Source organism: Heptranchias perlo, chromosome 3, assembly GCF_035084215.1.
Source record: "Heptranchias perlo isolate sHepPer1 chromosome 3, sHepPer1.hap1, whole genome shotgun sequence".
Taxonomy (NCBI): Eukaryota; Metazoa; Chordata; class Chondrichthyes; order Hexanchiformes; family Hexanchidae; genus Heptranchias; species Heptranchias perlo.
Genome location: NC_090327.1, coordinates 14,619,568 through 14,680,871, shown reverse-complemented (window position 1 = coordinate 14,680,871; position 61,304 = coordinate 14,619,568). Strand labels below are relative to the sequence as shown.

The window sequence follows — 61,304 nt, the reverse complement described above, 5'->3', positions numbered from 1 at the left end:
CTGAAAAGAAGGCGGAACGAGCTTCATCACAGCAGCTCCACACTCCGGCAGATTTCAACTAAATTTAAAGAAACTTTGCCAAATTGAAAAGAAAACAATCGATTTAGATCTCAAATCTCACAGACATAAAATAGGACATAGTCCTATAACTGTATAATAATTCTCCAAACTCTTCTTGTACATTTAACAGTGGTACTATGCTTAGAAAACACAACGGTTGAAATGCTTATATTAAACGACCGGGACTACAAAGGGTTAACGCTGATTCAGTTTTGTGATAAAAGAGGAAATGGAGTAAGCTACAGCCTGCATGTTGCAGAGTGCAACGCACTTAAAGAGACAGTCCACTAAAACTAAAGAAAAATCCAGTAGCTTGTAACAGTAGGAGAGACGGAATCTTCCCTCTTCACCTTTTCTCCTGTTTTAAATCATCTATCTCTGAACTCCATTTTCAATCTCCAGTGTTTCCTATTTAATTCAATTTTGTACCGATTTAAAATCTCAGGTGAGAAAGACAATTTATCAGGCTTGTATTGGCTCTCCTGTTTAAAAGTTTTCTCCTTTCCCTCCTTCACTCGGGTATAGAGAATGAAAGGGGGTACTGGGGGTCCAGCCAGGAGTTCCAGTCTCTTTCTCGGTTCACTTTCTCCCTTCTGGTCTTTTACTCTGTAACACGCTACTGGTTTGCTTTAATGATTCTTTGACTTCTGCGACTTCCATTTCACAGTCCTCATCTAAGCCATCACAATCTACTTTATTCTCATCGTCGGCTCCTTGTGTCATTGTGTTGTTTGGGGAGCGATAGTTCACAGCCTCCACTGCCAACCCTTCCCTGGCTACCATCACCATATGCTATCTCTCTTAACTCTCAACTGTTCTTGGAGCCATTGTATCTGTTCCTGTTGTTGGGTAGTCAGGAGGGTTATTCGTTTATCTAATTTTTGTTCCACCCCTCCCGGTTTTTGAAGAGTCATGGTCCGATTTCCCTCATTGCTTCTCTGCCAGGGGGCGCTACATTGCTCCTGCAGTCTAGGGCATAATTACCCATTCTTTAACATTGGAAACACCCGTCGTTACAAACGTCTGTTCCTCCCGTGACTCCTCGTGTTGCAGCAGCCACCACTGCCCCTTATCGGTCCAATTATCCCCATAACTCCTGAATCATTAACTTACACTGTGTGTGGTCTACCGAATTTATGGGTCGACTCATGGTCTCCCTTAAAGCCCCTCTACAGTCAGCAAGTTCCGACTCTGAAAGTCTATCTCTCTCTTGCAATATTTTCTGACTCTGCAGTCCCTGTGCTGTCGCAGTTTTAGCCACAAATTGTGAACTCTCCAGCATCGTCATGACATCAGTCAGACGTTCTTTCAACCTCTTGTTTTCATCTGACTGTCCCTTAATTTCCTTGTCCTTTTCATCTGACTGTTTCCGAGTTTCCTCTTTTAACTGTTTAATACGTTCCTCACTCTTAAGTGCACATAAATTGGTCGCCCATATAAGGGTCCTTTTGCCAACTCTCATCTTCGCAAGGTAAGGGCTCAGGGGGTTGGGAGTAACATATTAGCATGGATAGAGGATTGGTCAAAGGACAGAAAACAGAGAGTAGGGATAAACGGGTCATTCTCAGGATGGCAGGCTGTAACTAAAGGAGTGCTGCAAGGATCAGTGCTTGGGCCTCAGCTATTTACAATCTATATTAATTACTTAGATGAAGGGAACAAGTGTAATGTATCCAAATTTGTTGACCATACAAAGCTAGGTGGGAAAGTAAGCTGTGAGGAGGACACAAAGAGTCTGCAAAGGGATATAGACAGGGTAAGTGAGTGGGCAAGAAGGTGGCAGATGGAGTATAATGTGGGGAAATGTGAGGTTATTCACTTTGGTAGGAAGAATAGAAAAACAGAATATTTTTAAAATGTTGCTGTTTAGAGAGACTTGGGTGTCCTCGTACAAGAAACACAAAGTTAGTATGCAGGTACAGCAAGCAATTAGGAAGGCAAATGGCATGTTGCCTTTTATTGCAAGGGGGTGGAGTACAAGAGTAAGGAAGTCTTACTACAGTTCAACAGGGCTTTAGTGAGACCTTACCTTGAGTATTGTGTACAGTTTTGGTCTCCTTATCTAAGGAAGGATATACTTGCTTCGGAGGTGGTGCATCGAAGGTTCACTAGATTAATTCCTGGGATGAGAGGCGAAGTTGAGTAGAATGGGCCTACACTCTCTGAAGTTTAGAAGAATGAGAGGTGATCTAATTGAAACATATAAGATTATGAGGGGGTTTGACAGGGTAGATGCTGAGAGATTGTTTCCCCTAGCTAGAGAGTCTAGTACTAGGGAGCTTAGTCGCAGGATAAGGGGGCGGCCATTCAAGACTGCGATGAGGTGGAATTTCCTCACGCAGAGGGTTGTGAATCTTTGGAATTCTTTACCCCAGAGGGCTGTGGATGCTGAGTCATTGAATATATTCAAACATAGACACAATGAAACATAGAAAATAGGAGCAGGAGTAGGCCATTCAGCCCTTCGAGCCTGCTCCGACATTCAATATGATCATGGCTGATCTTATATCTCAATATCATATTCCCACTCTCTCCCCATACCCCTTTGATGCCTTTTGTGTCTAGAAATCTATCTAGCTCTTTCTTAAATATATTCAGTGACTTGGCCTCCACAGCCTTCTGTGGTAGAGAATTCCACAGGTTCACCACCCTCTGAGTGAAGAAATTTCTCATCTCAGTCCTAAATGTCCTACCCCGTATCCTGAGAATGTGACCCCTCGTTCTAGAACCCCCAGCCAGGGGAAACATCCTCCCTGCATCCAGTCTGTCTAGCCCTGTCAGAATTTTATATGTTTCAATGAGATCCCCTCTCATTCTTCTAAACTTGAGTGAATATAGGCCGAATTGACCGAATCTCTCCTCATACAACAGTCCTGGCATCCCAGGAATCAGTCTGGTAAACCTTCGTTGCACTCCCTCTATGGCAAGTATATCCTTTCTTAGGTAAAGAGACCAAAACTGCACACAATACTCCAGGTGTGGTCTCACCAAGGCCCTGTATAACTGCAGTAAGACATCCATGCTCCTGTACTCAAATCCTCTTGCAATGAAGGCCAACATACCATTTGCCTTCCTAACTGCTTGCTGCACCTGCATGTTTGCTTTCAGTGACTGGTGTACAAGGACACCCAGGTCCCTTTGTACATCAACATTTCCCAATCTATCACCATTTAAATAATACTCTGCCTTTCTGTTTTTCATTTTGAAGTGGATAACTTCACATTTATCCACATTATACTGCATCTGCCATATATTTGCCCAGTCACTCAACTTGTCTAAATCGCCTTGAAGCCTCTCTGCATCCTCCTCACAACTCACGATCCCACCTAGTTTTGTGTCATCAGCAAACTTGGAAATATTACATTTGTTTCCCTCGTCTAATATATATTGTGAATAGCTGGGGCCCAAGCACTGATCCCTGCGGCACTCCACTAGTCACTGCCTGCCACCCCGAAAAAGATCCATTTATTCCTACTCCCTGTTTCCTGTCTAATAACCAATTTTCAATCCATGCCAGTATATTTCCCCCAATCCCATGTACTTTAATTTTGCACACTAGCCTCTTATGTGGGACTTTATCAAAGACCTTCTGAAAATCCAAATAAACCACAACCACTCGTTCTCCCTTATCTATTCTACCAGTTACATCCTCAAAAAACCTCTAGGAGGTTTGCCAAACATGATTTCCCTTTCATAAATCCATGTTGACTTTGTCTAATCCCATTGATATTTTCTAAGTTATCACATCCTTTATAATAGACTCTAGCATTTTCCCTACGACAGATGTTAGGCTAACCGGTCTGTAGTTCCCTGCAGCCACTGTGCGCCGGTGGTGGAGGGAGTGAATGTTTAGGGTGGTGGGTGGGGTGCCAATCAAGCGGGCTGCTTTGTCCTGGATGATGTTGAGCTTCTTGAGTTTTGAAGGAGCTGCACTCATCCAGGCAAGTGGAGAGTATTCTATCACACTCCTGACTTGTGCCTTGTAGATGGTGGAAAGGCTTTGGGGGGTCAGGAGGTGAGTCACTCGCCACAGAATACCCAGCCTCTGACCTGCTCTTGTAGCCACAGTATTTATGTGGCTGGTCCAGTTAAGTTTCTGGTCAATGGTGACCCCCAGGATGTAGATGGTGGGTGATTTGGCAATGGTAATGCTGTCGAATGTCAAGGGGAGGTGGTTAGACTCTCTCTTGTTGGAGGTCATTGCCTGGCACTTGTCTGGTGCGAATGTTACTTGCCACTTATGAGCCCAAGCCTGGATGTTGTCCAGATCTTGCTGCAGGCGGGCATGGACTGCTTCATTATCTGAAGGGTTGCGAATGGAACTGAACACTGTACAATTTTCTGCGAACAACCCCATTTCTGACCTTATGATGGAGGGAAGGTCATTGATGAAGCAGCTGAAGGTGGTTGGGCCTAGGACACTGCCCTGAGGAACTCCTGCAGCAATGTCCTGGGGCTGAGATGATTGGCCTCCAACAACCACTACCATCTTCCTTTGTGCTAGGTATGACTCCAGCCACTGGAGAGTTTTCCTCCTGATTCCCATTGACTTCAATTTTACTAGGGCTCCTTGGTGCCACACTCGGTCAAATGCTGCCTTGATGTCAAGGGCAGTCACTCTCACCTCACCTCTGGAATTCAGCTCTTTTGTCCACGTTTGGACCAAAGCTGTAATGAAGTCTGGAGCCGAGTGGTCCTGGCGGAACCCAAACTGAGCATCGGTGAGCAGGTTATTGGTGAGTAAGTGCCGCTTGATAGCACTGTCGACAACACCTTCCATCACTTTGCTGATGAAGGAGAGGAGACCGATGGGCCGGATTGGATTTGTCCTGCTTTTTGTGGACAGGACATACCTGGCCAATTTTCCACATTGTTGGGTAGATGCCAGTGTTGTAGCTGTACTGGAACAGTTTGGCTAGAGGTGTGGCTAGTTCTGGAGCACAAGTCTTCAGCACTACAGCCGGGATGTTGTCGGGGCCCATAGCCTTTGTTGTATCCAGTGCACTCAGCCACGTCACCTCTGACTCAGCATAAGCTATGCTACGGAGATGTTAGTATATAATAAAAGTGGCACATCTGGTGCACGTTGTCCATCACACTTCGTGTCCATCACATTTTAGCCAAGAGAATGTCCATATTCAGATTTTAGTGTCACACTTTCATCTGATTGGCAGTAATTACATATTCAGAAATCAACAACAAATTTGAATTCAATGGGTTAGCAGCATTCTAATCAGAAAGGAGCAAGCAGGAATCAAACACTCAGTCATGAACTTCAAAGCACTATGAATAAGCAATGGGCAGTCAGCATCAGGCACCAATAAAAGAAAGAAGATGGCAAACCAATCAAATTATACAGAATTACATAGAATTTATAGCACTGAAACAGGCCATTCGGCCCAACTGGTCTATGCCGGTGTTTATGCTCCACACGAACTTCCTCCCGCCCTATTTCATCTAATCCTATCAACACATCCTGCTATTCCTTTTTTTAGAATCATAGAAAATAGGAGCAAGAGTAGGCCATTCAGCCCTTTGAGCCCGCTCCGCCATTCAAAATGATTATGGCTGATCGTCTAACTCAGTATCCTGTTCCCGCTTTTTCCCCATATCCCTTGATCCCTTTAGCATTAAGAAATATATCTATCTCCTTCTTGAATATATCTAATGACTTGGCCTCCACTGCCTTCTGTGGTAGAGAATTCCACAGGTTCACCACCCTCTGAGTGAAGAAATTTCTCCTCATCTCGGTTCTAAATGGCATACCCCGTATCCTGAGACTGTGACCCCTGGTTATGGATTCCCCATCCATCGGGAACATCCTCCCTGCATCTAGTCTGTCTAGTCCTGATAGAATTTTATATGTTTCGATGAGATCACCTCTCATTCTTCTAAACTCTAGTGAATATAGGCCTGGTCGACCCAATCTCTCCTCATACGTCAGTCCTGCCATCCCAGGAATCAGTCTGGTAAACCTTCGTTGCACTCCCTCCATGGCGAGGACATCCTTCCTCAGATAAGGAGACCAAAACTACACATAATTCTCCAGATGTGGTCTCCCAAGGCCCTGTACAACTGCAGTAAGACATCCCTGTTCCTGTACTCAAATCCTCTTGCAATGAAGGCCAACATACCATTCACCTTCCTAACTCTTGTTGCACCTGAATGCTCGCTTTCAGCGACTGGTGTACAAGGACACCCAGGTCTCGTTGCACCTCCCCTTTTCCCAATCTATCACCATTCAGATAATAATCTGTCTTTCTGTTTTTACAAACAAAGTGGATAACCTCACATTTATCCACATTATACTGCATCTGCCATGTTCTTGCCCACTCACCCAACTTGTCCAAATCACATTGCAGCCTCTTTGCATTTTCCTCACAGCTCTCATTCCACCCCAGCTTTGTGTCATCTGCAAACTTGGAAATGTTACATTCCGTTCCCTCATCCAAATCATTGATATATATTGTGAATAGCTGGAGCCCAAGCACTGATCCCTGCTGTACCCCACTAGTTGTTACCTGCTACCTGGAAAAAGACCCGTTTATTCCTACTCTCTGTTTCCTGTCTGTCAACCAATTCTCAATCCATGCCAGTATATTCCCCCCAATCCCATGTGCTTTAATTTTGCACACTAACCTCTTGTGTGGGACCTTATCAAAAGCCTTCTGAAAATCCAAGTACACCACATCCATTGGTTCTCCCCTATCTATTCTACTAGTTACCTCCTCAAAAAACTCCAGTAGATTTGTTAAGCATGATTTCCCTTTCATAAACCCAAGCTGACTTTGTCCAATCCCATTAATACCTTCCAAGTGTTCTGTTATCACATCCTTTATAATAGACTCTAGCATTTTCTCATGTACTTATCTAGCTTCCCCTTAAATGCATCTGTACTGTTCACCTCAACTACTCTATGTGGTAGCGAGTTGCACATTCTAACCATTCTCTGGGTAAATAAGTTTCTCCTGAATTCACTATTGGATTTATTAGTGATTATCTTATGTTTATGACCCAAATTGCGCCAAATATTTTTGTAAACTGTTTTTGGTCGGCAATCTTTTTTTTCTGCTTGATGACTAACAGTGGGTTCAACTTATAACACAAATATGTAAATAGACAAACAATTTGCATAACGTATTTCAATTTACCCATAAAATTTCCCCGTTACTGTTAGCAAGTATTAGGTTTTGGCCCCAAGACATAACCTCTGTCAATGGTCTGAATCATGTTTTTGACTCCAAGGCTGCCTTTTGTGGTTCTGGAGCAGTTACTTTTTGGTGCTGCTATCGGAGGTTCATCTTTTTATAAACAGACTGTCCTGTCCTAAGTCCAGCCTGCTACTGTCCAACTCTCCAACCACTCCCAGATCAGCCCTGCCCATCTTGAATTGCCCAACCTGTTCCTGGTCTACCCTCCAGCCTGTTCTTAGACGGCTTGACAGGGTAGATGCTGAGAGGCTGTTTCCCCTGACTGGAGAGTCTAGAACTAGGGGGCAAAGTCTCAGAATAAGGGGTCGGCCATTTAGAACTAAGATTAGGAGAAATTTTTTCACTTAGGGGGTGGTGAATCTTTGGAATTCTCTACCCCGGAGGGAATTCCATGCTCAGTCATTGAGTATGTTCGTGGCTGAGATCGATAGATTTTTGGACTCGAAGGGAATCAAGGCACATGGGGACCAGGCGGGAAAGTGGAGTTGAGGTTGAAGAGCAGCCATGATCTTGTTGAATGGTGAACTAGGCTCGAGGAGCTGTGTGGCCTATTCCTGCTCCTATTTCTTATGTTCTTGAACCAAATCCAATTATCTGTAACATATGTGCTTCATCCTGTATTAGCCAAATATCATATTACAGTTGGCAATTGCAGTATGAAATGCACATAGCTCTGAAAACTGCCTTCAGACCAGGAACGGACCAGGGATACGTCAGGTGTGCGCCAAACTGGCCAGGTGTGGTTGGGGATGGGACCATTGGGTGGGGTGGATTGGGACAGTCATTCTCAGCACTGCTCACCAGTCTCTGAACGCTTGTCATTCCTGAAGAGCCCAAGACCCCAAACCCCAATGCTGAGGCGCCTGGGACTCCTCGGTACTATCAGATCTCAGTTCCTCCTGACAGTGCTCTTAGACCTCAGTTCCTTAAGCACATGGTCAGATCTGCAGTTCCTTCCCCTCCTATGAGATACTGGGATGTTATTAATAGTATCATAGTATGGTACAGCACAGGAGGTCGTCATTCGGCCCATCGTGCCCGTGCCGGCTCTTTGAAAGAGCTAGCCAATTAGTCTCATTCCCCTGCTCTTTCCCCATAGCCCTGTAAATTTTTTCCCTTCAAGTATTTATCGAATTCCCTTTTGAAAGTTACTATTGAATCTGCTTCCACCAACCTTTCAAGCAGTGCATTCCAGTTCGTAACATCTCGCTGTGTAAAAGAAAATGTTTCCTCATGTTGCCTCTGACTCTTTTACTGAACATCTTAAATCTGTGTCCTCTGGTTACCGACCCTTCTACCACTGGAAACAGTTTCTCCTTATTTGCTCTGTCAAAACCGTTCATGATTTTGAAAACCTCTATCAAATCTCCCCTTAAACTTTCTCTGCTCTAAGGAGAACAACCCCAGCTTCTCCAGTCTCTCCACATAACTGACGACCCTCATCCCTGGCACCATTCTAGTAAATCTCTTCTGCACCCTCTCTAAGACCATGACATCCTTCCTAAAGTGTGGTGCCCAGAATTGAACACAATACACCAGTTGAGGCCTAACCAGTGTTTTATAAAGGTTTAGCATAACTTTCTTGCTTTTGTGCTTTATGCCTCTATTAATAAAGCCCAGGATCCCGTATGTTTTTTTTTAAAAAAACAGCCGTCTGAAATTGTCCTGCCACCTTCAAAGATTTGTACACATACAGGTCTCTGTTGCTGCATTCCCTTTAAAATAGTACCATTTAGTTTATAATGCCTCTCTTCATTCTTCCTATCAAAATGTATCACTTCACATTTTTCTGTGTTAAATTTCATCTGCAATGTGTCTGCCCATTTCACCAGTCTGTCTATATTATCCTGAATTCTGTTAGTATCTTCCATATTGTTTACTACATTTCTGAGTTTCGTGTCATCTGCAAACTTTGAAATTATACCCACTATACCCAAGTCCAGGACGTTAATATATATCAAAAAGAGCAGTGATCCTAATACTGACCCCTGGGGAACACCACTGTATACTTCCCTCTAGTCTGAAAAACAACCGTTCACCACTACTCTCTGCTTTCTGTCCCCTAGCCAATTTTGTATTCATGCTGCCACGGTCCCTTTAATTCCACGGGCTTGAATTTTGCTAACAAGCCTATTATGTGGTACTTTATCAAATGCCTTTTGAAAGATCCATATACACAATATCAACAGTACTACCTTCATCAACCCTCTCCGTTACTTCATCAAAGAACTAAATCAAGTTAGTCAAACACGATTTTCCTTTAACAAATGCGTGCTGACTTTCATTTATTAGCCCATACTTTTCCAAGTGCCAATTATTTTTGTCCCAGCTTATTGTCTCGAAAAGCTCCCCCGCCGCTGATGTTAGGCTGACTGGCCTGGAATTGTCGGGTTTATCCCTCTCCCCTCTTTTGAATAGGAGTGTAACATTTGCAATCCTCCAGTCCTCCGGCACCATCCCCATATCTAAGGAGGATTGGAAGATTGTAGCCAGAGCCTCCGCAATTTCCAACCTTACTTCCCACAGTAATCTAGGATGTATCCTATCTGGACTGGGTGAGTTTTTTTTTACTTTGAGTACTGCCAATCTTTTAAGCATCATTTTCAGTACTATTCCAGTACTACCAGACTCCAGGACCTCCTCCCAGAAGTCTCTACTCTCCACATCCAGCTGACAAAGTCTGGAACCCACATGGCGGACCTCCTGAAACAGTGGTGACAGACTCTAGGACATCCCTAGTGATGACCCCCTTTTCCCCAGGAGATCCCCCCACCACCCCAACCATTCTGTCCTAACCCAATGCTGCTGAATGCCATGTACCTTCCTCTAAAATGGCACATGTTGCTTAACATCTTGTTAGAAATCCAGGGCTTTAAAAAAGACGAGATAAAAATTAAACTCATAGGTAAAATAATATATAATAGAGGCCACTGATTTGCAGTTTTCACTGAAAAATGGACAGATGTGTGGTTCTGGAGAGGAAAAATTCCAGACAAGAATATTTATTACGGGTACCAGATGAATCCTTATCTCCTTCACCTCAACTCCTCACCAAGGAACTGTCTGGTGTTTACCACCCAGTCTGTACTTAAATTTGGCTCACCAAACTGTCTTACATCAATCAGTTGAGATTATATGAGCGGTTACACTACCAAACTCCCATCCGGATCCACACAAACTACTGAGTGTCTGAATTAACCTTTTTTGCAAATTATCAAAAAAAAAGTCAGACAGCAAAGTCATGAACGAACAATTGTGTATTAAACTTAGAATCATAGTTAAATATTGAGTGCCCAAATAATTAGTGGATAGGGTTAATTATTAAATAAATAAGAAGTTACAATGGCAGTTCAGTTACATCACAGTAATTCAGTATTAAGTGCTTGCTGGTTATAAATTTTAACAGTTGGGATTAGTGTCTGAGATTGATATAAATTGATGAGATTAATTTAATATGACGCCTTAGATTGTTGACAAATTAACAGCATTAGACAGCCAGTCTACTGAATAGATTAAAGGCTATGTGCTTTTAGTTAGCCATATTTTCAGAAATTATCTGACCTCGTCCTCATGAGGAAATAGGAGCAGGCCCAAAGGGCCGAACGGCCTACTCTTGCTCCTATTTTCTATGTTTCTATGAGCTAGCATGGATGAGCTGGTTACCCCGCCTTCCTCTGCATGGATGAGCTGGTTACCCCGCCTTCCTCTGCGTGGATGAGCTGGTTACCCCGCCTTCCTCTGCGTGGATGAGCTGGTTACCCCGCCTTCCTCTGCATGGATGAGCTGGTTACCCCGCCTTCCTCTGCGTGGATGAGCTGGTTACCCCGCCTTCCTCTGCATGGATGAGCTGGTTACCCCGCCTTCCTCTGCATGGATGAGCTGGTTACCCCGCCTTCCTCTGCATGGATGAGCTGGTTACCCCGCCTTCCTCTGCGTGGATGAGCTGGTTACCCCGCCTTCCTCTGCGTGGATGAGCTGGTTACCCCGCCTTCCTCTGCGTGGATGAGCTGGTTACCCTGCCTTCCTCTGCATGGATGAGCTGGTTACCCTGCCTTCCTCTGCATGGATGGTGTGTACCTTCTGAGATGTCAGTGTGATGAATTTCTGGATCCTCCATTCTTGGGTAAATTCACCTTCTGCACTGTTAGCTGTATCTGGACCAGCTGGCTTAAGCCTCACCTCCCTTGACCTCAGGGAAGCTTGTTCGTCTAAGTGACACACTTATATTGACTGGTATAGCTGTAAAATCTTAACTTCTGTAATCTTGCTCTCCGTCAGAGATGTATGTTCTGATTTTACAGAGATGCTTCTACATCTATTACAAAGACTACTAAAAGAACTAGAACTAAACTAAGAACTCAGAACTTTAGCCTCAAAACACCATCTTATATATTCTTAATTTCAAAAACCTCCTCAATACTATCGACCAATCTGAGTGACATGTTAGAAGACTTCAGCCCTTTTGGTGTCAATCACCTCACACAGCTATGTTGGTACCCTTGAGAACCTTCAAGTCAATGAAGCACTGACATCTCTACATGCCAGTTTGCACATTTAGCCTCCACTTTCTCCAGTCTTTGCTCACAAAGGTTCTCTTACAGGTCCAGATAAGGCAGGACATATTTATGTTCCCCTTAACAAGCCAACTCCAAGTCATTGGCCTTGATGGCTTGTCTTCTATCCCTGGTGTGGAATGTTTTATTTGTGTACGTCTTCATTGTTTAATTAACATTAGCCCTTTCCTTTTGCAGCATTCAGTCTGACTTCTGACTCCACTTTGAAGACAAGTTTATGGCAATTCTTAAGGCTATTCTTCTACAATAGCCATTCCGTTCTTGTTGCATCCCACTCAATCCTCTCTCAACTATGAGCTTCTCTCATGGTCAAGACACTCACCTTCTCTCTTGTATCTCTCCTCTATTCCCATCTCCCCCAATCATTGGCCATCTAACTATCACCATTCCTACATCAAAATCAGCTACCTTGGAGGTAATTTTAACCACCAAGAACGGATGGGTTGGGGGCGGGTGGGAGGTTAAGATAATAGCTTTTTGGAGCAGGACCGTATCCTGGCTCCAATGCGCCCACTTCCGAGTTTGATCCAGGTTGTTGTGTATGCGTACACACAACAGACGTCCGGAAGTCCCACCCACATTTAGAGCCGGTGGGCCAATACGTAAAGGGGCAATGTACCTCATTGAAATAGTTGATGTACTTAATATTTTGTGTATTACAAAAATAAAATGGATTTAACTGTACCTGTTTGGGTTTCCCATCGCTTCCAATTCACATCAGGTGCAAGCAGGCGGGAAGGGGAAAGCAGATGGGATCAAACTGGATAGCTCTTTCGGCTGGCACGGACATGATGGGCCGAATGGCGGTCTTCTGTGCCGTAACTTTCTATGATTCTATGAAGGGTTGGATCCTTGAGGTGAGTGCCTTTATTGCACTGTTTGTGGGCCCAGAGGAGCAGGAGTGCTTCGTTCAGGCCCTAAAAGCTCACGTGGCCGACAGGACCCCCGTGATCAGCCAACTCCCCCACCCCCGCACTCCAATGCCAATGCTGGCTAGACCCCTGATTTTGTCCACATTACTTTTCCATCCTAAATGTGCACATCACCTCCTTATCACATTGCAATCTCCAGCGCCTCACATAACAATCTCTTTATACAATACCATATCCTGACTTCCTATGAGCAATTCCACGGTACATCCACCAGTACTTCCTGTGATGTGAGCTTCACATTTTGTTGACAAGTTCAAAAGTAAAGCAGCAGGAAATAAGAACTGAGGACAGAGAACAGAGGCATCAAACGCAAGAAAACTATCAATGATACACTAAGGGTTTATGAAAACATTAACTTAGCACCCCCCCGCCAAACATATAAAGAACTTGCATTTATATAGCGCCTTTCGTGACATCCCAAATTGCTTTACAGCCAATTAAGTACTTTCTGAAGTGTTGTTACTAATGTGATGTAGGAAACATAGCAGCCAATTTGCACACAGCAGCCAATTTGCACACAGCAAGGTTCCACAGAAAACAATGAAATAAATAGCCAGATCATCTGGGTTTTTTTTTTAAAAAGGTGTTGTTGGGAGGGGGATAAATGCTGGCCAGAATACAAGGAGAACTCCCCTGCTCTTCTTCAAATAGTGCTATGGGATCTTTTACATCTACCTGGGCAGACAGGGCCTTGGTTTAATATCTCATCGGAAAGACAGCACCTCTGGCACTCCCTCACTGAACTGCCAGCCTAGATTCTGTGCTCAAGTCTCTGCCTTGGGGCTTGAACCTACGACCTTCTGCCGAGCCAAGGCTGACACATATCCACCCACTCATTTGCCTGGTCCCATCACAGTCATCTAATTTAGATAAATCAGCTTGCAACTTTATTCCCAGCCTTTGTACATGTTTTCATATTGTCTGCAATTTTAATAACTATTATTTATAACCTCCCCCAGATCATTGGTAAAAATATCAAACAATAAAGCAAGAAGCACAGAGCCCTAGAGAACTAAACTTATTACTAGGCCCCAATTTGAACCCTTACTGTTAATAACTACTTTCTATTTACACAATTGAAACCAATTCCCAATCCATTCCACTATTTTCTCAATAATACCAAGAGTCTCATAAATTAAGCTTAAATCAAATTCTGCATTGGAACACCTAAAGCACAACCACAAAGGTTGATGGCACTCACTCGGTTAAGATGCCAATCTCAACCACACTGTTGTGAGAAAGTGAAATGAAGGCCAGGTGCTTTCCCATAGGTGAGCTTGAAAATATTGCAATAGTAAGGCCTTGGCTCAGTGGAAGCATTCTTACCTCAGAGTCAGAAGGTTGTGGGTTTAAGCCCCACAATCTAGGATGATACTCCAGTGCAGTTCTGAGAGAGTGCTGCACTATTGGAGATGCTGTCTTTTGGATGACACGTTACACCAAAGCACCATCTGCCCTCTCAGGTGGACGCAAAACATCCCATGGCACTATTCATAGAATCATAGATTCGAAGAAGAGCAGGGGTGTCCTGGCCAACATTCATCTCTCAACTATTATCACTAAAACAGATCAAGTCAATTATCTTATTGCTGTTTGTGGGACCTTATTATGTGCAAATGGATTGCTGCATTTACCTACATTACAACAGTGACTACACTTCAAAGGTACTTCATTGGCCGTCCTGGGGTCGTGAAAGGTGCTATATAAATGCAAGTTCTGTCTCTTTCATAAAGAGGAGGGAAAAATTGCGAGAAGATGCCATCCCTGGGCCTAAGTTTGTTATCCTCTGGGTTTTTATACTGGGGACAAAGTTAAGAACATTGCAGTATGTGAAGAATACTGCAATAATGAACTTGACTACTATCAACTACTACTTACACAAAGATATTAAGTAACATGTTTATTTAAAATATATTCGATTGATGCTGTACAAATGCTGACTATTATTCAAAAATAAATCAAAAACATATAATTTGAAATAACTCAAATAATTACTTAAACATTTTATTAAGGAAAACACAAAATTCTCCCAACATTTGTTTTAGGCTGTCTATAGTGACACAAGACCCGGCCAGAATGGAGATGATTGGGTAATTCCCCCACCAATCACGCCTGGAAACCGTAATAGCGTAAGTGACTGGGATTGATTTTACGCACATAATTTGTATTATGTAACTATCCTTCACTCACTGCATTTTACTGGAGAAATAATCCTGCTTTTATCGGGAGACTCTGCTGTAGTTTTGGTCATGAGTTCTGTTTGATGTAGCTCATTTTTTAATCTGTTAAAATAAACTCTGTTTATTGTAAAATAGACTGTTTGCTGTAAATCCCACCCTGCCTCCAACTCATTGGCTGACACAGTGTTGTCAATACTCACTCCATTTGTTTAATTTTGTTCACGCATATATTTCTCTGCAAGAGGGTGGGAGAGTAATTAGCCACAGGCCAACCTTGCTAGGAGGTACCCAACCACAAGGTGGGCTGAATTGTCCATCCATGTTTCCTCCCTTCCAATGAGGAAAAAATCCAGTTTTTGCCTGATGGCTCTGCTTGACAGCCCAGCACAGAAAAGTAACTTTCCACTAGTATAAATTGCTTTACTGTCACCATAATAAATAGCATGTCCACAAGCCAACATGATGTGCTTCCTTAAATACTTTGATTTAAAAAAATAAAAATTCTAAAAATGACAATTTTTGAACGTAAAAACATTCACTATGAATTCAGGTTTTTCGATTTTGTGGCCACTAGATGTAATGGTTGCGGAAAAGGAAGTCCATATTTTTCACACATTTTTCGTAGACACTTTTCATATTCTTTATTCAATTTAGCAGATTCTTGCAGAGCATACTTTAAATCTTCAATTTCTTCAAAGAAGCCCTATAGTGCACATGTAAAACATACAATTAGTCTAAGAAATGTAATAATGTAATAATGTAATGAGGAAATCACATTCCAGTTGATTATAATGTATATCTTAACATTTATTGTACAAGTAACAAAAAATTCCCTCCCGGATTGAAATGCCAGCATAACAGAGTTTTGGATATTCACTAGAACTATATCCTGATACTCCACGATCCTTGTTCCAACACAAAGTTAAACATAAATTATATTCTATTGGGATCAATGTGGGTTGGAATCTGATCAGAAGTGGTTAATAGACAGGCAGCAAAGTATCGTGTTCTGCTAAATACCACCCCACTGAATGCAATGCAATCCAGGCAATTTATAGCCTGACAATGTTCACAGCAACCAAACTAAACTACAAGGTGACTCATTTTTGGATTAGACACCTTATTAAGTAGCCGCTCAACAGGTACTTATTTCATAATTTATACCTTCATAAAAGTAATTGTGCAAAAGTTGCTTTTAAAAGTTACATTTTTTTAAGTTGAGAAACTTAGGTCCAAGGTGAAGGAATACAGCAAAAGTGGAAGAAAAGATTAAGTGATGATTAGATGACACCAAGTTTGGGTTTTAAAAGCAAAAGATTGTAGGGGAAGGGAAGTAAAATGGCTACTTAAATAGATTGCAGGAGCGGTGGATCACTGAGCAGGAAGTATTATTAATTTCATGAGTGTAACCACGTGTATGGATTGGTACAATGCATTGTAGTCAAGTTACTTATGGAATATTTCAATATCTAACAGTGTGCTGCATCATATTCTCTATATCTACATTCCAAGATGTAAATCTACTCCAAACCACTATCAATAAAATGATGAGTTTCATTAGTTCTCAGCCACACTGCTGGATGGGATGTTCATTTTCAGGGTAAGGTGGCATACAATGTATTTCTTCACCGTGGTGTGCATCCCAGTGGAACTGATCACAGATTTCTCACTGATCTACCCGCTTTCTGGGTTGAAGGACTGCGGTGTCTGGGGATGACCCACTAAGAGAGGGTGTCACAGTAAAAGAAATCAACCGTTGTGGAAAACTGCTGAACTAAATAATGTCTACAGCAAATCATTTTGTGAACAACAGTACCTTGTCTAGTCCAGCCAGCTCGTTTTTCAGGCTTCTTTTCTCCTTTGTCAGTTTGTCCCTTTCCTTTTGCAGCCTTTCTATCTCGAACAACAGTTCTACAGAAAACCACAAATATTAAACATAAATTACATGATTGCAAATGTAGACGGTATTTGTACATTACAACAGTGTCTACACTTTACAACCAGTGAAGTGCTTTTGAAGTGTTTTGGGACGTCCTGTGATCATGAAAGGTGCTATATAAATGCACGTCTTTCTTTCTTCAACCTGTTAAAACAGTCTGAAATTTTCTTACATAGAACGCACAGCACAGAAACAGGCCATTCTGCCCAACTGGTCTATGCCAGTGTTTATGTTTCACACAAGCCTCCTCCCTCCCTACCTCATCTAACCCCATCAGCATATCCTTCTATTCCTTTCTCCCTCTTTTTTTTATTCGTTCATGGGATGTGGGCGTCGCTGGCGAGGCCGGCATTTATTGCCCATCCCTAATTGCCCTTGAGAAGCTGTTGGTGAGCCCCCTTCTTGAACTGCTGCAGTCCGTGTGGTGAAGACTCTCCCACAGTGCTGTTAGGAAGGGAGTTCCAGGATTTTGACCCAGCGACAATGAAGGAACGGCGATATATTTCCAAGTCGGGATGGCGTGTGACTTGGAGGGGAACGTGCAGGTGGTGGTGTTCCCATGTACCTGCTGCTCTTGTCCTTCCAGGTGGTAGAGGTCGCGGGTTTGGGAGGTGCTGTCGAAGAAGCCTTGGCGAGTTGCTGCAGTGCATCCTGTGGATGGTACACACTGCAGCCACAGTGCGCCGGTGGTGAAGGGAGTGAATGTTTAGGGTGGTGGATGGGGTGCCAATCAAGCGGGCTGCTTTGTCCTGGATGGTGTCGAGCTTCTTGAGTGTTGTTGGAGCTGCACTCATCCAGGCAAGTGGAGAGTATTCCATCACACTCCTGACTTGTGCCTTGTAGATGGTGGAAAGGCTTTGGGGAGTCAGGAGGTGAGTCACTCACCGCAGAATACCCAGCCTCTGACCTCCTCATGTGTTTATCTAGATTCCCCTTAAATGCATCTATGCAATTCGCCTTAACTACTCCTTGTGGTAGTGTGTTCCACATTCTTACCACACTCTGGGTAAAGAAGTTTCTCTAAATTCCCTATTGGATTTATTAGTGATGATCTTATATTGATGACCTATAGTTTCCACTTGCGGGGCAGACCAAAACATCTTCTCTACATCTACCCTTTCTTAATCTTAAAGACCTCTATCAGATTATCCCTCAGTCTTCTCTTTTCTAGAGAAAATGGCCCCAGTCTGCTCAATCTTTCCTGATAGGTATAACCTATAATATGGAGACCAGAATTGTTCACAGTACTCTAAGTGTGGTCTAACCAAGGTTCAATACAAGTTGAACATAACTTCTCTGCTTTTCAATTCTATCCCTCTAGAAATGAACCCCAGTGCTTGGTTTGCTTTTTTAATGACCTTATTAACCTACGTTGCTACTTTTAGTGATTTGTGTATCTGTACCCCCCAGATTTCTCTACCCCATTTAGACTGATTATCCAAGCACTATGTGCCCCCTTATTCTTCCTACCAAAATGTAATACCTCACATTATCCACATTGAAATTAATTTGCCAATTACACACCTGTTCTGCAACTTTATTAATGTCTTCCTGTATTTTGTCATAGTCCTCCTCGGTATTAACTATAACCCCGCAATTTGGTGTCATCCACAAATTTTGAAATTGTACTTCTGATTCTGAATCTAAATTGTTTATGTAAATTGTGAACAACAGTGGTCCCAGCAACGATCCTTATGGAACACCACTTCCCACCTTTTGCCAGTCTGAGTAACGACCTTTAACCCCTACTCTGTTTTGTAGCCAGCTTGCTATCCATTCTGCTACTTGTCCCCTGACTCCATATGCTCTGATCGTAATCATGAGTCTACTATGCAGAACCTTATCGAAGGCTTTTTGAAAATCCAAATATATTAACATCTACTGCATTACCATCATCCACCCTTTCTGTTACTTCTTTAAAAGAATTCAATAAGGTCGGTCAAGCATGACCTTCCCTTTTGAAATCTGTGCTGCCTACTCTATTATATTTTCGATTTCTAGATGTTTTTCTATTACATCTTTGAGTAAGGATTTCATTATCTTTCCTACCACTGACATTAAGCTAATTGGTCTATGGTTCCCTGGACTGGTTCTATCTCCCTTTTTAAATATAGGAATCACAATAGCTGTCCACTAGTCCTCTGGCACTATTCCCTTTTCTAATGAATTTTGATATAAATGTAATAGTGCTCTGCTATCTCTTCCCTTCCTTCTTTTAATATGTATGGCTGCAATCCATCTGGACCAGGGGTTTTATCCTCTCTAAGTTTGATTATCTCCCCCCTTTCCATCTTAGATGTTTTTATATCTTGTTTGATGTCTTCTTCTAATGTCATGCCCACCATGTTAGTCTCCCTGGTAAATAATGAGGCTAGGTAATTATTTAATATTTCTGCTATTTCACTATGAGTTTATCGTGTGCATCCCTTAGTGGCCCTATCCCTATCCTGATTTTTCTTTTGTTATTTATCTGTCTGTAGAATACTTTACTCTTTCTTTTTATATTCCTTGATAATTCAATTTCGTAGATTCTCTTTGCCTTCCTAATTGTTTTTTTTAAAAACTTCTTTCCTAATCTTTCGTATTCCCTTTTGTCATGCTCCCCTTTGTTGTCTATGTATTTGGTCTACAGTAGAAGGGGATAACTCCTCTGTTGGTGGTTGCAAGCATGCTGATTGTATTTTTTTGTGCGAAACCTTTTATCCTCATTTTCCTCAGCTTTTTCTTTGGTATCTACCAAACTACACACCATGTGAGGGCAAGTGGAAGATCTGCTCCCACTCTGATCTGATCCGATCCCAAGAAGAGCATCCTGGAAATGAGTCTCTCTCTGATCCCTTCTCTGAATAGAAGTGTCTGGCCACCTCTTGGAGTTTTGATACAACAAATTGGTTGAAATCAGGATCTCAATAAAATGGGGAAAATTAAATTTGTATCCCACTTTAGTTTTTAAACATTTTTTTTTAAAAAGGGTAAATTTTGTGCAAGGTGAAGGATATCAGAACTCGAAGATGGAACTCAATGTCAACATCAGATACTTACAAGTTAGTTGCAGAGGAAAGCTTCTCCAAATTTTCCCCAATAATGTGCCTTTAACCCCAACCTCAAAAAAGCAGCCCTTTTATGCAACTGTGCAACATTTCCACTTTCCACACCAGATATCCTTATGATCTGATTGAGTTGGAGTGGATATTAGAGCCCACGTATGGTCAGTTTTGTGTTCGGGATGCACGTCCATTAGGAACTGGTTTCAAAGTGCCTCAAAATTTTGTATCTTTCAGGAGCCTTACATCTGGCAGAGAATAGGGTCTTTCATCCCTGCATTGTGTGCTAGATTCATCCAGACCTACGAGATGAAGACAGTGTTCTAACCCAATGCATCATCCAAAGTTGAGAAATGAAGACAGACAAATGGATACATATGCTGGAATTTTGTTAAATTACCTTTGCTGATCAGGGAGAAATTATATAGAACTTTTCCTCAGCTTAAATAGTGGGGTGGATTAGGTACATGGTCTGTAGGAGTGGGCTTGATGGGCCAAACAACCTTATTTCATTCCACAGTTTCTTATGCTTTAAGGGAATGTAAATAAATCTGCAAGTTTGCATAAATTGTACAGTGTATCTTTATAAAGATTCAATTCAGCTGAATTTTCAGAAGTGGCTCAGTGGGTTAATGTGTTGCTAAGGCTATATAGATCAGAAAAGGTACAAGGCCAAGTCCATAGTCTGTGCTGAGTTAGCTGATCCCAGCCTGCGTGACAGAGGGATGCTACAAATGGCCCCGGTGCTCTAAGGCTCGAAAGAAAAAAAATTCTCAGCTAGCATTCCCATTCCTGATTAAATGACTCCTGTCAGAAGGCGTGGATATCATCAGGTGAGGTTAGGAGGAGGCCTTGCCTATGATACTACCTTCCCTCTCTCAGTTTAAAAGTTTGCCAACACTCTGTTCATACATGAAGAATGGCCACTTGAGCCAGTGCCTGTGGAACCACACCCCAATATGAGTTCACATCTGCAAGAGAGAAAACATTCAGTTGAAGCCTCACCAATGTGAATGCAGTCGGGTGAGCAACGTTTCCTGCCACTAGACCTGCGTTTGTGAGGTGCAGAGCCCTGGTCTGGTGTTGGAGTCCTTCGCCTTCTGCTAGTGGGAGTGCGTTCCAGCTGCTGATTTCTTTGCTTTGATGTCAAGAGCTGTAGTTCTAACTCATAAACTTTCACCTGGAAGATAGAAGAGTGAGGAACCAAAAAAAAAATCTTTAAATGTCCAAACTGCAGGTATAATTGAAATGAAAGAACTAGTAAGGTAATTGTGATAAGCTTTTTTGTCTATGGTGTGTTATTTTATGTTTCTTGGGTTGCAGTTCACTCTAGGTCCAAATCAAGTTTTACTTAAATGAAAATTAACCCAGGCTTTTTGATGCAAACCATTTCCAGAGTCAGATAATGTCTGATGCATCAGACATATAAGTAAAAGAAAAGGTGGGGGGCATAGGGATAAACCCTGAATTTACAGGCCAGTCAGCCTAACGTCAGTGGTGGGAAACTTTTAGACACAATAATCTGGGCCAAAACAAATTGGCACTTGGAAAAGCATGGACTAATAAATGAAAGTCAGCACGGATTTGTTAAAGGAAAATCATGTTTGACTAACTTGATTGAGTTCTTTGATGAAGTAACGGAGAGGGTTGAGGAGAGTAGTGCGGTTGATGTTGTCTAAATGGACTTTCAAAAGGCATTTGATAAAGTACCACATAATAAGCTTGTTAGCAAAATTGAAGCCCATGGGATTAAAGGGACAGTGGCAGTATGGATACAAAATTGGCTAGGGAACAGAAAGCAGAGAGTAGTGGTGAACGGTTTGCTTTTCCGACTGGAGGGAAGTATACAGTGGTGTTCCCTAGGGGTCAGTATTAGGATTACTGCTCTTTTTGATATATATTAATGACCTGGACTTGGGCATAGAGGGTATAATTTCAAAGTTTGCAGTTGACACGAAACTCGGAAATGTAGTAAACAATGTGAAGGATAGTAACAGACTACAGGAGGACACAGAACTGCTGAAATGGGCAGACAAATGGTAGATGAAATTTAACACAGAAGTATGAAATGATGCATTTGGTAGGAATGAGGAGAGTCAATATAAACTAAATTGTACAATTTTAAAGGGGGTGCAGGAACAGAGAGACCTGGGGGTACACATACACAAATCTTTGAAAGTGGCAGGACAAATTGAGAAGGATGTTAAAAAGGCATAGGGGACCCTTGGCTTTATTAATAGAGGCATAGAATAGAGGCAAGGAAGTTATGCTAAACTTTCATAAAACACTGGTTAGGCTTCAACTGGAGTATTGTGTTCAATTCTGGGCACCATACTTTAGGAAGGATGTGAAGGCCTTAGACAGGATGCAGAAGAGATTTACTAGAATGGTACCAGGGATGAGGGACTTCAGTTATGTGGAGAGACTGGAGAAGCTGGGGTTGTTCTCCTTAGAATAGAGAAGGTTAAGGGGAGATTTGATAGAGGTGTTCAAAATCATGAACGGTTTTGACAGAGTGAATAAGAAGAAACTGTTTCCAGTGGCAGAAGGGTCAGTAACCAGAGGACACAGATTTAAGGTGATCGGCAAAATTACCAGAGGAGACATGAGGAAACATTTTTTACGCAGCACGTTATAGTGATCTGGAATGCACTGCCTGAAAGGGTGAGGGAAGCAGATTCAATAATAACTTCCAAAAGGGAATTAGATAAATACTTGAAAGGGAAATATTTACAGGGCTATGTGGAAGGAGCAGGGGAATGGGACTAATTGGCTAGCTCTTTCGAAGACAAGATGGGCCAAATGGCCTCCTCCTGTGCTGTACCTACTATGATACTATGTAAATTGTAACTCACTATCTGTTTGCCTGGGCTACTGCTCTCATAATGCTTTGAATAAGACATGATGTGGCGATGCCGGTGATGGACTGGGGTTGACAAATGTAAACAATCTTACAACACCAGGTTATAGTCCAACAATTTTATTTGAAAATCACAAGTTTTCACCTGATGAAGGAGAAAGCCTCCGAAAGCTTGTGATTTTCAAATAAAATTGTTGGGCTATAACCTGGTGTTGTAAGATTGTTTACATTTGAATAAGACATTCAGATGACACAGGATAATTTGATCCCCGGGTAGAGGCCAAGTCATTCAATTTAAATATAAACATCTTTTGCATCTTTTAAGATGTATGTTTGATTGGCATCTCTGATTGAATTCAACAGATATAATTTTTAAAAATTTCCTTTATCCCAGTATATCTCCAAAGGAATTTTAATAGCCTATCTGAGGCTGACTTCCTCCTAAACAGCCGTTATTCTGAAAGCATTGTAAAGTAGGCCAGATATTCTGCGATTCAGTCCACTGTAAATTACCACATAAGTTTAGACAGAGATTGAGTTTGAATTTCTGGTACAATTTACTCTGAGGGTTAGTGCAGGAGAAAAGCCTTGTTTTCAATATTCCCTGCAGGAATTATACATTTTGTATTTACTATAAATCTACTGTTTATATTTGATACAGTTAATTTATCTGGTTAATGTTCAATAAACCTGTCTGATAGTTTATCTCCCAGGCCACGAACTGATGAGTGTTATTCTGCCTCCTTTCTGAAGAGGAAACCACGTGGTGGTCAAAATACAATGACAAGGGTCCTCTGTTTGACCCCTGGGCTCACTACATTTATCTAGATATAGGACAAATTAAAGCATACTCTGGGCTGAAGGGCTCGGAGATTTCCAATTCTGGCCTCTTGCGCATCCCCGATTTTAATCGCTCCGCCATTGGCGGCCGTGCCTTCAGCTGTCTAGGCCTTAGGCTCTGGAATTCCCTCCCTAAACCTCTCCGCCTCTCTCCTTCTTTAAGATGCCCTTTAAAACCTAGCTTTTGGTCACTTGTCCTAATATCTCGTTATGTGGCTCGGTGTCAAATTTTTTTGATAACGCTCCTGTGAAGCGTCTTGGGACGTTTTACAACGTTGAGTATATAAATACAAATTGTTGTTGTTCTTGTTGAGTGAGAGCTCACTTACAGGAGTGGTCTTTGAACCTGAACAAAGTGCTCAAACCTGAAAAGATAATAGTGGTGGCAGCAAAGGTTGGGTTACAATCCAAAGGTTATTCACACAGTCTCAATTTTAAGTAAAATGGATAGTAGTAAGCAGCAGTGCTCACAAATGTCTAAAAGGGCTCAGAAAAACTTAAAGCGAGCGACAATTAGCCCAGTTGGCAGCAGAGGAAAAAGACAATTTAGAAGTGCAGAAACTGAAGAAGTAGGAACACTGCAAAATTGAGGATGACGAGACGTAATTCCAGCCCAGATTTGAGGCTTAGGAATATTTTCACTAAATGCCGTCTGATAAAGAGGAATACATAGATAATTTCAAGAGAATTTGAATTATTAGCAAAGTACCATATGTGAACAAAAAAGTTTGAGCCAAAATACACTATCAACACTTAATGGAAAAGTGGTCACTGAAATTACAGTGGATCCAATGCAAAGTGCAGACTCTAAAATTGTTAAAAAGTGCTGCTTATGACATAATGCGAGAAGCGTACTGAGAAAAATTTAGGTTGGAGAGAACTCCGAATGGTACTCACAGAGAACTGGTCCCAGAGCTAGATCGGTAAATTGTGATTGGAGAGAGAGAATTAACAAATTTCAAAAAGAGATTAAGTCAATTGATGTTGAGGGATGGGTTTCTGAAAGCAGTTCTAGATAATCGGAGGATCTGGTTGTTGACCAAGAACGTAGGACCTGGTAGCTGTTGTGTGAATCAGCCAATCACAAAAAAGGGGTTGCACGACACAGTATTTTCTTACATTAATGCAATCGCATCTGGTGTGGAACAATCAGTACCTGGAGAGCAGAAATCCTCGAACTCGGGGTTTACAGGGGCCACAGATTTAAACTTAGCCAGGATGTGGCTGAAATAACCTAGCTGCGTAGACATGAAAGAAGTAAGGGTTTCAGCAACTGTGCCATTTGAGGAAATGATGCGAAGATGTATGGTCAAACAGCTCAGCAGAGGAGGCCAGTGCTGGGAAAGGGCGCATGGGCTTTATTAGCTTGGCAGAGACAGCTGAGGGGGGCGCAGATGGCATGGCACAGAATCACACACTTCACCCACCGAACAAGTCAGGGGCCCAGCGTGTAATCAGGTAGGGTGGGGGTGCTGGGGCGAGGGGCTGCTGTTTGAGCTCCAACTACATCAGAGGTGTATGGAGCAGCAGTAAGTTCCACATTAAATATCGTATTCCAGGGAAGCCCGAGAACTGCGAGCTAAACTCAACTTGAAGAGATTCAGCTAGCTGATCCCACAAGGGATTGGTGGTGGTGGTAAGGGAGAGTGGGGGGGGGGGGGGGGGGGGCGGGTGGGGGGGCGGGTGTTGGTGAAGGCAGACAGAGAGCTCAGAAGTTGCAGCACAGACCAGGTCTAAAGAGTTACATTTCCAGGGAACATGTTCGCAGCCACTGAGATGCCTGATGTCACATCTGAGATGCCTTGTACATGTTGAGGTAGCCTTATGTCCTTTGCCTACTTAAGGGAAGGATGCAAGGGACATTGCATCCACATCCTAGTTGGAGGAAAGAGAGAAAATTTGTTGCTGGGCCAACTGCTGCAGCTAGGCCGCAGACTATCGAGCAGGGGCAGCCTGTGACCAAGCTCGGTGCTCAATGTCCACCTGCTGCTGTGGGCAATGGACAAATGTGCAATATGATGCCAGCCAGGCAACACCCACAGGAAATGCTGCACAGTACACAAGACTATGGCAGAATAGGGGTGGTGAGGGTCCTGGAGATTGACAGTATTGCCACGGGACTGCTGGAGTTTAGCAGCATGGGGGTGGGGGGTCCTTTGATCTAGGTTGCACTGTGGAGGAAGAACCGCGGACGGTGGCGCAGCGGCTCACTAGAACCGCGGACGGTGGCGCAGCGGCTCACCAGAACCGTGGACGGTGGCGCAGCGGCTCACCAGAACCGTGGACGGTGGCGCAGCGGCTCACCAGAACCGCGGACGGTGAATGTGATCTTTACTAGTTTGTGTATTTCTGGTGTTTGTCAGCAGTGAGGGAGGGACAGGCGAAAGTACACAGTTCTGGCAAAAATATCAATTCCAAGCCTTGGCTTTTGGGAGAGGCTGAAGCCTTCAAGTAAAAATGTTAATGATGGCCATACAAGACACAAATGAAAATTCAATTAAATAAATGCAATAATGTTATTGTGAAATATGTCATTGTTTATTTTTTTCTTAAATTCTTATTTTCGACATTAGAAATTTCAGTTACTGAGGAAAAGTAGCACGCGAAAAAATTTTCATAAAACATTTTGGCCAATTTGTGGGAAAGAGTAAGCAATCAGATTGACAAGCTTACTTACATAGGCAAAACCCATTAATAATTGTGAACAAAGGAATTTATAATGGGAAAACGTTGACAAAAAATGTGACAAAAACACGATAACAGGAAGTCAAGGTGTGCAGACAAAAAGTGCACGCAGACAGAAGATTTTTAAGATATATAGGCATATGTATGTTTTAAGTGTTGTAAATCATGGTAGCTGCCATTCCTTGCTTTAATTTCCATTCTATTGAGTCAACTGATTTTGATCATTGGATATGCATTCACATCCAGCCCAATCCTGTGCTAACTCAGCATCCATGTATGCTCTTTCCAGCAGGGGTCACTAGGTTGCAATCAGGAGCAGGAACTCTGGCTGATTGCTTCCACCGCCCCTCGCCCCTCGCCCCTCGCCCCCCCCCGCCCTCCCATGATCTAACTGAATGGTGGAACAGGCTCGAGGGACTGAATGGCCTACTCCTGTTCTTATGATTATGGGGCGAGTTCAGCAGTCGTAAAAACAGCTGACATTTCAGCCCCCGCATGAACAGAGGCTGGATTATGCCGACATCTGTAAAAAGCAAAAAAAACAACGTACGTTTATATAGCACCTTTAACATAGAAAAAACATCCCAAGATGTTTCACATAAGGAAAAAATGAAGGGTTGGAATCTATGATCTTATACACATTCTTTTTACATAACTCCCATTATCAGTACAAAAATTTCCATCTGTAAGTTCCAGTTAACAGCCATAATTTTCATGGAATAGACCAATTTTTTAATCCATAAGCAAAAAAAATGGCCATTATAAATAAGTTTGTTTTAGATCAAATTCAGTAGTGACTTTTAACCTGGGTTACTCTTGTAGGTCATGTGATTTTACACTCGTCCTAAGCCAACAATATTTCACGTAGATTCACTATATAAGGAACGAGTTGTGATTAAAAAAAAAATGCAGAACTTACAGTGAGTTTTGAGATGGTTTCGGTCTGCTCCTTGTTGGTTTTAATTTCTTTCTCGTAACGTTTCTGCAGAGCATTGTACATCTGTAGCAGCCGACTAGGAATACAAAGAGACTACATTTAGTTCCAAAACAGGATCACCATTTCTGAAATAATACACACTGGGTAGTGAACTAATTGCCCGATTTTTTGAATTCAATTCCACACCTGGACATAGTGGGAATTGAACTCATGACCTATGGGTTGCTAGTCCAGTACCATAACCACTAGGCTACCCACATGTTTGTTCCAGTAGTTTGGGTGTATCCTAAAAGGTCCCGTGGCACAATTCAAACAAGAGCAGATAATTCACTTGCTGCCCTGACCAACAGTTGTTGCTCAACCACCACCACCAAAAAACAGGTTATTGATCATTCATGTCATTGCTGTTTTTGAGATGTTGGTGGTGCGGAGTGGCTGTTGTATTTCCCGACACAAGTCAGTGCGCTTCAAAGTAATTAATTATGTCTCAAGCAGTTTCGACGCTTCGAGGCCACGTAACACAAATTCTTCCTTAGCATGCAAAAATGATTTTTAAAATTCTGAGAACAGCCGGGAAACAGTGCTGGATCAAGTTCTGGGGAATGAAGTGGGGCAGGTGGAGCATGTTTCAGTGGGGGAGCATTTGGAGAACAGTGGTCATAATATCATTAGGTTTAGAATTGTTATGGAAAAGGACAAGGGACATCAAATGTCAAAATACTAAACTGGAGGAGGGCAAATTTCAGCGAGTTGAAAAGGGATCTTGCCCAGGTAGATTGGAATCAAAAATTGGAAGGCAAAATAGTACATGAACAATGGGAGGCCTTCAAGGAGGAGTTGGTTCAGGTACAGAGTAGACACATCCCTATGAAGGAGAAAGGAAGGGCACCCAAAGCTAGAGCTCCCTGGGTGATATAGAGATTAAAATGAAACAGAAAAAGGAGGCTTACGACAAATGTAAGGTTCATTATACAGTAGAGAACCAGGCTGAATACAGAAAATATGGAGGAGATCTAAAAAAGAGAATTAGAGGGGCAAAGAGAGAGTATGAGAATAGATTAGCGGCTAACATAAAAGGGGACCCAAAAGTCTTTTATAAACATATAAATAGTAAAAGGATAGTCAAAGGAAGGGTGGGACCGATTAGGGACAAAGAATATCTTTTTGTGGAGGCAGAGGGCATGGCTGAGGCACTAAATGAATACTTCACATCCATCTTCACTAGAGAAGTGGATGCTGCCATTGTAGCAGTAAAGGAGGTAGTAGCAATAGTCGATAGGATAAAAATAGAGAAAGAGGAGGCACTTAAAAGATTGGCAGTACTCAAAGTAGAAAAGTCACCCGGTCCAGATGGGATGCATCCTAGGTTACTGAAGGAAATAAGGGTGGAAATTGCGGGGGCTCTGGCCATAATCTTCCGGTCTTCCTTAGATAAGTGGACGGTACCAGAGGACTGGAGGATTGCAAATGTTACACCCCTGTTCAAAAAAGGGGAGAGGGATAAACCCAGCAATTACAGGTCAGTCAGCCTAATGTCAGGGGTGGGAAAACTTTGAGAGACAATAATCCGGGACAAAATTAATTGGCACTTTGAAAAGTATGGGCTAATAAATGAAAGTCAGCACGGATTTATTAAAGGAAAATCGTGTTTGACTAACTTGACTGAGTTCGTTGATGAAGTAATGGAGAGGGGTGATGGGTAGTGCGGTTGATGTTGTGTATATGGACTTTCAAAAGGCATTTGATAAAAGTACCAAATAATAGACTTGTTAGCTAAATTAAAGCCCATGGGATTAAAGGGACAGTGGCAGCGTGAATACAAAATTGGCTAAGGAACAGAAAGAGAGTAGTGGTGAACAGTTGTTTTTCAGACTGGAAGGAAGTATACAGTGATGTTCCCCAGGGGTCGGTATTAGGCCCATTGCTCTTTTTGATATATATTAATGACCATATAGAAGGATATGCTGATAGGGTTAAACGAAGTAGGGAGGGAGGAGACACGTGTGGAGTATAAACACCGGCATGGACCTGTTGGGCCGAATGGCCTGTTTCTGTGCTGTACATTCGATGTAATCTATGACCTGGACTTGGGTATAGTGAGTATAATTTCAAAGTTTGTAGATGACACAAAACTCGGAAATGTAGTAAACAATATGGAAGATAGTTACAGACTTCAGGAGGACATAGACAGACTGGTGAAATGGGCAGACACATGGCAGATGAAATTTAGTGCAGTGAAGTGTGAAGTGATACATTTTGGTAGGAAGAATGAGGAGAGGCAATATAAACTAAATGGTACAATTTTAAAGGGGGTACAGGAACAGAGAGCCCTGGGGGTGGGCATACACAAATCTTTGAAGGTGGCAGGACAAGTTGAGAAGGCTGTTAAAAAGCATATGTGATCCTGGGCTTTATTAATAGAGGCTTTAAGTACAAAAGCAAGTAAGTTATGCTAGACCTTTATAAAACACTGGTTAGGCCTCAGCTAGATTACTGTGTTCAATTCTGGGTACCACACTTTAGGAAGGATGTCAAGGCCTTAGAGAGGGTGCAGAAGAGATTTACTAGAATGGTGCCAAGGATGAGGGACTTCAGTTATGTGGAGAGACTGGAGAAGCTGGGGTTCTTCTCCTTAGAACAGAGGGAGTTAAGGGGAGATTTGATAGAGGTGTTCAAAATCATGAATGGTTTTGACAGAGTAAATAAGGAGAAACTCTTTCCAGTGGCAGAAGGGTCGGTAACCAGAGGACACAAATTTATGGTGATCAGCAAAGGAGCCAGAGGCAACATGAGGAAACATTTGTTTTATGCAGCGAGTTGTAATGATATGGAATGCACTGCCTGAAAGTGTGGTGGAAACAACAACAACTTGCATTTATATAGTGCCTTTAACGTAGTAAATCGTCCCAAGACACTTCACAGCAGCGATTATCAAACAATATTTGACACCAAGCCACATAAGGAGATATTAGAACAGGTGACCAAAAGCTTGGTCAAAGAAGGAGGTTTTAAGGAGCATATTAAAGGAAGAGAGAGCGGTAAAGAGGTGGAGCAGTTTAGGGTGAGAATTCCTCAGCTTAGGGCCTAGGCAGCTGAAGGCACAGCCACCAATGGTGGAACGATTGAAATCAGGGATGCGCAAGAGGCAAGAATTGGAAGAGTGCAGAGATCTGAGGGTTGTCGGGCTGGAGGAGGTTACAGAGATAGGGAGATGCGAGGCCATGGAGGGATTTGAAAACAAGGATGAGAATTTTAAAATCGAGGCATTCCCAGACCAGGAGCCAATGTAGGTCAGCGAGCACAGAGGTGATGGGAGAACGGGATTTGGAGCGAGTTAGGATACGGGCAGCAGAGCTTTGGATGAGCTCAAGTTTATGACAGGTGGAAGATGGGAGGTCAGCCAGGAGAGCATTGGAATAATCCAGTCTAGAGTTAACAAAAGCATGGATGAGGGTTTCAGCAGCAGATGAGCTGAGGCAGGTGCGGAGACGGGCGATGTCACGGAGGTGGAAGTAGGCGGTCTTGGTGACGGAGCAGATATGTAGTCGGAAGCTCATCTCAGGGTCAAATAGGACACGAAGGTTGCGATCAGGCTGGTTCAGCCTCAGAAAGTGGCCAGGGAAATGGTGGCTAGGGAACGGAGTTTGCGGCGGGGACCAAAGACAGATTCAGTAGTAACTTTCAAAAGGGAATTGGATAAATACTTGAAGGGAAAAAATTTAAAGGACCATGGGGAAAGAGCAGGGGAATGGGTCTAATTGGATAGCTCTTACAAAGAGCTGGCACAGGCACGATGGGCCGAATGGCCTCCTCCTGTGCTGTACCTACTATGATGAAATGGGCAGACACACGGCAGACGAAATTTAATGTGGAGAAGTATGAAGTGGTGCATTTTGGAGGGAAGAATGAGGGGCAATATAAATTAAATGGTACTGGTTTAAAAGGGATACAGGAACAGAGAGACCTGGGGATTTGTGTACAGAAATCTTTGAAGGTGACAGGACAAGTTGATAATGCTGTTAAAAAAGTATACGTGATCCTTGGCTTTACGGAGACCTAGAATATAAAAGCTAGGAAGTTATGCTAAACCTTTATAAATCACTGGTTAGGCCTCAGCTGGAGTTTTCTGTTCAATTCTGGGCACCAGACTTTAGGAATCACGTCAAGGCCTTAGAGAGGGTGCGGAGGAGATTTACTAGAATTGTACCAGGGATGAGGGACTTCACTTACGTGGAGAGACTTGAGAAGCTGGGGTTGTTCTTTTTAGAGCAGTGAAGGTTAAGAGGAGATTCAATAGAGACGTTCAAAATCATGAAGGGTTTTGATAGTTTCTCCTTATTTACTCTGTTTCCACTGGCAGGAGGGTCAGTAACCAGAGGACACAGATTTAAGTTAATTGGCAAAAGAGCCAGAGGTGAAATGAGGAGAATTATTTTTCAGCAGCAAGTTATTATGATCTGGAATGCACTGCCTGAAAGGGTAATCCAAGCAGATTCAATTGTAACTTTCAAAAGGTAATTGGCTAAATACATGGAAGGGGAAAGAGCAGGGGAATGGGGCTAATTGGATAGCTCTTTCAAACAGCACAGGCACGATGGGCCGAATGGTGGTCTCCTGTGCTGTAAAATGCTATGATTCTATGACCTGTATCTCAATTCCATTACGCACCTCTGTTCCATATCCCTTGACACCCTCAACAAAAATCTCAGTCATCCTAGCATCCACAGCCTTTTGGAGGAGCGAGTTCTAGATTTCTACTACCCTTTGTGTGAAAAAGTGCTTCCTGATTTCACTCCTAACTGGTCTTGCTCTAATTGAAAGTGAGATTAACAGCAGTTATATCCACTGGATTACTAGTCAATTTACATTGTGGAAGAAATGTTTTCCAGCTGCATTTCATGATTTAATTTTGAGACCTAATCAATAGCCTCTTCAATTATCATTGCACGTTTATTTTACAATGCTTCACAAAGAAAGAAATAGAAAGTGCACTGACATACAACAATTACAAATTTTGTTGCACAACATTGCACAGAAGCATTTTTAAAAATGGCTTTAATTTTTTTTTTAAATGTTTATGTCTGACCCCCTATGTCCAAACAGGTCTTGAATGAAAAAGATGCTGTAGTGCACAACAGATAGACCAAAAATCAAAGACAGCTGAACACTGTGGCCATGGCACTTTGTCAGTATTGGCACACTTATGAACACCATGTTTTGTGATAAGGGGCTGCACCTGAAATTTTCACACATTCCTTCACTTTTCAGGTGCTGTGCATTTCAGGGTTTTCTCATCATCTCCAAGACGACATAAATGTTGTGTGTGGTTTTTAAACATCACCAACAGATGTGCAATTATACAGTGCCTCCAATGTAGAAAAGCATCTCAGGGTGCTTGTAAATAATAATACTTGGACATAATGCTGTGCTTTGTCCTTTCATGCCAGGGAAGAAATGGCCTCGGAAGCTCTAATATACATTGCTTCCTCCTCTGAAGAAATTCATCACAAAAGCTTGATGGAAACACGTTTAGTAGACTAATTAGTGATTGGTTAGTGCTTTCCATCTCTGATTAACAAAGGTAAAAGAATATCCTGAGGTATTTCAAGCCCCACTGTATCAACACTAGTACAATCCCCAAAACAGGCAGAAAAAAAATGTTATGGCAGTAATTATATGTTCCACAAAATTCAATGTAAATCTGATTTGTCATACAAGCCCGGGCTTGTAAGAGAAACCTTAGTGTGTCACTTTCCCACATTTATGTTCAAATTGCGTGGGCAAACTCCATGTGAACCAGCTGCAAAAATGGAAAACATTTCTTCCACAATGTAATGTACACATGCAAACTTACAGCGACAGTCTGACCAGCGAGCATTTGCAATGAATCAGCACTCACATCTATGTGCTGATGTCATGACATTATGTAATGACGTCGCTACAAGGATTGTGCTGCTCCTAGAACAATGCATTTACTGAACCCAGGAGAACTAGCAGCAGTTGTGTAGACCCGGTTAAAAAATGGGTCGTCTTGGCCACTAGTTTTGAAAATGTGCTGAGTTTAACTTGCGACGGCTGCTACCAACTCTGAGAGACCCACACAGTGGAAGCTGGCAGCACAAGAATATAAAGGCAGGTTATGATTGATGAGAAGGGGTATGATTATAGGTCTGGGTCCATTAGGAGTAGGCACTGGGTCACCTGATGGTTCAGCTGATTAAGGCAGTGAGAGGCTGAGCCACACAAACCAGGAAGGTCTTGGTTTGATCCCAGGTACTTGCTATGTTAATTGATCAAAGCAGGTTTGCTACAATTGGCCTCTGTACTGCTGGGTTAGGGAGGGAAGATTTCAACAAAAAGATTTAAAAGTAAAATAAGAAGTGCAAGCCTGCTGAAACGTTTATTTTAAACTTGCAAACTGACAGACAAGGTACTCACAGATAGTTTACATCCACATATTATGAGCATTTAGCATAGCAAGCCGATAAATCCCCAGGACCTGATAATCTGCATCCCAGAGTACTAAAAGAGGTAGCCATGGAAATAGTGGATGCATTCGTTGTCATCTTCCAAAATTCGATAGATTATGGAACAGTTCCTGCAGATTGGAGAGTGGCAAATGTAATCCCACTATTTAAAAAAGGATAAAGAGAGAAAACAGGGAACTACAGACCGGTTAGCCTAACATCAGTAGTAGGGAAAATGCTGGATTCAAATATAAAGGATGTGATAACAGAACACTTAGAAAATATCAACAGGATTAGACAAAGTCAACATGGATTTATGAAAGGGAAATTGTGTTTGACAAACCTACTGGAGTTTTTTGAGGATGTAACTGGTAGAATAGATAAGGGAGAACCAGTGGATGTGGTTTATTTGGATTTTCAGAAGGCCTTTGATAAAGTTCCACATAAGAGGTTAGTGTACAAAATTAAAGCACATGGGATTGGGGGTGATATACTGGCTTGGATTGAAAATTGGTTAACAGACAGGGAACAGAGAGTAGGAATAAATGAGTCTTTTTCAGAGTGGCAGGCAGTGACTAGTGGGGTACCACAGGGATCAGTGCTCGGGCCCCAGCTTGTCACAATATATATCAATGATTTGGATGAGGGAACCAAATGTAATATTTCCAAGTTTGCTGACGACACAAAACTAGGTGAGATAGTGAGTTGTGAGGAGAATGCAAAGAGGCTTCAAGGCGATTTAGACAAGTTGAGTGAGTGGGCAAATACATGCAGTATAATGTGGATAAATGTGAAGTTATCCATTTCGGAAGGAAAAACAGAAAGGCAGAGTATTATTTAAATAGTGATAGTTTGGGAAATGTTGATGTACAAAGGGACCTGGGTGTCCTTGTACACCAGTCACTGAAAACAAACATGCAGGTGCAGCAAGCATTTAGGAAGGCAAATGGTATGCTGGCCTTCATTGCAAGAGGATTCGAGTACAGGAGCAAGGATGTCTTACTGCAGTTATACAGGGCCTTGGTGAGACAACACCTGGAGTATTGTGTGCAATTTTGGTCTCTTTACCTAAGAAAGGATATACTTGCCATAGAGGGAATGCAGTGAAGGTTCACCAAACTGATTCTTGAGTTGGCAGGACTGTTTAAAAGAGGAGAGATTGGGTCGACTCAGCCTGTATTCACTCGAGTTTAGAAGAATGAGAGGGGATCTTATTGAAACATATAAAATTCTGATAGGGTTAGACAGTTTGGATGCAGGGAGGACGTTTCCCCTGGCTGGGGGGTCCAGAACGAGGGGTCACAGTCTCAGGATTACCGGGTAGGACATTTAGGACTGAGATGAGGAGAAATTTCTTCACTCAGAGGGTGGTGAACCTGTGGCATCCTCTACCACAGAAGGCTGTGGAGGCCAAGTCACTGAATATATTTAAGAGCTAGATAGATTTCTAGATACAAAAGGCATCAAGGGGTACAGGGAGAGAGCAGGAATATGGTATTGAGATAGAGGATCAGCCATGATCATACTGAATTGCGGAGCAGGCTCGAAGGGCCGAATGGCCTACTCCTGCTCATATTTTCTATGTTCAAACTGATTTTTGTTAAATGCATGGCTGCATGTACATAGATTCTGTAACAGTTATTTGATGAGATCCCGATCTTGAACTGGGCTGGGAGCTGATCCAGAATTGATACCCCTTTATAATGAACAGACCCACCCTAAATGCTGACAGCTTCTCCCTGTCAGTCATGTCACAGAGCGGTTATGCAGCAGAGATGGAAAGCAGCTGATCTCAAAGGCTAAATATATGAGAACATTGTGACAATGGTGCAATACATATCTATATTTTTATTGACGGAATATATTGAGGAAATACTGTGAATAAAAAATACTTGCCCCAAGTCTGTCTTTCTCCTTTAACATTTTCCATTCTGTTTTTTTGATGGGCTGGCAGATAACGACAGATAACACTATCCTGTGATTGAACTGTCATTTGATAAGCTGTACTGTACCATGTTATTCAATAGTCACAAAGATTTTATGAACCAGGGACCATCATAGATGATATGATTATAACCATTAAGATATATCTTATTGAACTTTACCTTCTGTCATAGTATACCATGCTCCAAGTCATAGTTTCTCTAGGTTACAGCACTGCATCAAAGCTCCCACTTCACTTGAATGAGGTTTTCACACAGTTTATACATATACAAAAAGTAAACACCACAACATTTTCCTCAATTACTACTTGTCTGAAACAAGTAATCATTCACATCTGACTTCAGATTCACTGATCCAGAAAAATTTACATTTAGTTTGTGACTATCTGCATTAATTACTTAAGGGTTTGAGCCTTTCTTTTAGAAGTTTCGTGCAACTTCAGAGACCAGAAAAAAAAATAATTGTCACTGTGTTCTACTCAGACAAGATCAGACATTTATTCCAGAGGTTACTGAGGGCGGGATGGTAAAAATAAATGCTGGGTTACAACTTGAAATTGGAGCGATTTTGCTCTAACTTTATGGTTAAAACCTTGCATCAATTCCAACTCCTTTAAAGAGAAAACCTTTCCTGGCCTCTTTAAGACCACTTTTATTTCATTCAGTTTGTATTCTATTTACTCTAACGCAAGACAAAGTTTTGTCACGCCTTCTTTGCGCTCAATACACTTTTTAAAAAAAATTAAATACTTACTTGCTCTTTTCATCTGCCTTTGAAGCATTGCCCTCTTTAAGACTTCCTCTGTGCCACGGATGAGGTTCTGTCTGCATTTGAGCACTTGATAAACATTTAAAATTGTGAAATTTAGTATTCATCTTTCTTCTACATCACCCCAATTATCCTCCAACAACTATTAGGACAAACAGGCAACCTGTACCCAGGCTTCTGCCATTAACATTTTGTAAACAGATGGTAACTAATGCACATGAACAGCCTGGGGTGCTACAACCTCTAATTTCCTCTTATAGGTGTAAACTCCCACTCTCCGTTTGGCATAGTAGAGGGCGGGGCTCAGTGTGTGAGTCTTCGAGGTACATAATTTCTCCCTCGTCACTCCAAGGCACTTAAATATTTGCAGCTAAACCAAAATTTTACAAAAAGATTAAAAGCAAATACAGTAACCTTATTAGTTCCAGGCACGAGAATTATTTAAACCTTCAGTTGAGGTTGAGCATGACGTCAACTAAAAGTCATTTAAACCAATCCAGAGTACGAAGGCGCTGGTTGAAATATGAAAGAACAAAAGGAAAACATACTTGTGAATCCAGCCAACATTAAAGTTAAGAATTTAGGGGGGGATAGAGGGTTTATAACAAGGCCCTCGTCTTATACAACAGTCACAGATCTTTCTCTTTTTCCTGGATGGAATTTTGGGGGAGCCATATTATATGAGAGTTGCCTTATACTCAGGTGTATATGGTAATGTAGCACCAACAATGTAACTATAATGCTTAAGAATTTCTACGGTGTGTTTACACAGGTACAGAAAAGGCAAGTTTTTTTGGGATGCCTTTAGGGCTCTTACTCTCTAGTGGTTACAAAGTCCCTCATCAGCTGTTGCAGTCGCAGTTTTTCCTGGATCTCTGACAGCTCACTCTCCAACAGCTCATTCTTCTGCCGTAGTTTCTTCAACTTCTTCTGCACATGCTCATTTTCGGCACAAAGCTACAGAAACACAGAGAAGTGGGGTTAGAGCCATTTGCACATTGAAAAGGTGCACACCCAAAACCTACTTCTATTGACACCGTTGTAACTTTCTCTCTTCCAGCAGGGAAAACAAAATCTGCAGTTTCTAACAATGTGTATGTAAATTTCTTGTATCGGTGGTACGAAGCCCTCTATTTTTCCTTCCCACTCCGCTGGTCTCCGTGAGCTACACAGTACCCATGACTGAGAAGGCAGGCAGCCTGCCTACTCATAGGCCTCCATCAATGACACCTTAAGCCAGTCTGTAGGAAATGTGTGGCAGTGACCCTGGGACGCCTCGCTCTCAACTTTCCCACCCTTCTGAGGTTGGCAATTCAGCATTATGGGACAACTGAATCTCTGTTTCGCCTTCCTCCACCACCATTACTTAAAGTTAATGCTCTAAAAGATTGCCACTGCAACGACCATTTTAGCCACAAATATGTACACAGGAACGGAACTACACAGCAGTCAAACACGTTGGGAAAATGTTCAGTAACTCAAATGGCTGAGATCTCAATTCCCAAATGAGAACGTCGCCAACTTAATCTCCACAGCTGGCAGTAGTCACTCATCTGAAAGAGTTTCATCTGATCTTGCCCTAGTTGCCATCCACCTCTGGGCCAAAGAGGGAGAGATGAACTCCTCATTGTTTCGGGGGTGGAGGAAAAAAAAAAAATCATACCTCACCTCTGCTTCTATACTTGGTGCAATAGATGGAACTCAGTAACGAGTGGTGAATTGTATCCACATATCCACTCTCAGTGCTAGAGCACTTTAAAACAAGATGTTACACTAACAGTCGCTCATATCAATCACAAAATAAACCCAATCGTGGTGCCCCAGAAAGCCTAGGGTTCGCAAATCATGGTCAGCTGACCCAAAGGTACCAGATGAGAGCAGAGAGATAGAAAAGAAAGAAAGAAGACAGAAAGAGAATAGAATCTGCAGACGCAGGTCTCGCAATAGACCGGTAGCAGTCCAGCGGTATCCAAACTTCTGGAGCAGTGGGCAGGATTACAGGGCACAACCATTGAGTGGGCCACTTATGGCCAGAAACCCATCCCCAAGCTAAAATCCAAGCCTCCCGCGCTAGAAATTCATGCCCACCATATAATAAAAATAAATCCTGCCGTACATTAAAAAAATCTACCCCCACCGGCCCTCCCCCTCTTCTCTCACACAAAGACTGAACCTCCCATCACTTCACTGTTCCTGAGCTGGTACACTACTTCCCCACATCCTCTTCCACTACCTAACCCAGTCCACTGTCTGCTCCCTCCTGCTCTTTCGCTCGTTAGCTCTGGTGCTTTATTCCTTCACTTTGTTCATGACGTGACCATCAGTGGGTCTCCCGCAGTTTCAGCCTGTTTAAACTTCTCGGGCCAAGAGGCTGCTACCCGTTTGGCCCCAATGATGAAGCAGTATTTTTAAACCAATCAGCAAGCACCCTTTTCTAATCCACGCCTGGGAAGTTTGAACAGCTCAGGCGAGTTGTCGGTGATAAAAGCTTCCAATGTAGAGCTTCCAATTAATCACACAAAGGGAACTAAGCAATTGTGGACAAGGTTAAAAGGTCTTGCGGACTGGATTTGGCCCATGGGCCAGGTCTTACACGTTATCGTACCAGTCAATCCTGTCTTTCCTTAGAAGGGACGGAATAATCTAATCTTTGGCACTTGCTTTGATAAAGCAAATCCATCCTCTACTTATTAAATCAGTGTTGTTACTAGTAGTTTGGTTAAGCATAGTTGATGAGTAAAATTTTCATACTATATCCATTTAAACTGACAAACATCTAGCAGTACAATTATAGATTTTGTCCTTCTAAACTTGGATTGTATCTGGGAGTACATTTGTGTCTCCCATGAAGTTGCTCAAGGTGATTCAGAGCACTGTATTCTCCCATGAAATGATATCCTCTATGGCTGTGACCATGGTACAATATCCCTCTTTGGGATAAGGCTTTGACGTGGTCGACTACACCATCTCTACCGTTGTCCAGCTCAGTGGGACTGCCCACACTTGGTTCCAATCTTACCTGTCCAGTTATAGCCAGACCATCTGCAGCAATGGCTTCTCGTCTCACCCCGCACCATTACCTCTGCAATCCCCCTAAGGCCGTTCCTCTTCCTCACCTACATGTTGCCCCTTAGCAACATCATCCACAGACATGGGATCAGCTTCCACAATCCCTTCACCACCTCTCCAACCTTTCCACTACCTCTGTGCCATCAGACTGCTTATCCAACATCCAGTCTTGGATGCACCTCAATTTCCTCTAGTTAAACATTGGAACTTTTTTTATTTATTCGTTCGTGGGATGTGGGCATCGCTGGCGAGGCCGGCATTTATTGCCCATCCCTAACTGCCCTTGAGAAGGTGGTGGTGAGCCGCCTTCTTGAACCGCTGCAGTCCGTGCGGTGTAGCCATCGTCTTTGCCCCTCGCCACAAAACTCTGAACCCTTCCCGCCGATCTCATCCTCCCAACCTCGACCACTGTCTCGGGCTAAACCAGACCGTTCACAAATCTCAGCCAGGTATTCGATCCCGAGCTGAGCTTCCGAACCTATATCCTCTCCCTGGTTGATAGCAGGGAAATGTCCAAGTGACACTGAGCCGAGTATAACTCTAGTCCAAGGCGACCGGTGCATTGACCGGTCTCAGGTACCGTGCCGCGCCCGAGGAGAGGCACCGCCGGTCAGCTGAAAGTTTACCAGAGGGGAGGGAAGGGGGAAGGGGGGAGGGAAGGGGGAAGGGGGGGGGAAGGAAGGGGGGGGGGGGAAGGAAGGGGGGGGGGGGGGGAGGGGGGGGGGGGAGGGGGGGGGAGGGGGGGGCCCCCCCCCGCGGCACCGACTTTACTCACTTGCAGGCACCTGTGTATAGGCGGAAAGTCCATAATAACCGGCATTTAAAAACACCACGGGAGTGAGATTAAACCGCAGGCAACGTTCAGAAAGGAGGGCGACTGAAGTAAAAAATGTCTCCGGGCCTCAGGCCGCGGAAGCCGCCCGGCTCCCGTTGTCAGTGACCCCAGCCTTGGACATCGGTCAACGGCTGCAACACCAGCGAGGATCGCGCCCCCTGTCGCCGGGAGGAACAAACTACGTGGCCGTCGGTGGGACAGTCAAACAGCGCTGGCGGGGGAGGGAGGCGGTTAGGCAGGTCAGCGCCATCTGCCGCTGGGAGGATCAAACTACAGCGGTAGATACATCCCCAACATTAGGGGGCGATTTTAACCTAACCCGCCCGTCCGGGAAATTGACGAGGTTGGAGGCAACGCTAGTTTTACACCCCACCCACAATGAAGAGCAATATTGGACGGGGTGTTAAACCGAAGATCCACCCGATCCCTTGCGTTTCCCGCCTGACGAGTTAGGTTAAAATTATGCACAGGAAACAGGCCATTCGGCCCCAACAGGTCTGTGCTGGTCGGGGTTGCCATCCCTCCAGGGTTGTCCCAAGAATTGAAGCTTAATCTCTTGGACACCGCAGCAAGCAACCCAGGAGAAAAAAATCAAAGAGATATTTTTTAAAAATGGAACTTTTTTTCATTTTCTTTGAACACTCTTGTTTATTAATTATAAAAATAATGGAGATGAGGGGGGGGGAGCAGTCAAGAATCATCTAATTGGGTAACAAAGAGATTGTTTCTTTTCCCATTGTTAAGGGAAGATGGTGCCCTAAGGATGGACGTGTTGGGTGACCATTAGTGGGAGTTTGGGGGGTAGGGCAGTTGGAGGCGGGAGGTCTTGTGATGAAACATCCTGGATTACGTCCAACCAGAGTTGGCCACCCTAATGCTAGTGAGCCTTCAGCCATTCTAATTTCCTCTCTGCTTAGTGTTAGATGTTGTAAGATGTCATCTATGTCACTCTGGTAATCTCTAGGGAAAGATTTTAAGCATTATAGTGCTAAAAATAAATGACCTACATAGAATCTACAGAACAGAAACAGGCCATTCAACCCAACACCGATGTCTATACTTCCCACCAATCTCCTCCCATTCTAATTACCTCTTTCCACCCTGCACCCATATCTCCCTATTTCCTTCTTCCTCATGTATGCATCAAACCTCCCCTTAAATGCATCAATGCTGTCTGCTTCAACCACTCCATGTGGCAGCACATTCACAGTAAAGGCCATCTTGGAGGACCTGTGACATAATGGCAGGGGTCATGGCAAGGCTCAATGCTATCTTCAGTATCAATATCCAAACATTCGACACAATGCAGAACTACCTAGAGTGGGTGGTGGCAACACAAACATCTGCATCCACCTCCCCTGGAAGAGCAGCCTCCAGACAAATCAGTGCATCCAAAGTAGATGTTTTGACCATTGCCCTTCAGACCTCAGGGGACTGTTTGGAGAGGATGGTGCAAACCGGCGTCCAAGAGCTTTGGGTCACCATCTCTGAGTCTGCAGGATCTAACTGATATCATCAGGTCTGTCCCTTCACTGACCTGTGTCCACTCAGCACAAACAAAGTCTACCTTCATGATACCATCATCACTCCTGATGACAGCTCATGTGACTTTTCCAGGCAGCCCCCACAGATGCTGTGCTCATTTTGGGAGCAGAACATTTTGATCCAGGATGTCACCTGTTGAAGAGGCCTCCTGGGACTCAGAAGCCCTGAGATGAGGGTAACCTCAGCCCCAAAAGGTTCATGATACCACAGCGTCGCCAATCACCACTGACATCCTTGGCCCTCAGCTAAGACCTTGGCGCAGGATAGGTTTAAGAACTGTAAACAATTTTACAACACCAAGTTATAGTCCAGCAATTTTATTTGAAATTCACAAGCTTTCGGAGGCTTCCTCCTTCCTCAGGTGAATGTTGTGGAAATGAAATCCTCGAACCTCTCGCATTTATAAATCACAGAACAATACCTGGTGATTACAGACATTCTTTCCAACTGCCCGTTGCCAAGGCAATCAGTGTGCAGACAGACAGGTGTTACCTACAAGGTCTCCGAATATACAAACCACCAAAAAAAAACACAGAGATAGAGGGGCAGAAACATGGAAAAGACAGCAAATGACCCGTTATATTAAAGACAGATAACATTTGTTCGCTGGTGGGGTAACGTGTAGCGTGACATGAACCCAAGATCGCGGTTGAGGCCGTCCTCATGGTTGCGGAACTTGGCTATCAATTTCTGCTCGACGATTTTGCGTTGTCGTGTGTCTCGAAGGCCGCCTTGGAGTACGCTTACCCGAAGGTCGGTGGCTGAATGTCCCTGACTGCTGAAGTGTTCCCCAACTGGGAGGGAACCCTCCTGTCTGGCGATTGTTGCACGGTGTCCGTTCATCCATTGTCGCAGCGTCTGCATGGTCTCGCCAATGTACCATGCTCTGGGGCAACCTTTCCTGCAACGTATGAGGTAGTCAACGTTGGCCGAGTCACAGGAGTATGAACCATGCACCTGGTGGGTGGTGTCCTCTCGTGTGATGGTGGTATCTGTGTCGATGATCTGGCATGATCTGGTTTGTATATTCGGAGACCTTGTAGGTAACACCTGTCTGTCTGCACACTGATTGCCTTGGCAACGGGCAGTTGGAAAGAATGTCTGTAATCACCAGGTATTGATCTGTGATTTATAAATGCGAGAGGTTCGAGGATTTCATTTCCACAGCATTCACCTGAGGAAGCCTCCGAAAGCTTGTGAATTTCAAATAAAATTGCTGGACTATAACTTGGTGTTGTAAAATTGTTTACAATTGTCAACCCCAGTCCATCACCGGCATCTCCACATCAGGTTTTAGAACAGCAGAGAGGCAACATGATCCCTCATGATCCTGTCAGATGAATAGATGTTCCAGTTTGGGGAGCAGGCACATCTTCTGCTTCAGCCTCTTCTGCCGGGAATTTAACGTACATTTTAGAACAGGTATAATTCCAGCATAACTGACTTACGCCAATTTTGCCTCCCTAAAAATTCTCTACATTTTGGGCCAAGTGTTTTCCTCATCCACTGCAGAGGGACAAAATAAACATGTAAACAAATCTCTATATGTGATATGGGGTTTCAGTTCTTTACTGTCTGTTTGGTGTGTGGCTTTTTGTAGCAAAAGCCAATCTATTACATATTAAATTCAGTAAGCGGGACACATACTTCATTCAAAATCATGATGGGTCTAGACAGAGTAGATAGAGAGAAACTGTTCCCATTGGCGGAAGGGTCAAGAACCAGAGGGGATAGATTTAAGGTGATTGGCAAAAGAACCAAAGGCGATACTAGGAAATGTTTTACTCAGCGAGTGGTTAGGATCTGGAATGCACTGCCCGACGGAGTGGTGGAGGCAGATTCAATCATGGCCTTCAAAAGGGAACTGGATAAGTACTTGAAACGAAAAAATGTGCAGGGCTACAGGGATGGGGGGGGCAGTGGGGCTAGCTGGATTGCTCTTGCATAGAGCTGGCATGGACTCGATGGGCCGAATGGCCTCCTTCCGTGCTATAACCTTCTATGATTCCATGAAAAGCTTTCATGTGAAGCTTGCTCCTGTGGGGAAGAAACGATGACACTGCCTGTAGTACCTGTTATGCCTGTAGTTGGCACTGTGATAGGAATTTTCCATGTTAAGGGTGTCACAGATTCACTCACACACAGTTGGTACTGTTTGTCCAGGTATATGGCCTACTTTTTCTCACAGTTTTTGTTTTAAAGTATTCATTAAACCATTTAAATGTTTTGTACCTTTCCTTCCATTTATATATTAAGATATATTAAATATAAATAATTAGAGAAATGGAGAAAATTAGCCTTGAGACCGCAACATAGTACCAAGTGCATTCGGAGTGTTTTTCTGAACAAATTAAGATTTATTGACCTGTAAGTAAGTCATTAAGTAAATAATTGGCTCTTCCTCTGTATGTCATGGGTCTACTTAGTTTTGCCTCCCCGTGCAATGTTATGGGAGATTGATGAGTAAGTTTACAAAACCTTAAATTTATCTCATCTCTTTGGGCATGGATGGAAAACTGGCGGCTGCATCATTCCTTCTTTACCTAATATTTCTGCAATTGTGTAGTTAAGCAGAAATAGGTGGTTTAACATTTTAATTTCCAAGTTGGTAATTGTTTATTTAAAAATCAGCCATGTAGCGTGGGACTGGAGTCTCATGTAGGCCAGAATGGATAGCTATGGCAGGTTCACCCCCTTGAAGGACATCAGTGAACCTGTTGTGTTTCTACGACAATCTAGGAGCTTTCAGAGGCTAGCCTACAGATTTATTCGTTTCAAAACTTGCCGTGGTGGGATTTGAACTCACGATCTCTGGTCTGTTAGTGCAGTACAACTAGGCTACTCACATAGGCACAAGACTCCTATGGAAGACATTGTCATAGACATTTCAAAAACAGAAAATATAGGTAAGTAAATTGTAAATTCTGTTGTGTTTCATGTCTTTATTATGTTACAAACCTTATTTAGTCCTAAACGCTCAACTTGCTGTGTGCAAACTGGCTGCCGCGTTTCCTACATTACAACAGCGACTACATTTCAAAAGCACTTCATTGGCTGTAAAGCGCTTTGGGACGTCCTGAGGTTGTGAAAGGCGCTATATAAATGCAAGTCTTTCTTTTTCTTTAGCTCCCATTTCTATTTTTTTTTATTGACAGCTTTTTCTCAGTGCTCATAGTTACAGAGTTGTGAATTGTTGCTGTTTTATGAAGACAACATTTATGCCAATTAGCTCCAATAAATTTGCATATAAGAACGTGTGACACCAAAGTAGGACACAGTAAGTGTAATGAAAATGTTTATTAGCAGTATGAGCAGAGTCCCACTGATGTTGCACATAGTGACTCAGAGGATGTGCTGATTTATAAGGACAATATTATACAATAGGCTGGATTTTGCTGTAAAAATAACGGTGAGGCAAACAGCGCTCACCGTTATTTATGCACAAATCCTACAGCAACTTCCGGCGACCGCACATGCGCAGTTAAACGTGTAAATCTGGACGTTGCTGTACCTGTTGTGTGCTTCCTCCATAATTCCTCCAGATTCCTGATTAACAAGGGAGTCAAAGGTTATAGTAGGTAGATGGGAAAGTAGGGTCGAGGTTACAATCAGATCAGCCATGATCTTATCAAATGGCAGAGCAGGCTCGAGTGGCCGAATGGCCTACTCCCGCTCTTAATTCGTATGCTCGTATGTTCGAATGTTTGTATAAGCTCCGCGAAAACAGCATCTTGCCAACTGGCTCCCCGTTCAACTGAATGGAACAGTATGAAGTTATAACAGAATGGCTGAGAATTTTCGGCTCCACTATCTCTATAAAACAGAAAAAGTTTTTGTGGAGATGATGTAACATCCAGTCTATAAGTTTCTCCCCAGTTTTTCAGTTTATATTTTGGCTTTTAAAAAACCTTTGTAAACCTCACAGTTGTGCTTTTTCTGTCTCTCCTTTACTCCTTAAGGTGTTGATTCACACACTGGTATGATACCTCAGTTGCTGGCAGTGCTCTGCTACCTCACTTTACTTGTGATCCCTGTGTAGTTAGTGTAATGTACTACTTGACATGGAGGATTGAACGACCGAGTTGGACACTGTACATACTCAATGTCCACAATGTTTGTTTTCAAGCAGGGACCATAGGAGAGTGATCAAGAGTGGGAATTCTCCCTAGCTTGGAGATGTTGTGGCCAATTATAATACAACTCTTACCCCTGCTGGGATCCATGGATTGCTAGTTTCCATGTATAGTACCATATTGGGCAGCGCATTCACACACTAAGGGACTGGAGGAGCTATATTTTAAAGGACATTGTGATTTATGCATCAGTATTTACAGTAACTGCTCTATCTTTAACAAATTGGTGTGAAAAGCAACCAAACTTTGTTAGGGTCAAAAATCAGCAGTCCCCTTTGAAATTGTATCATTTAGTTTATATTGCCTCTCCTGATTCTTCCTCCAGAAATACAGTACACTTCTCTGCATTAAATTTCATCTGTCATGTGACTGCCCATTTCATCAGTCTGTCTATGTCCTCCTGAAGTGGTTAGGATCTGGGTTGTGGTGGAGGCAGATTCAATCATGTCCTTCAAAAGAGAACTGGATAAGTATTTGAAAGGAAAAAATTTGCAGGGCTACAGGGAAAGGGCGGGGGAGTGGGACTAGCTGGATTGCTCTTGCATAGAGCCAGCACGGACTCGATGGGCCAAATGGCCTCCTTCCTTGCTGTAACCTTTCTATGATTCTATGATTCCTGCACGGATGTCGTAGATACAGACGAAACTCACCTCAAAAGGTTAGGGCTTGTCCATTCTGATGTAAATATTCTTTTAACAGCGTGGACTGCCAAACAACCTCTCTGGCACTGAAAATTAATTTTAACAAGTGTGGAGTCTCATTCTTTTATATTTTAATTGTTGTTGAACATTTTTTTAAAAAATGTAATAATTTTTTATTTTTTTACTTTTTCTGTCTCCTTTATCTCTGTCACTTAAGTCAATCTTGCTTACCCTCTCCTTAACCAATCTGATTGGTTAAAGGGATACACAGTTGCTGGCCCTATTCACACAGGTCCCAGATGCCCTGCAGAGGGCACCGCACTGAATGGCTCTCTAATTTACAGGAAATTGCCGTGCAAAAGCTCATAGAAAGTCTATGGGAAAGTGCAAGTCTAACGGATGGCGGGCACCATTCGTTTGCCACGCACAGCAAAATCCGGCCCATAAAATTCTTCTATGGTGTCTGTCCCTTTAAAGCTAAGATGTGTAATTGCCCTACCTTGGGAAGTCAATAATATGTTAATTACTCATACCAGATGCTTCTGTCAATTAGTCTTTTCTTAAGCACGATTTCCAAGGCCAATTCAAGGATAGAGACGTTCCAATTTCAGGGTCAGTAAGGTATTTTCTGTTTCTGGGGACGTTTCTCTGTATGTTGAAGTTGATTGGTTTTCTTTCTTTTTTAGTAATACATTTTTAAAATTGTGACACAAAATTTGCATATAGCGAAACATGACACCCAAGTGTGATGTCTGAAATGTGATGGACAAAATGTGCATCATATGCAGAGTTTTTGCATAACAAACACATGGATCGACATAAGAACATAAGAATTAGGAGCAGGAATAGGCCATACAGCCCCTCGAGCCTGCTCCGCCCTTCAATCAGATCATGGCTGATCTTCAACCTCAACTCTACCTTCCCACCTGATCCCCATATCCCTTGATTCCCCTAGAGTCCAAAAATCTATCTATTTCAGCCTTGAATATATTCAATGACTCAGCATCCACAGCCCTCTGGGATAGAGAATTCCAAAGATTCACAACCCTCTGCGTGAAGAAATTCCTCCTCATCTCAGTCTTGAGTGGCCAACCCCTTATTCTGCGATTATGCCCTCAGTTCTAGATTCTCTAGCCAGTGGAAACAATCTCTCAGCATCTACCCTGTCAAGCCCCCTCATAATCTTATATGTTTCATTGAGATCACCTCTCATTCTTGTAAACTCTAGAGAGTATAGGCCCATTCTACCCAACCTCTCTTCATAGGACAACCCTCTTATCCCAGGAATTAATCTAGTGAACCTTTGTTGCACCGCCTCCAAGGCAAGTATATCCTTCCTTAGATAAGGAGACCAAAATTGTACGCAGTACTCCAGGTGAGGTCTCACCAAAGCCCTGTACAACTGTAGTAAGACTTCCTTACTCTTGTACTCCAACCCCCTTGCAATAAAGGTCAACATGCCATTTGCTTTCCTAATTGCCTGCTGTACCTGCATACTAACTTTTTGTGTTTTGAGGACACCTAAGTCTCTCTCAACAGCAACATTTAATAGTTTCTCACCATTTAAAAAAATTCTGTTTTTCTATTCTTCCTACCATAGTGAATAACCTCACATTTCCCCACATTATACTCCATCTGCCACCTTCTTGCCCGCTCACTTAATCTGTCTAATTCCCTTTGCAGACTCTTTGTATCCTCCTCACAGCTTACTTTCCCACCTAGCTTTGTATCTCCAGTAAACCTGGATACATTACACTCAGTCCCTTCATCTAAGTCATTAATGTAGATTGTAAATAGCTGAGGCCCAAGCACCGATCCTTCCTGCACCCCACTAGTTACAGCCTGCCAACCTGAGAATGACCTGTTTATCCCTACTCTCTGTTTTCTGTCCTTTAACCAATCCTCTATCCATGCTAATATGTTACCCCCAACCCCATGAGCCCTTACCTTGTGTAACAACCTTTTATGTGGCACCTTATCGAATGGCTTTCGAAAAGGGATCACAGGATGTCCCGCGATTTTTAAGGACAGGAGTGTTATGCTTTGCAATGCATAATGTAATATTCTGCTACAGCAGAGCTTTATCCCTTTAAGGTCACAAAATCTTATTGTTGTTAGTATACAGGATTTCAGGCCGCTCAAACTTTAATTGTTGTTCAGTCAGGGAACTTTACAGATGGGAATGTATTTGTCAATTTCAGACTGCAGGTGAGCAGCACCCAGCACTTTTAAAGTTCATTTGTATTTCTAACAAAGTGTGACATCTGGGTGTAATGTCTGAGGCTGCTAGCACTATAACATTTAACATATTACTAGCAGATCTCTGCTTTATGGGGAATCAGAGGTTACGCTATTAAAAGGGACAGTACTGGAATGGGAAAGCGTAGAAGAGGTGCACATCTCTAGGGAAAGAACCTTTGATGACATCTGTACAGAACTAGTGAAGCATGAGATTTTCTTTGGTTTGGAACAGATAATCGTTTCCTTTATCCATTGCAGCTAGTTAAATAAAGAGCTAGCATGGTTGCTTAATTAAACCTTTCCGTAAGCGGATATTACACAGTGTGCTGAGAGTTCGGTACGTGTGGGAGTTGAAGGGTTAATCTCTTTAAATCTAGTGCATATTGCTTCAACTGTTTAAGGTCAATTTAAAAGTTTAAATTTCTAAGTTTCTGTCAGGCTTCAGCAGAGAGCTGCTGTAGCAAGTTAATTGGTTAGCTAGATTCAATTGGTCCCTGAAGGTGGGGCAGGCCTGACTCATCTGAGTCTCAACTGTAGAAATACAGGGGCCTGTCAGTGCGGACTGCACGGTGTGCGGATATTACACAGTGTGCTGAGAGTTCGGTACGTGTGGGAGTTGGGGGAAGTGGGGGAAGGAGGTGCTGCTTTGCCTTGCTTTTCCTGCAGAGCGGTAGTGGACCTGAGAGCGGTGAGCGGCAGGAGAGAGCGAGACCAGAGCGGGGATAAAAACAGCGCGGAGAGAGCGAGACCAGAGCTTACTCTGAGAGCGAGACTCTGAGACCAGCGGCAGTTCGGGGTGACGTCACCAGTCAGAAAGTGACGCGGCACAGGGGAGGCAGCTGATTGGTGAGTAGGTTCAGGTGAGTATTTCTACCATTTTACTGTAAGTAAAGTAATAAGAAAGGGAAGATCTGCAGGTTTTATAGCAGATAGTGTTTTTTTTAGTGAACCTAGGTCCCTAGTATAGTTAACATTTTCTAATTTCAACGTAATTTAAAAGGGGTAACTCAGCTAAGGCAAGTCATGGCAGCAGACCTCGCACCCGTGATATGCTCCTCCTGCAAGATGTGGGAAGTCATGGACACTACCAGTGTCCCTGCCGACCATGTGTGCGGGAAGTGTGTCCACCTGCAGCTACTGACCGATCGTATCTCGGGGCTGGAGCTGCGGGTGGACTCACTGTGGAGCATCCGCGATGCAGAGAAACTCGTGGATAGCACGTTTAGCGAGTTGGTCACACCGCAGGTAAAGGGTATACAGGCAGGAAGTGAATGGGTGACCACCAGGAAGAGTAAGAGATGCAGGCAGGTAGTGCAGGGGTCCCCTGTGTCCATCCCCCTCTCAAACAGATATGCCACTTTGGATGCTGTTGGGGGGGATGACTTATCAGGGGAAGGCAGCAGCAGCCAACTTCCTGGCACCACGGGTAGCTCTGCTGCACAGGCTGGGAGGAAAAAGAGTGGCAGAGCTATAGTGATAGGGGACTCAATTGTAAGGGGAATAGACAGGCGTTTCTGCGGCCGCAACCGAGACTCCAGGATGGTGTGTTGCCTCCCTGGTGCAAGGATCAAGGATGTCTCGGAGCGGCTACAGAACATTTTGGAGGGGGAGGGCGAACAGCCAGCTGTCGTGGTGCACATAGGCACCAACGATATAGGTAAAAAAGGGGATGAGGTCCTAAAAGCAGAATATAGGGAGTTAGGAGGTAAATTAAAAAATAGGACCTCAAAGGTAGTAATCTCAGGATTGCTGCCAGTGCCACGTGCTAGTCAGAGTAGAAATAGGAGGATATTTCAAATGAATACGTGGCTAGAGGAATGGTGCAAGGGGGAGGGATTCAAATTCCTGGGACACTGGAAACGGTTCTGGGGGAGGTGGGACCAGTACAAACCGGACGGTCTGCACCTGGGCAGGGCCGGGACCGCTGTCCTAGGAGGAGTGTTTGCTAGTGCTGTTGGGGAGGGTTTAAACTAAAGTGGCAGGGGGTTGGGAACCTGAGCAGGGAGAGAGAGGAAAGCGTAACAGGAAGGGACAGAAGGTATGGAGTAATAGGTAAAGTGTTAAAAAAGGAAAAAGCAGGAACTAAGCGTCACAAAACAGATTTGAAAGTTCTTTATCTGAATGCACGTAGCATTCGTAATAAAATGGACGAGTTAACGGCACAAATAACTACGTATGGGTATGATCTTGTGGCCATTACAGAAACATGGCTGCAGGGTGACAACGACTGGGAATTAAATATGCCAGGGTATTTAACAATCAGGAAGGACAGGCAGGAAGGAAGGGGAGGTGGGGTGGCTATGTTAATAAAGGAAGGAATCACTGTAATACAGAGAAATGATATTGGGACAAAGCATCAAGATAATGAAACAGTTTGGGTGGAGATAAGGAATAATAAGGGAAAAAAAACATTAGTGGGCGTAGTATATAGGCCTCCTAATAGTTGCAACTCTGCTGGAAGAAGTATTAATCAGGAGATAGTTGGGGCATGTAATAAGGGAACAGCCATAATTATGGGGGATTTTAATTATCATATTAACTGGACAAATCAAATTGGGCAGAGCAGCCTTGAGGACGAGTTCATTGAGTGCATCAGGGATGGATTTCTTGAGCAGTATGTAACTGATCCTACAAGGGGGCAGGCAACCTTGGACCTGGTCCTGTGTAATGAGTCAGGATTAATTAATAATGTCCTAGTTAAGGATCCCCTTGGAACGAGCGACCACAACATGGTTGAATTCCATATCCAATTAGAGGGTGAGAAGGTTGATTCTCAAACAAGCGTACTGAGCTTGAATAAAGGAGACTATGATGGTATGAGAGCGGAATTGATTAAAGTGGACTGGGAAAATAGATTAAAGGGTAAGACGGTACATGAGCAGTGGTGTTCATTTAGGGAGTTATTTTACAACTTTCAAAATAAATATATTCCACTGAGGAAAAAAGGGTGTAAAAGAAATGACAGCCACCCGTGGCTAAGTAAAGAAATCAAGGATAGTATCCGACTAAAAACAAGGACATATAAGGTAGCCAAACTTAGTGGGAGGATAGAAGATTGGGAATTCTTCAAAAGACAGCAAAAAGTAACTAAAGGATTGATTAAGAAAGGGAAGTTAGATTATGAAAAGAAATTAGCAAAAAATATAAAAACAGATAGCAAGAGTTTCTATAGTTATATAAAAAGAAAAAGGGTGGCTAAGGCAAACATAGGTCCCTTAGAGGATGAGACCGGGAAATTAATGGTGGGAAACATGGAGATGGCAAAAATGCTGAACAAATATTTTGTTTCAGTCTTTACAGTAGAGGACACTAAGAATATCCCAACACTGGACAAACAGGGGACTCTCGGGGGGGAGGAGCTAAATACGATTAAAATCACTCAAGAGATGGTACTCAGTAAAATAATGGGACTCAAGGCGGATAAATCCCCTGGACCTGATGGCTTCCATCCTAGGGTCTTGAGGGAAGTGGCAGTAGGGATTGTGGATGCTTTGGTGATAGTTTTCCAAAATTCCCTGGACTCAGGAGAGGTCCCGGCAGATTGGAAAACTGCTAATGTAACACCGTTATTTAAAAAGGGTAGTAGGCAGAAGGCTGGAAATTATAGGCCAGTTAGCTTAACATCTGTGGTGGGTAAAATTTTGGAGTCTATTATTAAGGAGACAGTAACGGAACATTTAGATAAGCATAATTTAATAGGACAAAGTCAGCATGGCTTTATGAAGGGGAAGTCATGTCTGACAAATTTGCTTGAGTTCTTCGAGGATATAACGTATAGGGTGGATAAAGGGGAACCAGTGGACGTGGTGTATTTAGACTTCCAGAAGGCATTCGACAAGGTGCCACATAAAAGATTATTACTTAAGATAAAAAATCACGGGATTGGGGGTAATATTCTGGCATGGGTGGAGGATTGGTTATCGAACAGGAAGCAGAGAGTTGGGATAAATGGTTCATTTTCGGACTGGCAACCAGTAACCAGTGGTGTTCCACAGGGGTCGGTGCTGGGTCCCCAACTCTTTACAATCTATATTAACGATTTGGAGGAGGGGACCGAGTGCAACATATCAAAATTTGCAGATGATACAAAGATGGGAGGGAAAGTAGAGAGTGAGGAGGACATAAAAAACCTGCAAGGGGATATAGACAGGCTGGGTGAGTGGGCGGAGATTTGGCAGATGCAATATAATATTGGAAAATGTGAGGTTATGCACTTTGGCAGGAAAAATCAGAGAGCAAGTTATTTTCTTAATGGCGAGAGACTGGAAAGTACTGCAGTACAAAGGGATCTGGGGGTCCTAGTGCAAGAAAATCAAAAAGTTGGTATGCAGGTGCAGCAGGTGATCAAGAAAGCCAACGGAATGTTGGCTTTTATTGCTAGGGGGATAGAATATAAAAACAAGGAGGTATTGCTGCAGTTATATAAGGTATTGGTGAGACCGCACCTGGAATACTGCATACAGTTTTGGTCTCCATACTTAAGAAAAGACATACTTGCTCTCGAGGCAGTACAAAGAAGGTTCACTCGGTTAATCCCGGGGATGAGGGGGCGGACATATGAGGAGAGGTTGAGTAGATTGGGACTCTACTCATTGGAGTTCAGAAGAATGAGAGGCGATCTTATTGAAACATATAAGATTGTGAAGGGTCTTGATCGGGTGGATGCGGTAAGGATGTTCCCAAAGATGGGTGAAACTAGAACTAGGGGGCATAATCTTAGAATAAGGGGCTGCTCTTTCAAAACTGAGATGAGGAGAAACTTCTTCACTCAGAGGGTGGTAGGTCTGTGGAATTTGCTGCCCCAGGAAGCTGTGGAAGCTACATCATTAGATAAATTTAAAACAGAAATAGACAGTTTCCTAGAAGTAAAGGGAATTAGGGGTTATGGGGAGCGGGCAGGAAATTGGACATGAAGCTGAGTTCGGATCGGTCAATGCCCTGTGGGTGGCGGAGAGGGCCCAGGGGCTATGTGGCCGGGTCCTGCTCCGACTTCTTGTGTTCTTTAGATTTGTGGTTGGGATCAGATCAGCCATGATCTTATTGAATGGCGGAGCAGGCTCGAGGGGCCGATTGGCCTACTCCTGCTCCAATTTCTTATGTTCTTATGTTCTTATGTACTCTCATTCTGTTGTAATTAGCTCTTTCTTCTCTCTGAAGTGAAAAAAAAAAGTTTATAATAGTTTAGCTGTGAAACTTTACTTGAAAAAAACATTTAAAATGTATTCACCAGTTTGTTTTCAAATCATTAAGAAACCTGGCTGCACAAAGAGAATTCTACTGATGCACACTGAGAACTCTGGCGCACTGCATATGCTCAGACTGCGGCACCTTACACAGTTCCAAACATAGGTGCAGTTTATGACTCCTTTCACCTGATAGTGATAGTTCAGGCTAAGGCTTCCAAGTAAAAATGTTAATGAAGTTTAGTTTAATCATGTAATTATGAAATATATAATTTGTTTATATTTAGAAGCTGTGCTAGCCATAACCACAGTCCACTTATATTTATCTCTACATATGTCTTGCATCTAGCACATATTCCCACTTCAAATGTGTCATCATACATGCAAAGGATATGCAATTTGTAAAATTCCTTGGTGTTCATTTTTTTTCATTTACTTTTTGTTTAATTATTTTATTTAATGAACCAGAGATCAAGGTTTCAAGCATGTTCTACCCATTTTAAAATTTGGATGAAATCTACAGGACAGCTCCATCACTGACTCAGAGGTTGGAAAGTCTCCATCTTTGGAGACATTTTCTTGATATATATTAATGACTTGGACTTGGGTGGACAGGCCACAATTTCCAAATTTGCAGATGACACAATACTTGGAAGTGTAGTGAACAGTGAGGAGGATAGTGATAGACTTCAAGAGGAGATAGACAGGCTGGTGGAATGGGTGGACACGTGGCAGATGAAATTTAACGCAGAAAAAGGCGAAGTGATACATTTCAATAGGAAGAACAAGGAGAGGCAATATAAACTAGAGGGCACAATTATAAAAGGGGTACAGGAACAGAGAGATCTGGGGGTATATGTGCACAAATCGCTGAAGGTGGCAGGGCAGGTTGAGAAAGCAGTTAAAAAGGCATACGGGATCCTGGGCTTTATAAATAGAGGCATAGAGTACAAAAGCAAGGAAGTCATGTTGAACCTTTATAAAACCACAACTGGAGTATTGTGTCCAGTTCTGGGCACCGCACTTTAGGAAAGATGTGAAGGCCTTAGAGAGGGTGCAGAAAAGATTTACTAGAATGATTCCAGGGATGAGGGACTTTAGTTATGTGGACAGCCTGGAGAAGCTGGGGTTGTTCTCCTTGGAACAGAGAAGGTTGAGAGAAGATTTGATAGAGGTATTCAAAATCATGAAGGGTCTAGACAGAATAGATAGAGAGAAACTGTTTCCATTGGCAGAAGGATCAAGAGCCAGAGGACATAGATTTAAGGTGATTGGCAAAAGGACCAAAGGTGACATGAGGAAAAACTTTTTTACGCAGCGAGTGGTTAGGATCTGGAATGCACTGCCCAAGGGGGTGGTGGAGGCAGATTCAATCGTGGCCTTCAAAAGGGAACTGAATACGTACTTGAAAGGAAAAAATTTTACAGGGCTACGGGGAAAGGGCGGGTGAGGGGACTAGCTGGATTGCTCTTGCATAGAGCCGGCATGGACTTGATGGGCCGAATGGCCTCCTTCCGTGCTTTAACTTTTCTATGATTCTAAGGTAAGTGGCACATGCTACCATGGAAAGCATACAGATGGGTAGGAATTAAAATTTTAAAAAGAGATTAAATTAAAAGTAGCAGCTTAGCATATTTATGACTGAGTAGGCAAGTTGCATTTTTCCTTATTTACTGTCTTTGTCAACAGTTCCCACTACCATTCAGACAAACACATAATATGTGGGATTTGAATTTCTTCAATCAGCCTGCCTTTCTGGCTGACTTTGCATCCAATGGATGAATTGTTTTGATGATGCAACAGAAAAGCAGTTCTCTTATTTTGGTTGGCACACAAATATAGGTTAGACAACAGCATTAACAGCTTTTTAAACCTGTATCAATAACATATTTACATAAACAAGACTGTAATGTAAATACAGGAGCTGAAATTGCCAGAACATGATCTTGCCATTATCTATAAAAAGCTGGTTTGGCCCCAGCTGGAGTATTGTGTCTATTTCTGGGCACCGCACTTTAGGAAGGATGTCAAGGCCTTTAGAGAGAGTGCAGAGGAGATTTACTGGAATAGTGCCAGAGATGAGTCACTAGAGAAACTGGGGTTGTTCTCCTTAGAGCAGAGACGGTTAAGGGGAGATTTGATAGAAGTGTTCAAAATCATGAAGGGTTTTGACAGGGTAAATAAGGAGAAACTGTTTCCAGTGGCAGAAGGATCGGTAACCAGAGGACACAGATTTAAGGCAATTGGCAAAAGAATCAGAGGGGAGAAACGAGGAGAATTTTTTTTATGCAGCAAGTTGTTATGATCTGGAACGCACTGCCCGAAAGGGTGGTGGAGGCAGATTCGATAATAATTTTCAAAAGGGAATTAAATAAATACACGAAGGGAAAAAAATTACAGGGCTATGGGGAAAGAGCAGGGGAATGGGAATAATTGGATAGCTCTTTCAAAGAGCCGGCACAGGTACGATGGGCCAAATGGCCTCCTTCTGTGCTGCATCATTCTATGATTCTATGATCTCTCATTGTTACACCATACAAACTTAGGGATTCAGAATTAGATAATGAAGTAGGACATGGCTTCTGACTAAAGTATATTAACACAAATTTTCCAAGATAGTGGTGGGTTTTAGACAGGCTTAAATGGACGTGTATCGATTACACCCAGTTTTCTGAGGGTAGCTTATTTGAGCAGCTTCAGTTGTGAATTTGGATGGGTGCAGGGAGCTCACTAGTGGTGGAAACAGAAAATTGCAGGCAAATGACATTTAAGGGAAAAAGGACAATTAAAGGCGAGCATTAGAATAGGGGGACACAAATTCTAAAAGCCTTTGGAAAACTCAGAAGGCATCTTAACCCATTAGCAGTCTTTGCCAAGGGAGGGCAAAACTAAGTGAAAGACAGTCCAAGGTGCAAGCAGGAGTCTCAGGAAAGTGACAGAGCATCCCACCACCTGACCTGTCCCTCCCCCCCATTTAATGGCTGCTGAAGTGGAGGGTGTGCTGCATTGCACTCTGTGCCATTCCATACCACTGTCTCCAAAGGTCAGAATTGGAGCATGCATACAAGAAGGTAGAGCCAAGCTTCGGACAACAACTGACTGTTACTATCACAGGATGTGCCAGTCCTGTGCTGCATGGTAGCTACAGGTGTCCTTGCAACAGATGGCACAGCTCTGCATCTAGCTGTCTGCTGACCTGGATCCAGTGAAGACAGTTCCCTATGGTTATTGCCAAGTAGGTGTACCAAAGGATTGCAGATACAGTTGCTGACATCGTGCCACATGTGACCAGTACACTGTCTGTTAATCACTCTGACATGTCTTCTTTCATGGACTTCCACTTTAAAGCATGCGATTGTGGTGCTTCCAAGGAACCATTCAACATTATGTTTAGTCACGAGTCATATAGCCTAAGTTGTAAAATGGGAGAAGTGGAGGAGTCAAATGTCAAAACATCCAAGAAGAAACAAATACTCCAGTGTGTAGGCAACTCTCTGAAGATACTTTTTCAGACCTCATCATCACAATCCTAAAAGATGACTTGAAGATGGGACACAGAAAAAAGTTACTTGTGCGATCTCTTATGTTAGATAAACTGTGGATGTCCAAAGGGACTTAGGGGTTCAGGTACATAGATCATTGAAGTGTCATGAACAGGTGCAGAAAATAATCAAGAAGGCTAATGGAATGCTGGCCTTTATATCTAGAGGATTAGAGTACAAGGGGGCAGAAGTTATGCTGCAGCTATACAAAACCCTGGTTAGACCGCACCTGGAGTACTGTGAGCAGTTCTGGGCACCGTACCTTCAGATGGACATATTGGCCTTGGAGGGAGTGCAGCGTAGGTTTACTAGAATGATACCCAGACTTCAAGGGTTAAGTTACGAGGAGAGATTACACAAATTGGGGTTGTATTCTCTGGAGTTTCGAAGGTTAAGGGGTGATCTGATCGAAGTTTATAAGATATTAAGGGGAACGGATAGGGTGGATAGAGAGAAACTATTTCCGCTGGTTGGGGATTCTAGGAGTTGGGGGCACAGTCTAAAAATTAGAGCCAGACCTTTCAGGAGCGAGATTAGAAAACAGTTCCACACACAAAGGGTGGTAGAAGTTTGGAACTCTCTTCCGCAAACGGCAATTGATACTAGCTCAATTGCTAAATTTAAATCTGAGATAGATAGCTTTTTGGCAACCAAAGGTATTAAGGGATATGGGCCAAAGGCAGGTATATGGAGTTAGATCACAGATCAGCCATGATCTTATCAAATGGCGGAGCAGGCACAAGGGGCTGAATGGCCTACTCCTGTTCCTATGTTCCTATGTTAGTTGCATATAACTGCACAGATTCTTTCCACAATGCCCAGGCCCTACTGTGAGAGCATCAAACATACCTAAGCCAATGCTCACAGTAAATTGGAAGATATGCTGTCTTATAAGGACAGATGTGTAATACTATGGAATGCACAATGTATTACGCTGCTGGTAAGGTGGAGCTGTGTTTAAGATAGCTTGCCTCCTTAAGACCATAAGTCTAATAGCTGTGAAGTTTTACTATGTTAAAGGAGCTATATAAATGCAGGTTGTTGTTGTTATTAACTCTAGACTCAACTATTCCGATGTTCCGCTGGCCAACCTTCCACCTTGCACCCTCTGTAAACTTGAGCTCACCCAAAACTCTGCTGCCCATATCTTAACTTGCACCGAGTCCTGTTCACCCATCACCCCTGTGCTCGCAGGCCTATAATGGCTCCTGATCTGGCAGCGCCTCGATTTTAAAATTCTCATCCTTCTTTTCAAATCCCTCCATGGCCTTGCCCCATCCTATCAGTATGTGGATGGCCCGACTAGAGAGGGGGCAAAACTTGACCTCCTCTTGGGAAATAAGGAAGGGCAGGTGACAGAAGTGTTAGTGAGGGATCACTTTGGGACCAGTGATCATAATTCCATTAGTTTTAAGATAGCTATGGAGAAGGATAGGTCTGGCCCAAAAGTTAAAATTCTAAATTGGGGAAAGGCCAATTTTGATGGTATTAGACAGGAACTTTCAGAAGTTGATTGGGAGAGTCTGTTGGCAGGCAAAGGGACGTCTGGTAAGTGGGAGGCTTTCAAAAGTGTGTTAACCAGGGTTCAGGGTAAGCACATTCCTTATAAAGTGAAGGGCAAGGCTGGTAGAAGTAGGGAACCTTGGATGACTCGGGAGATTGAGGCCCTAGTCAAAAAGAAGGAGGCATATGACATGCATAGGCAGCTGGGATCAAGTGGATCCCTTGAAGAGTATAGAGGTTGCCGGAGCAGAGTTAAGAGAGAAATCAGGAGGGCAAAAAGGGGACATGAGATTGCTTTGGCAGATAAGGCAAAGGAGAATCCAAAGAGCTTCTACAAATACATAAAGGGCAAAAGAGTAACTAGGGAGAGAGTAGGGCCTCTTAAGGATCAACAAGGTCATCTATGTGCGGAACCAAAAGAGATGGGTGAGATCCTAAATGAATATTTCACATCAGTATTTACAGTTGAGAAAGGCATGGATGTTAGGGAACTTGGGGAAATAAATAGTGATGTCTTGAGGAGTGTACATATTACAGAGAGGGAGGTGCTGGAAGTCTTAACGCGCATCAAGGTAGATAAATCTCCGGAACCTGATGAAATGTATCCCAGGACGTTATGGGAGGTTAGGGAGGAAATTGCAGGTCCCCTAGCAGAGATATTTGAATCATCGACAGCTACAGGTGAGGTGCCTGAAGATTGGAGGGTAGCAAATGTTGTGCCTTTGTTTAAGAAGGGCGGCGGGGAAACGCCTGGGAACTACAGACCGGTGAGCCTGACATCTGTAGTGGGTAAGTTGTTCGAGGGTATTCTGAGAGACAGAATCTACAGGCATTTGGAGAGGCAGGGACTGATTAGGAACAGTCAGCATGGTTTTGTGAGAGGAAAATCATGTCTCACGAATTTGATTGAGTTTTTTGAAGGGGTAACCAAGAAGATAGATGAGGGCTGTGCAGTAGACGTGGTCTACATGGACTTTAGCAAAGCCTTTGACAAGGTACCGCATGGTAGGTTGTTACATAAGGTTAAATTTCACGGGATCCGAGGTGAGGTAGCCAATTGGATACAAAATTGGATTGACGACAGAAGACAGAGGGTGGTTGTAGAGGGTTGTTTTTCAAACTGGAGGCCTGTGACCAGCGGTGTGCCTCAGGGATCGGTGCTGGGTCCGCTGTTATTTGTTATTTATATTAATGATTTGGATGAGAATTTAGGAGGCATGGTTAGTAAGTTTGCAGATGACACCAAGATTGGTGGCATTGTGGATAGTGAAGAAGGTTATCTAGGATTGCAACGGGATCTTGATAAATTGGGCCAGTGGGCCGATGAATGGCAGATGGAGTTTAATTTAGGTAAATGTGAGGTGATGCATTTTGGTAGATCGAATCGGGCCAGGACCTACTCCGTTAATGGTAGGGCGTTGGGGAGAGTTATAGAACAAAGAGATCTAGGAGTACAGGTTCATAGCTCCTTGAAAGTGGAGTCACAGGTGGATAGGGTGGTGAAGAAGGCATTCAGCATGCTTGGTTTCATTGGTCAGAACATTGAATACAGGAGTTGGGATGTCTTGTTGAAGTTGTACAAGACATTAGTAAGGCCACACTTGGAATACTGTGTACAGTTCTGGTCACCCTATTATAGAAAGGATATTATTAAACTAGAAAGAGTGCAGAAAAGATTTACTAGGATGCTACCGGGACTTGATGGTTTGACTTACAGGGAGAGGTTGGATAGACTGAGACTTTTTTCCCTGGAGAGTAGGAGGTTTAGGGGTGATCTTATAGAAGTCTATAAAATAATGAGGGGCATAGATAAGGTCGATAGTCAAAATCTTTTCCCAAAGGTAGGGGAGTCTATAACGAGGGGGCATAGATTTAAGGTGAGAGATACAAAAGGGTCCAGAGGGGCAATTTTTTCACTCAAAGGGTGGTGAGTGTCTGGAACGAGCTGCCAGAGGCAGTAGTAGAGGCGGGTACAATTTTGTCTTTTAAAAAGCATTTGGACAGTTAAATGGGTAAGATGGGTATAGAGGGATATGGGCCAAGTGCAGGCAATTGGGACTAGCTTAGTGGTATAAACTGGGCGACATGGACATGTTGGGCAGAAGGGCCTGTTTCCGTGTTGTAAACTTCTATGATTCTATGATTCTATCCCTGTAGCTCCTCCAGCTAAT

At 43.0% G+C, this 61,304-nt stretch overlaps 1 protein-coding gene across 1 annotated transcript; it reads right to left on the bottom strand.

Annotated features, from left to right (window-relative positions):
- Window positions 1-14,673: 14,673 nt before the first annotated feature.
- On the bottom strand, window positions 14,674-40,525 carry LOC137306006 (centrosomal protein of 290 kDa-like). The gene is made up of 7 exons (XM_067975018.1): window positions 40,286-40,525; window positions 37,259-37,398; window positions 36,427-36,510; window positions 27,245-27,338; window positions 20,946-21,120; window positions 16,774-16,868; window positions 14,674-15,660 (listed from the first exon to the last, which is right to left on the bottom strand). Exons 1-7 carry the CDS (start codon window positions 40,328-40,330, stop codon window positions 15,496-15,498), a joined length of 798 nt encoding a protein of 265 aa, XP_067831119.1. The 5' UTR covers window positions 40,331-40,525; the 3' UTR covers window positions 14,674-15,495.
- Between the last annotated feature and the right edge of the window lie 20,779 nt (window positions 40,526-61,304).

Coding starts and splice junctions, on each gene's coding strand:
- LOC137306006 (XM_067975018.1), bottom strand. CDS start 40,330: ATGCCGGTTATTATGGACTTTCCGCCTATACACAGGTGCCTGCAA. Junction 37,399..40,285: donor CTATACACAGGTGCCTGCAA/GTGAGTAAAGTC, acceptor GTGTTTCTGTAG/CTTTGTGCCGAAAATGAGCA. Junction 15,661..16,773: donor AGCTGGCTGGACTAGACAAG/GTACTGTTGTTC, acceptor TGTGCACTATAG/GGCTTCTTTGAAGAAATTGA.